Below are 63,772 nucleotides of genomic sequence, written 5' to 3' on the forward strand. Positions count from 1 at the left end.
CCCCCCCCGCCGCCCCTTGGCCTGATCGCTTACCCAGTTACCACACCTCCCCGGCCGGTGAAACCGTTGTGTAACTGTTACCGACGTCCGACAACTGGCTGTCCAGGTGTCCGTCCTACTCAAGCCCAACAACGAGCCCCAATTCTGTTGGGAAGCTCGAACTCATGTAGCCAGAACAGGACAGGATGGCCGTATGTATGCATTCTAAGTTGGCTTTCTTTTATCAGAAAGAAGAAACAACCATCAATTTGAGAAACGCCTTCGCCGCTTGATATACATTAGTCAACCCTTGGTAGTCATTAAACAAAAGGAATCACATCAGGAATGTCCAAACGCAGAGACACACACCCTCACACACACAAAACTTAAACATGCGAACGACAAAGAGATAGACAAGAGGGTCGTTCGTTCACACATCAGATTCCGAGCTCTTTCTCCTTTTTAGCATCCGGATCCAGGTAATCCTCGCCCTCGGCCGCCTCGTACTCCCCAACCAGGTCCATAACCACAGCTCGGGCCTCGTCGAACTCCCCAAGGCCATCCGAGAAGGGACTCTGCTTCTTGTATTGCTCTAAGAAAGCGTTGCGCTTGCGCAGGCGGTCGTACTGCTGAACGATCCGCTTGAACAAGGTGGCGACTGAGGTGTGGTTGGCCAGCATCAGACCGCTGACGCGGTGCGTGTCCTGGATGTATGGTGATTTCTTCGTCAAGGCCACCTGGATGCTGGCGGGTCCCCACGGGATGAACGACGCCAGGCGCCGCTCGCGGATGCGGAGCAGCGACTTGTGGACGTCGGTCGGGTCGGCTTCGCCCCGGATGATGTTGAGAATGCTGATGTAACAGCTGGATTTGCTGGGGTTGATCGACACCATGCGGTTCTTGGGCTGCAGGAGTCGGCGCATCACGTCCAGGACGGTCGTCTTCCGGATGGTCTTGGCCTGCTCGATGTTGTCGCCGGTGAAGGGGGTGTAGGAGGTGATGAGGAAGTGGCTGCGTGGTGTGGGTATCAAGGAAGCGATGATTCCCACCAGGTCATTATGCATGTAGCCGGGATAACGGAGGGTGGTGGTGGAGGCGGACATGACGGTGGATACCTAGAAAGACAGTGTTAGGGACACGTCCGTTTCCTTTGCTCCTGTTGTCTGCGCATGAGGATCATACTAGCTGATTTGTTTGTTGAAATGATGGTTCTTGCACATGGAGTCTGTCGGCAACGATTCTTGAGAGAGCGCCATTGTCCAGCACAACCTAAATATGAGAGACAATTATTTCAGCTTGTACCGAGAACATCCCGGCAGGGTACGTAGGATTCAAGGAGGTCTTACAACAGAGTCGGCATTTTGCGTCAACCGTCGCATGGTGAGCAGACTGTTGTATGGGTTGACGACCACGTCCACAGAGTGGGTATCGGGAAAGACAGAGTATGTCTGCATTAATTTCTTGGGGAATCGGTCGTTCATCCGCTCAAGGATAAAGCTGCCCAGACCAGAGCCTGTGCCTCCTGCGATCGAATGCAAAAACATGAATCCCTAACATAGTGCGATGTCAGCCCCATGATTCGAGCGACGTATTGAAGTGCCGGTCTTTGTGTGTCTCCTCCTTAGGCACCATGGATCATACCTCAAGTGAATCGCTCCCATCCGCTTCTCGATCGATCATGTCGAAGATCTCCTCCTGCACAACTTCACCCGCCGAGTAACCGGCGCCCCAGTTGTTTCCTGCGCCAATGCCCTGCTGACCAATAAAGAAGTTCTCGGGGTTGTAGATGTTGCGGTAGGGACCGGCTTGAATAGCATTGAGGACCTGGTTGGGAAGCATGAGCTCATGATCTGTGCACTATAGACGTGTCGACTGATTGCTGCCGAGGGAGGGTTCGTACTCTGGGCTCAAGATCCAGAAGGATCGCTCGGGGGATATATCGAGTATCATCGCTCTTAGAAGAGAAAAAGTTGTTAGACTTGTTTGTCCAGGCACCCAAGCTGTGGAATCCGCGGGCGTACCTGGTAGAAGAAGACATCCTTACGGTCGCCGCCTTCAGTTGCGAAATCTTCTAAATTGCCATCCTGACTTATTCCGTGTTCGAGACAAAGCTGCTGCCAGAATTGCGAGCCGACTAAATGACATGTCAGTCAGTCCCAACGCTCGAGCAAAGAAACACATTCTTGGGAAGCTATTGTTGTTTGCGATAAGAAATAGTGTTGGAGCAGGACTAGGTACCATTGTTGCCGCACTGGCCGGCTTGGATTGTGATTATTTCTCTGATCTCGGAATTAGCAATGTAAATAATCAGATAGAGGACCTGAGACTGATTACAAGAGAAGCGAGATTGTGGCACATACCTGGGCATCTTTCTGCTTGACCACCGTCAGTTAGTCGTGGTTTTTGGCCCACGCGTAGCGCGTTCCGCGGGGAAACTTCCAGCTTTCAATCTAGGTTAGGTGTGGCGGCCTCAGGCCAAAACTGCTACCAGCAGGCAGCTTCTACAACAATGAACTTGCCTGGACTCGAGCGCAACGCGTTCCTGCCCGACACATCTCGGTTGGAGATTGCTACTCATAAGAACATGGATCTCTCTTCTTAGCTTACAGCGTCTCCACGAGTGAGCGGGATATTCACGCATTGATCCGCGCTACCGACTGATGTGCACTCTCATCGAAGCTTAGGCTTTGCGCATAATTGCCGTACTATTTGACGGATGGCCAGATCGCTGCTGTTCTAAATTCAACAACAGGCCCATTAAAGAGCCTCTATCCCACCCTGACCTACCCAGAGCAATCAAATTTCTGTATGTACAAAGGAGGCCGAATGTGGGCTTGGTTCAGTAACCGACTTTGCAAGCTGTCACAAGCATCCCCGCCCCGGCAGCAACCCCGTCAATGATTCTCACTTGACAGCCCTTCTGCCGACCATATGCTCTCACACACCCTTCTCGGACCGCTTCTTCCATGCCTACCATACCGGCGCAGCCCATGCAGATCGCGCCCACGGGACGTTGCGAGCCTTTGAGGAGTCGCTCAGTTGCTTCAACAAGCCGTCTTCTCACTTCTTGAGGAGGAGTAGTGTGCAGCTCAACAGCGGTCAGTCCTGTAGTCTCAACCCCAGCAAAGTGGCTAATGCTACCGTCGCTTGAGTGACCGAGCATTTCAGCAACGGCACTGCTGAGCTCCGCCTCCCAAATTTTGCCGGTGGAGATGATGCCGAAAGTTTCCGGCGACTGGGACTTGTGATAGCCATGCCCTGATGCGTACTGAAACGAGCTGACCACGCCCAGCGAAGCTAGCACTCCAGCTTCGAAAATACCCGTGACGTACTTTCGCTTCACTTTCTGCTCCGATGGCACGATGGAGGTGTTTGATTCCTCGATCTTGCGCACCTTTTCCTTCAACATCCCCACAAGAGGGTGTGCTGAGAAGCAACATACGATAAAGCCGTCATATTCGGAGATGATGCGCTCAAGAAACGGCATGCAGTAGAGAGCCGATTTCACCGAGTCTTCGCCTGAGTCAATGCTGGGCACCCCCTCCACAATGCTGCCGTCCGGAAGAGTGACGGTTTCCGACACCGGGGCTGTGAAGTAGTCGAACTGAGTACCCCCGTGGCCGAGATTATCCAACAGTGGAATTAGCGCATTGGTCATATGCGACGAGGTGTTCGGGTTGATGACCAGTATCGAGCATGTGTCCTTGCTTGGGGCGCTCATCTTGTAGAAAGCAGTGTGGCAAGAATGAGATCAGGAGTCGGGCGCAGGTACAATGACGGTATGGCCAAAGTATGTTGATGAGTCAAGCTCATCAGAGTTCACCAGATGCCGATAGCGGATTTGTTAGTAATTGTTGCCCAACAGTGAGAGCTGGTTACCCAAGGAAAGGAAACCAAGCCATCATCAATTATGCTTCACATACTAAAACAAAATATGCAATGATGCTTAAGTCAGTCAAGATGTTGATACTGAGTCAGGAATTATGGTAGCCGCTGCCGATCGAAGCCGAGATATACAGCTGCTCGGCGATGCCGTCGGACGGGCGGGGTGTGGGTTGCGCCATACTCAACTAGTCAGTCAACTATGGCGGGGAAGGTGACAAATACAGCTCTTATCTCCCTAACACCTGCTTTCATTGTATTTCCTTCATAACCCATCCTTTCTCGACGAGGACCAGTCTCAATCATTCTCTGATAAATCTCCTTATCCCCAGACATTGCATTTCAGGTATTTATCACATTCAGCAATATAGCCAATTGCGAATCCCGGCACAAGCTAACTTCCTCTTAGCTCTACTGTACCCCGCCTTAGGTGTCTGAACGCTGAGCCATTCGCCTTATATTCCACCATGCCTCTCGTCGCTCAGAACCCCCTACCAAGGGTCATCCTTGGGTTGATGACATTTGGTCCGGACGAGTCTGCAGGGGCTCGGATCACCTCAGTCGATGAATTCAACAAGTGCCTGGACCTTTTCCAACAGCAAGGCTTCAATGAGGTTGACACTGCGCGCACATATGTAGGAGGACAACAGGAAGCTTTCACTGCTCAGACGAAGTGGAAGGAGCGTGGGTTGACCTTGGCCACCAAGTGGTACCCCGGGCAGCCGGGCTACCACAAGCCACATGTCATTCGTGAGAAACTCGAGCTCTCACTGCAGAACCTGGGCACAGACTGCGTTGACATCTTCTACCTTCATGCTGCCGACCGCTCGGTCCCCTTCACGGAAACCCTGGAGGCTGTCAATCAATTGCACAAGGAGGGAAAGTTCGTCGAGCTCGGTCTGAGTAACTTCACTGCCTTCGAGGTCGCGGAGATCGTCACAGTCTGCAACGAGAGAGGCTGGGTACGACCGACCATCTACCAGGCCATGTACAATGCTATCAGTGAGTCGCTTGCTCGGGTTTCTGGAAATTATGATGCCCCATGATAGTACTAACCAGCCTTGCCACAGCTCGCTCCATTGAAACCGAATTGGTTCATGCTTGCAAGCGGTATGGCATCGACATTGTGGTGTACAACCCGCTTGCTGGTGGAATCCTGTCTGGAAAGTACAAGACCCAGGATATTCCCGAAGACGGCAGATACAGCGATAAGTCTTCCACTGGCACGTTGTATCGCAAACGCTACTTCAAGGACGCGACCTTTGACGCCCTGCGGATCATCGAGCCTGTTGCAGAGAAGCACGGTCTGACATTGCCGGAAATTGCGTTCCGCTGGATCCGTCATCACTCTCTTCTAAACATCAAGGAGGGTGGTCGAGACGGCATTATCGTCGGTGTGAGCAGCATCGCACAGCTAGAGAGCAATCTCAGAGACATCCAGAAGGGCCCGTTGCCCGAGGAAGTGGTGGAGGCCCTGGACAAGGCATGGCTGATTGCGAAGCCCACGGCGCCGGACTATTGGCACCTTGATCTGAAGTACACATATGATACGAAGGAGGCATTGTTCAAGCCGAAGGCCGACGCCTAAGTGTGGTGCGAGTGACAGTAAGTTAACGGAACAAGACAAATATGAAATCAATGAGTCTCGATATATGAAATCACTCCATCCAATCGCAAGCTGGTTGTCACACACTTTCCTACATATCTGAAACAAAAGATAAATTGAGGCCGGGGACATTGTGAGCACGAAAACCTTTGATAAGGAACCCAAATTGCCAAGCTACGTGGCTCGATTTACAACTCACATGTGATACGGACGTAACAAGAAAACGCGCAACCTCACATGAGGTTGGAAAAGGGAAAAGGAGGGTGGCCGAATTGGCAGCGATACCATGGTACTATGGTAAGTAGTAAATTGGCAGTAAAAGTGGCGGAAGGCATGCAGCACGCAGTCAAATCGGAATGCATTATTGTAAGCCGGCAAAGTAGGCCATCACGAGTCGATCGAGCATCAAGAGACGGGATGCAATTGTTGTTCCAAGTTACGGAGTACGGAGTAGATAGATGGAAGATCACATGAACAGCAACCCTTGGAGGGTCTAGAGCATCGATGGCATTCCACCCACCACCCACCACCCACCACCCACCACCCGTGCTGCAGCTTGGTCGGTGTCGCATATCGCCGACAGGCTGAGGAGCATATTCGGAAACAGACGCCGCCGAATGTTTTGACTGCGAAGCATTTAGCTCTGTGATCTCTATACAAGGCTCTTTCTACGTCAAGTCTAACAAGAGCGACTACCGGTACGCGCAGCATCACGGTTATCTCCGTTCTCGACCGGAACAAGATTCCCCTCCAATTCGCTATAGCTGGAGGAACTCTTTTGTTCATCGTACGCAACGAGACTCCTATTCTGAGCTATCAGGAGTCGATCCTCGCATACTACATGGTCCGAATCTGTTGTAGCCTCAAAGCCAGTCAGTCCCTTACATGAATCTAGGCCCATGTTCCAAGACTAATCTGGGGAAGGCGTCTGACAGCACCTCTGCCACATTTCTCACTCACGGCCTCAAGAATCCCTAGTCTCAGGCCTGTCGCAAATAACTCCTTGACAATGCGCTTATCACTTCCTTGCGTGACCATTCCATGAAGATGCTGTACATACTTCCTATCCGGCTTGCCAGCAGCACCGGACTAGGGGATTTTGTCACAAAACTCTAATTCTCAAATGGAGCCAGACTCAGAGGAATTCGAGGAAGGCAAAGCTGACTTCCCTCTCGCTCCTGACAAGGTTGTTTCCATCGCTTGCGCAAATAGGTCCTGGCGCTCGTGCTGCAGTGATACCTTACTACTATGCAGCGCGAACTACCGGCAAGCGCAGAACGCAAACGAGCCTCGACAGCCCAAGGAAGACTGCATCAAGGGGGCCCGCAGCTCTCTCAACCCATGGGTCTCAGTCGAAAACACCTCAAGCGCTTGAGGAGCCGCATCAATGCTGGGATCTAGATTCCGAGGTCACACTGATATCTGCTACCGGGACATGGGTGAGAAAAAACCATGAGGGTGGCTTGACAATAGTCCCCTTGCCTGCCGCTTGGCTGTTGAGAGTTGCAATGAAGGACTAAAAAACTAAACTACTTAAATTGTTGATTGACCTGGTGTGGCGGTCGAAGATTTACTCCGGGGGTTGATCCAAGTCGCAATTGAGCCTATCCAGGCACCCCGGAAAAATCATGTCGCTTGTCATTGCTCGCTCGGCTGCACGCAAGCAGAGCTTAACAGTGCTCTCTTCCACAACGCTTACATCGGACGTCGAGAAAAAGGCTACGGTCAGTGTGACGGAGAAGCCTTCAGCATCTATTAGCGATGGGCAACTTGGTGATGATGCGGTCGACTCTCATCGCTTCTGGTTTCAACGGTCCAAGACATACAATCCACATGCTATCGCGACGCAGCCGTCGGTCTTCGACGACCCAGATTTAGCGGAGGAGTACAAGCCACGACCGGACTGGGAGAATATACATCGGTTCGACCCAGCAGCACGATGGACCAGAGGCGAAGAAGATGTACCTCCACCCTAGGAAGTCAAAAGCATGGATGGTGTTGAAAGCTAACTCTGATGCAGAGCGTGGTCAAGAAGCTCGATATCCGCATAATTCTATGGGCTTGCGTGATGATAACTGCGCTGGAACTCGACAGATCCAATATCCGTATGTACCGCCGCCCCTGATAAGCTTCGACCCTGTCTGTCGACTAGTTTCTGACCGTACCAGAGCAAGCCAACGCGGATAACTTTCTGACCGACCTGAATCTTAGCCGCGATGGTCAGTGAGCACCTATCACACCACGCCGCTGTACTGACTGCTCTGCCCGAGGTAGATTACAACTTGGGAAATACGGTGTATAGGTTGTGCTATCTGTTAAGTGAGATACCGGCGCAGATTATCGGCAAGAAGATCGGCGCGGACCGCTGGATTCCGATCCAGATGATATCGTGGTCTATAGTCGCTACTTGTCAGTTCTGGCTGTCTGGCAGGACGTCTTTCCTAGTAACCAGGGCTTTGATTGGTATCTTGTCGGGAGGATTCACACCCACGGTAAGTGAGTTCGAATGATGGCTAGGTGCTAGGAAGTTGCTCTGACCGGCTCTAGATGTTACTTTACCTGTCGTACTTCTATAAGCACCACGAGCTGTCAATACGTCTTGGCTTCTGGTACTCAGCTTCTTCGCTAGCCGACATACTGGCGGCCCTTCTGGCATACGGCATCTTGCATCTGGGAGGCCGTGGTGGTCAAGCTGGCTGGCGATGGCTTTTCTTGATTGATGTCAGTCACGTTCTCCCAAGCCCCAGAATACTGTTACTCATAGGATATAGGGTCTTTTCACTCTGGCATTGGGACTCTTGTCCTTCGTCTTTCTGCCACCTGGACCTACTCAGACTGCAAACTGGGCCCGAGGCAAAGACGGCTGGTTTACAGAACGGTATGTGGTTCTCTAGTCAAGCTTGTGCGACCTCTGAGCACTGAATCCAGCTACTTCACAGAGAGGAAGTTATCATGGTCAATCGCATATTACGCGAAGATCCCAGTAAGGGCTCAATGCACAACAGACAGCCTTTGACAGCGAAGCTGGTGTGGCTTAGCTTCAGCGATTTCGACCTGTGGCCGCTGTACATTGTCGGGATCATGTTTCTGACCCCCTGGAGTGAGTGAATCTACTTGGATTCAAGCTCCGCCCGTCAGAAGAAAAGTCCAAGCTGATAAAATGTGAACAGCAACGGTCTCGCAGTATTTCACTCTGCAACTGAAGGACTTCGGATTCGATACCTTCAACTCCATTCTTTTGTCTATGCCATACAGTGTGCGTGCGAGACCAGATGTTTGATTGTTTGTTGAGTACCAGTAGTGAGACGCTAATCTGCTAACGATAGGTCTTCATGATCATCACCCGAATCATCCTCACGTACGCGGGCGAGTATTTCGAGTCTCTATCATGGATGGGACTCATCGCCCAGGTCTGGAGTTTGCCAATGTTGATTTATATGAATGCGGTGGACCTCAGCCAACCGAACAAGTGGGTGGTGTGGACTGTCCTCACCCTATTTCTCAGCCTCCCGAGTGGTGAGTGCATGTCCGGTGGAGGCTGCTTCTGCTGTTTCAGCCTCGGAAATCACTATGGTTACTGATGAATCATATATGCAGCTCATGCACTCCAAGCGGGGTGGATTTCCCGCAATTCGAATAGCATCAGAACTCGGGCCATTGCGGCGGCGATATACAATATGTCTGTTCAGTTGTCTGCCATCATCTCCTCAAACATATACACAGATGGTGAGTGTCGATCATTTGTGACGCATCTCGGAAGCATTCCTGACTGACTATGGATGCGTCCGTTGTGTGTGTAGGGGATGCACCGCGTTACATCGTCGGCAACCGAGTGCTTCTGATACTTGTGGGCGTCAACATAATACTCTACATTGCTACTAAGGCTTACTACATGCTGCGAAATCATGAGCGAGACCGACGTTGGAACTTGATGACCGAGGAACAAAAGCTTGACTATGTCGCGACGACCAAGGATGATGGGAACAAACGCATGGATTTCCGGTTTGCGCATTGATATGTGGCGGAGGAAGATCTTCGACATGGGTAAATATTATGATGACAAGGTTAGAGAATCGATAATTAGCAGCAGTCCAAGATCTCTTTCTCACGTTGCCGGGGGTGGGACGGAGGAGGCATCAGGGTGTCGTAATAGCAATTCTGCTCAATCAGAAATTCCAAGTTCATGTACTCTGTATTGACCTCCAGGCTGTCTAAGACAAAGACCCCATCCGGCGACTTGGCGGGGAAGCCCTTGAAAGCTGGAGACTCGCTCCGAAACCCCACACGTGACTAGCCGGAACCGAATTAGCGCTGCACCGCCGCTGAGTTCCGACTCGCTGCTGAGTGAGGCGGTGAGGGTTTTGCTTAGGGGGGCGGTAGTCCCTGACTCGAAAGGGAATAGGGCCAACTACCTTAACGGATGCAATGCAACTGCGCATGGACTCGACTTATTAGGCCCCCCCTACTACCTCGCTACCACATACTCCGGACTTACAGCCATCTAGTTGACATCCTGGTACCCTTCAAGCCTTCCATATTTCGTCTTTTTCTTTCTTTACTCTTCTCCCTCCCTTACTTACAGCAGACCCTCTTTCATTTTTCTTGGGGCTTGGCTCGTTCCTCCTCCCTTCCGTCTTACTGTCCTTGCCCCGACGCCCCCACAATTATATTACACGAACGACTTTCGCAAACGTGGCCGCAGCGCAGCGGTCCGAAGTACTTCCCTCCCACCGGAGATATCCTACACATACGAGGCTGTATGCCTTGCCCTCAAGACCTCATCATCCGCTTCTGTCCCGCAGGCAACTGACCCGCTGGGGCTGCAATTCTTTCTTCGCTAGGCCCCCCCACGTGAACGTTGGGCTTTAAACCTTCGGCAGTCCCTCCAATCTATCCTTCCGTCCACCTGAGCTGCCGGTTGTTCCCTCGGCCGACTGCGCGGCTTACCCGCCCACCTTCATCCCACTTTCCGACGCACGCTTCGTCATAGTCGCCCCGGTTCATACATAATAGAGACAAGGAGCAGGCTTCCGAGTCTCATTGTCGCTTTTCTCGCGTTCCTCCCTTCTCACTTTTTGTTCACATCCGTCAATCCAGATAATCCGCACAAGGTGGCTGCAGATAGCGTGCCATTAACGGGTGTTGGAGAAGCCCGGGATCTGGATCCGGCCCTTGACTTCCACGATTCGGACGATGAAATGCCCATGAACCACCCTGTCATGCATCGACCCGCTGACGGCCGCGCCCAACAACCGCTGCTCAAGGATGAGCGTCGGGGACGGCTATCGAATGCCAGCCTGGGCAATGGTGATGCAGAAGGCAGGCCTATGCTTCACCATTCCCGGCGACCGACCATCCGCGGCAGTAGTCCCGAGCACAGCGCGGAGCAGGCGACACGCCAAAAATACATGATTGCCTCGGGGTTCCTGCTTCTGAGCCTGGCGAGTTTCGTGGTTCAGACGGAGACCGCGGTATACATTCAGCACGAGCTGCACTGGGACAAACCATATTGTATGCTGTAAGTTTGGAGTATACGATCGCCGGGCTCACCTTCGAGACTTCTACGCTATTCAAGAGGCTAACCTTTCCCCGCTGCTACCTAGCTATCTCACACATGGTTCATGGGCGCTGCTGTGGCCGTTCCAGCTCCTCATCCTTCGCTTGCAGAAACGCAAACTGTCCTGGGCGGCGTTCTGGCGCCGGCATGTCTATATCCTCCGCACGACGGCAAAAATGGTGGAGACCCAGGATGTACACCTCACGTCTCGTGATTCCCAGCGATCGCCTATCCCGTATATGCTCCGAACAACGGCGTTTGTCACCACCGCTCTCACAATCGCCGGAGGCTCCTGGTACGTTGCGGTCAACATGACCACGCCGAGCGACCTGACCGCTATCTACAATTGCTCCGCCTTCTTCGCGTATGCCTTCTCGATCCCCCTCCTCAAGGACAAACTGCGGGCCGACAAGATCATCGCGGTCGTGGTAGCCATCGTCGGGGTGCTCGTGGTGGCATACGGGGATCGCGACGACGGCAAGAAAGGCAAAGCGCACGACGAAGCCGAAAACCGGTTGCTGGGCAATATCATCATCGGTATCGGCAGTGTGCTGTACGGTCTGTACGAGGTCTTATACAAGCGGTTCGCGTGTCCCCCGGAGGGCACCAGCGCCGGACGCAGCATGATCTTCGCGAACACGTTTGGCAGCCTCATCGGATGCTTCACGCTCCTTGTCCTGTGGATCCCCTTGCCCTTTCTGCACATCATTGGTCTGGAAACCTTCCGCTGGCCGACCGGCGAAGCGGCCTGGATGCTTCTGATCTCCGTCCTCGCCAATGCCAGTAAGTCAAGCCCGATCAAGCACCCCCATAAACCGAGGATTGAAAAACAAACTAATACCACCTCTCTGTCACAGCATTCTCCGGCTCCTTCCTCGTCCTGATCTCCCTGACCTCGCCCGTCCTCTCCTCCGTCGCCGCCTTACTGACCATCTTCCTCGTGGCGATCGTCGACTGGCTGCGCACCGGCCAGCCCCTGTCGCTGGCCTCCATCATCGGCGGCATCCTCATCATCGTGGCCTTCTTCCTCCTTAGCTGGAGCACCTACCGCGAGATGAACGAAGAGCGCAAGAAGGTCCTCGCCAACGAGCAGACCGAGTCCGACTCCGATGAGTAAACAAGTCATCACAGCCCCTATAATAACCCAAAGGGGCAAGCAGGGGCACCTGCGCCTCAACATCACCACCCCACCATCTATATATTCCCTCGATATCCATTTGCCTCTCCGCTGGTAGAGACGGGCCTCTGGTTCTTATTTTGTCTGTGTTATGTTCCTGCTACTTGATGGGCGTGTGCTGTACGATGCGTGACCATACTCACATAACATCTTTTTTTTCCCTTTCCACCTTGTCTTCTGTATAGGTCATGCATGAACCCCCCCCTGCCTTTTTCTGTATTCTTGGGATCATAGAGGCCTGTGTCCTGCATTCTTGAGGAGTTTGTTTTTCTTCTTTCGTTTGGTAGAAGATATATACACCACATAGACTTAGACGAAGGATTTCTGTGTTGATTTCGGTTGACTACTCGGGTTGATTATGTCTGAGATTCGTGTAAGATGGATTGTAGCAGGGAGTGGGAAGTATGTGATTTGATTACCCTGAAAAGTTCAGTGATTCGGTGCATACCATCATGTGGAATCTACAATTGCAGCCTATTGAGAGGACGACCATAGGACGAGGGTATGGTGTATTACTGTACAACAAGCTTGAGGCCGAAGGGAATGGACGGGCACGCGCTTCATCTTTTCTCATACAACAAGTATACACACCCGCTTTGGAGAGTATGTATATTCAACTGCGAAGTATAAAGTAGAAGATCGATATGGATATACCTCGATAGGATAGAATGGATCTGGCTAGAAGAGACAGTGCGATGTGACGAGCCTTGAAGTCTCCGGAATAAAGTCACGGTGGGATTGGGATATGGCGGGTTAGGAAAGGCTGGTTGATAGGTATGGATGTATGTATGTACGGGTTACTGGGTTTGAAAAGTGGTAAACTACCTAGACTGTTTATCTCGGACCGAGTTTGGCGAGGGCACGTGCGCCCTGCTCCTCCCATTCTTGCTTGGTGACCCACATATCCTCCTTGTCGGCGATCTGGAAGAAAAGAACACACAGGGTTAGCAGGCAGTGACGGACACATGCTGGGCCACGAAGGGTTGCATACCAGGTTGGCCAGCACGGCACCTCCGAGGAAGACCATGTGTCTTCGTCGGGGCGGGTCTTCGATGCGGACCTTGAATTTCTATAGGGACCACGTTAGCTGGATGGCATAGAATGGGGCTTATCTGGGCAAAAAGCGCATACGTTGAGTCGCTCCGGGTTTCCATGCAGTACGCGGGTGAGCCACAGTTGCTTGAGCTCCTTCTCCAGACGCGAGGGCAGACCGGGGTACATGCTGCTTCCTCCACTGAGCACGATGGCCTTGTAGAGACTGGAGCGCACGTCGACGTCGGCACCCTGGATGGTGTTGAACAGCAGCTCGGCGATACCGGGTTGGTCGACGTCGACCAAGTGCGGCTGGAAGAGACACTCGGGAGCCTCGAACCGCTCGCTGCCCACGCGGATGACACGGCCGTCGGGGAGGGTGTAGGACTCGACGAGGACCGTCGTGTCTTCCGAGAGCTTCTTGTCCAGTTCCAGATCGTACGAGACGTAGCACAGCTTCTCCTTGATCTGGCGCACGGTCTCGAAGTCGGCCGTGCGGTTGAGGGCGTAACCGCGGCGGAGGAGAAGGGCGATCAGGTTGCGGGTGACGTCGCGACCAGCAACGTCCAGTCGGTGGATGTGGTGGTTCAGGACGGTGGATTCATAGACGGGGATAATGTGGGTGACACCGTCTCCGGAATCGACGACGACACCACTGCTGAGACCTGCGATTCGCCGAAAAAGAGCATGGAGCTTAGTCGGTGACAGGGATGATGTTTCAGGAGCACTGGCGACTTACCCTGAGCATACAGCGCAAGGACGGCTTGGATAGCGACGTAGACACCACCGAAGTTGTAGCCTTCCAGCATCACCTCGGCCATCTGCTCCCGGTTCTTCAGGGGGTTCATGGGGGGTTCGGTGAGGAGGATCTTGCGGCCGGTGGGGTCGATCTTCATCTTCTCGTAGAAAGTGTAGTTCCATAGGTGTTGCATGTCGTCCCATCTCTTGACAATTCCATTCTCCATCTAGTGAGACCGGCCAGGAAACCATTCCGGCCCAACGTTAACATGGCTGCTCAATTGTGCCGCGAGGGCGGGGGGGGGTTGGGTTTCGGTAATTCAGAACCAGCAAATGTATAGACATACGGGATAGGTGATTTGGAGCATTGATCTGGCGGCAGCAGCTTCATCGCCGCACATGATATCCTTGACGACAATGTCGCCTGCTTGCTCTTCCGTCCGCAGTATGGGACGCCCCACTATCGAGGGGAACTGGTGCTCGGGGAAGTTCTGCAGGAAGACACGAGCGTTAATGATTGAACGAAATAGAGGAGATCATAACGGAGTAGACCGACCTGCGCAGCATATCCGACTTTGAGGAAACCCGTTCCTCCATCGAGCACTGTTTGGTTGAATTGTTGTGGTTAGCTGAAAGGGAAGGCGGGAGGTACGGGGAGATGCCGGGCAAGAAGAGGAGGGACAGGTGGAGAGAGTAAGGGGGAGGAGGAGGGGGAGGAGGGGTTGAGTTGGGAGGAGCGCAACGTACCAATAGGCATATCAGCCATGATGATACTGAGATTGAGCGACGGGGGGGGGGGGAAAGGAAAAAGGAAGGCGATTGATCAGAAAGCGGGAGGAGGTAAAAGGGAGCGAGGGAGTTGAGTATGGAGATGACGTCCAGAAGGCAGGCAGGCAGTAAGTTAGTCGGAGAGCAGCCGCAGCAGCAGCAGCAGCAGCAGCAGCAATAGCAATGGAAGGAAGACCAGGTCGCCCGTCCGGAGCGGCACTGCTTCGGTGGGGCCTGCCGGGCGGTCAATCACCGGTTGGTGCCTGAGGCTGTAGTACTGTACCACAGTACTTAGTCTCGGATTACACAGATTATACTCCATGGTCTATGGTATACACTAATAGTAAGCTGCAATGCTCCAAGACTGTAGCTACTCCAGAACATCACCAGTCTCATTGCATCCCATGAAAAAACTACTATAGTCCCTGATCATCAAAACCCCTCAATGCTTCAGATCATGGAGACTACGACCTTTAGAAATTGAGGCCAGTTCAGACCCAATTGAGAAAGTGATGCAGAATACCAGACCCCAGAATAACGAGTACAGTAGTCAAAGAACCCAGACTGAATCAAAGTGCTTGTTGATTCTTTGCCAATATCTCCGCCGTCCCGACATCGGGCCCGGCCGGTTATCGTCTGTCGCCCGAGATGCGCAGGTACTACAATAGTCTCACAGACCATAAGATAAAATCCAACCACCAACTCACCATCACTTCGACTCTAAGCGAGTGAACCCCTACAAGAGGAGTCTCAGTATACCTATAATCAAACACAATGCCACAAATCGGTTGGGTCCGTGCCGTGCCATGCTCCCCCCTCCTCCTCCCCCCCTCCCTTCTCATACCACAAACCAAAACCCCCAAGCTTCTTCACATACCCATACTGAAATCCCACCAACGCAACAGTATGGCCTCGGCTCCATGGGCCTGGCCATGGCCAGCAACCTCCAAAAGCACCTTGCCAGCAAACGAGCCCTGAATCTGCTCTATTCGAACCGGACAATGGCGCGCGGCGACCCCCTCAAGGCCCTGGGCGGGACCCCGGAGTCGAGTTTCACCAAGCTCGTCGCCCAATGTGGAATCATATTCACCATGGTATGTCTCCAAAACCATGACTGAATCCCCATTCCAGCGACCGGGGGCTGTCTGCCCAAAAACACAAAAAACGATTCGATCCAAAAACCCCGCCAACTAACTCCGCGACCAAAAAAAAAAGGTCTCCAACGACGCCGTCCTCCAACATCTCATCACCACAGCCACAGAGTCCAAGATCTCGCTGCGCGACAAGATCTTCGTGGACTGTTCGACCGTCCACCCGAGCACGGTCGGCCGGACCGTGGCCCAGCTCCAGGCGAAAGAGGCCTCGTTCCTGGCGGCGCCCGTCTTCGGCGGCAACCCCATCGCGGTCGACGGCAAGCTCGTCTTCGCTCTGGGTGGGCCGAGGCCGGCCGCCCAGCAGGTGAAGCCGTGGATCCAGGACGTGATGGGGCGGAAGGTCATCGACTGCGGCGAGGATGCTACGCGGGCCTCGCTGTTGAAGATTGCGGGGTGAGTCCTTTGGCTCGTTCTACATGCCATCGCCTACATTGTGTTTTGGGCGTTTTCGGACTTCCATTCGAGGAGGCTGTTTTGGCTCTTGGCTGTGCGAAGAAGGAAGGGAGGGCTAACGCGTCCCTGAAACTAGCAATATCGTCACCGTCAACATGATGGAAGCCGTCGGCGAAGCGCAGGTCTTCGCTGAACGCACGGGCCTGGGCACTGGGCCGATGGAGGAACTCATCGGGGAAGCCTTCGGCCCCGTCGCGGGGGGATATTCGAAGAGGTTGGCCTGTCTCTTTTGTACCCACTTCTCAGCAGTTGAATGTACCCTCTAACATGCGCTAGGTTGACGACGGGCGTGTACGCCCCTCCGCTGGGCTCACGGCCTGGATTTGGAGTGTCCTTGGCTATCAAAGATGCCAAACATGCTTTCGCTATGGCCGAGGAGAGCAAGGTTGAGCTCCCGGGCTTGCAAGTGGCTTTGGACAACATGGAGGCGGCCAGGGAGTATGCGGGTGAATGCTTAGATAGCAGCTCCATGTATGGAGTTCTACGGCAGAAGGCTGGCTTGCCATTCTGGAATGAGAAGAGCAGACAGGGCAACTCGTCATGACCGTACAAAGTGTCCGTACAATCAGTCTGTGTGTACTAAGAGAATTCCGAGGGATCCAGCATCGTGATATCTGTGGGTTTGTCATTTGGAAACAGTCGAGATACAAATAATTTCCAACGCATTTCTATGACTCAGTATCATAAATTCTGTCAAGCACCGTGTCTTTCGTGTTAAGGCATGCCTCGATGCACTGGCAGCTTTAGTTGGCCAATTCAAAAAAGGCGGAAACCCGAGTAAATATCCTTGAGAAAGTATGGTTTTCTTAGACGGGTAATTGCGCATGACATGCGTTCAGATGAGAAAACAAACGTTAGGCATGACCGAGGCCACAGGCCACCGAACTTCGAACCGTGGTTAAAACGCCCACTCTATTACCCATTATGTGCATTTTACTTTTGCCGGTGAGTGTTTTTATTTGATCTTGGTTGTATCTACCAGCGAAGGGTATGCCTCCGCAAACGCCGGGCCGAGGGACCAATTGCTAAGGTTTCGGAAATGTCTTTCAAAGACAGGATTGATAATCAAATCGTCACCATCACCAGTAGACAGCAGACAATCGGTTGCTTCATATGGCCAGTTGACCGACAGAGTCCGTGTGAAGGGTATGAACCAGTTCTCGAACGGATAGTCTCGATACGTCATGACCAAGCGATCTCGCATGCGCGGCCAAGGCAAATAGTCAATCCATGCCGGATGCGGAGTGAGCAACTGCGATGGACGGGGGGTCAGCCATTCAGGCAATCGCTCGTAATTCTCTGGAGTTGGATATATTTGCCATCGCATTAAGAGGAACATCAAGAGAAGAACACAGACTTGCTCCGGCAATGTTGCGATATCCGGGAATGTGCGCAGAATGTCGGTGAACACTTTCGACAAAGGATGTGAGTACACACTCTTTTCTGGATTAAGCAAGGACGATACGCTAGGATACGACGGGCCAACAAGATTCTGTTTCGGTACACCCTTTGCTGCCTCTTGCTGGCGATGATGCAAGAAATCCATGAGGATAGCGTCTAGTGTGCAGGTCGGCGCGATGTTCCGGATTGGAGTCAAGTGCGCAGGCAGGGACAGCGGTTGCTCCGTCGTCGCGCCTGCAGGTAGAGGTGCTGGATAAGTCGAGGCTGTGCTCGCAGGGGCTGGTCTGGGTGCCTCGGAGCAACGACGAAATCCATCCACCTTGGGCACCTGTTGCGACGTATCGAGCAAGAAATTGAATCCCATCCGCTCATCCGTGCCGCCGAAGTCGAGGCCATGGGCTAAATTATGTCGCTGGTAATCAAACGCAATGCGAAACGAAGCCGGACCAGCGGCCGTTAAATTCCGCCGACCTGCAGTGGGCGAGAATGTGAGGGGTGTGGAGGAGGGAGGGGCCTGCGTGCCCGCAGGCTTCGTATACGAGGAATCGGTCGAGGCCGACGATTGGGTGTTTGAAGGAAAGTGGCTATTGTCTGAGAAACACGACGTCACGGATATCGAGGGCATGGGTTTGGCGCTCGTGGAAGCGGCTGCCGACGCTAAAAGATCTAGAACATGTCTGAGGTAAGTATATCTGCCGGAATGCTTGTCGAAGCAAACTAGACAACAGATGTGACCTACCGGGCTTTGCCTGGTCTCCTAACAGGGGTTGTATGATCTCCAGGACTGCTTTCAACCCCTGCTTAAGTTCTCTGTTCTCCACTTGAACGGCTTCATTCTGCTTCAGCGCAGCCTGAAGATCCAAGTACGGTTTCTGCGATGAAAGATCGCGGACTTGCTGTTCGAGCAAGTCGATATGAGCCTTCGTGCGCTCGCGAATTGCGCGCTGGGCCTGGCGATCATTGGCTCGCTTCTTAGCTAGTTGTTCCGGGGTAAGATTGGCGACACCCCGGGCGGAATTGCTGTTCAGCTTGCGTTTCCGGCCCGCAACCGCCGTGGCCGCGCCTCCAGCATCAGGCGCGGGCGTATCTGCATCAGCGGATGCCAATGCAGACGGGGTGGGGGAGTCCTCGACTTTCACCACCGAGTTCGAATCGGAAATTGCAGCAATAGAAGTGACTGGGTGACCGGGCACCAGCGAGGATGTAGATGATGGGGATGTTTCCTCGAGGGCTGGCGATCGAGCCAATTCATTGAGAGGCGGTAGGCGGGTGGCCATGGCCGAACACTCGCGGGCTGGGGGGCTACGTGAGCTACCCAGCCATTCAACACAGTTCAGGACGTGAGATTAGACGAGTTGTAGAGAGTTGGACAACAATTATTGTTTCACCCAGTGATGAAGATATGTGACATTTGAAAAAGACTGACTGGTGGGGATGGGTGTAATCGAAAGCTAATGAGACATGCATGAGTGCATGCTCGAGGTGGTCGGGGAAGGTGGAAATATTAATGAATGATGGGGGGGGGAAGGAAGGAAGGGAAAGCGGACGGAGGGTCCCGAAGGCGCAGGAAAGGAATCAATTCGGTCTGGTTGGCTCCAGCAGTGGAAGCAGTGGGTATTCACCCCCCCCAAAAGTCAATCATTAGCACCAATGCGCACCACGTTTTGCCTTCCTCTTGTCATTTGCCATTCGTCTCTTCAGCTTTTGGCCTTTTGACAAGATGGCGGTGCAGAATGAAGAACTATGGTTCCATGGGGACAAGGTTCGATAGCGTGGCGTCCGGCATGTTCTAGCTGCGCAAACAAAGCATCCCTCCCGGCCCAGGGTTGAGCAGTCAATGTGCACATCATCGACGGCAGTCTGGCCATTGTTCGGCCATTGTTCCTCCCATCAGTCTCCATCAGTCTCTGTCTCAAGCGAACCATTCTCATTGGTCTTCAATCTGACAGAAGGATTAACGCCCAGGCCAAACGGGAAGCAAACTTCGCAGATCCCTTTCTGTTTCTCCGAAGTTGTTGTAGCGATGATCCACCGAAACGTACAATGTGCACGAAACTAAGACAGGTAGTAATACACCCCGCGCACCCCCGGAGGAGACGTTGGAAATGTGGTACGCACAGATGAGGAAAGTAAGGACAAAGCAAGCAAGGTAAGATAGACGTCGCTGTCCCATAAACACCGTACATTACATAAGACCTCTCCTCGAGGTCCTCATGAGTATATAGAGCCCAGGTGTGAAAAAAAAAGGTGTAAGCAGAAAGTGTGAAAGGTGAACATGCATGCGACAAGGAAAGGGAGCTTTTTTAGTCTACTGAATCATGTGTCCCATTTTTGAAATCTGTCATCCGATGGATTAGCTTCAAGATACTTTTCGACAGCTAAGATGCACAAATGAAAAGCCCCACAGTATGGGTGAGGCGGAAAGGGGGGAGAAAAAGAACGTACCTTTGTCCTAAGATATCCCTCTACCTCTGTACTCGTAATGCCGGCCTTCCCGCCCGATCTCCATGCCAAGGGGATCATCGGCACGCGCTCCTTAACAACGACCTCGCGGTTGGGACCCTCAACTGCACGCACCTTATCAGGATTGTTCGTGAGGAGTCGGATACCGTGGGGATTGGCATCTTCTCCCAGGCCAAGATCGACAAGGATGGCCGTAGCCAATCCGTAGCTTCGAGCATCGGCAGGGTGTCGCAACAGCAGATTGGCTTCGACGGTATCTGATCCGAGATCCTGCAAGTTGTACGCTTTGAGCTTTTCTCCGAGACCAATCCCTCGTCCTTCTTGCCGGAGGTAGACGATCACACCACCAGAAGCGTTCGAAGCGACGGGCACTGACTGCTGCGACGCGAGTTCTGACAAAGTCTCCATGGGGAATGACATCAATCTCGCTGCCTCGTCAAGCTGTTCACCGCAGTCGCAGCGTGCAGACCAGGCGGTCTCCCCAGTATAGCATTCCGAATGGATTCGCACGAGTGGCGCTTGACTCGGGGTACTCTCATCCGCATTTTGCGTGCCTTTCGCTCCCTCGGCGTTCCCTTCCTCATACCAACTGCTAACCCGACCAGGGTGAAGTTTGCCAACATAAGCACCACGAATCATGCGATCCATTTCGGTCTCTCCAGGTCGCACCTTGTCCAAGCTCCGGCTGCGGATTGTGTTGCCAAAGACAATTGCCAAATGTTCTTTGTTATCCAGGTCATTGTGGTAGAGGTGGAGAAACATCTCCGCGCCCGTGGTCGTCGGGATGCGGGCACGGACAATGCACTCGACATCGGGGAGGCGCGAGAGGAGTTTCGGCGGCTTTGAACTGGTAGGTTGCTGTGCTTGTTGGAGCAATTGTGCCGGATTAAATGTTCCACCTGGGGTTGCTGGCGGGGTAAAGGACGGGGAAAGAAGAGAGGCTGGCACGGCGGGGGTCACATCTCCTCGGTCACTGTCGGTCACACTGACCGCATCGCCACGGAGCTCATCTATCCGACTATTGAGGGCAATCTGATCCGACCCCAGCGAGAGCTGTTCAATGGTATTGGAAGAAGCGGGTTGCGCCGCAAACGTTGGTGAGGCGTGAGACGGTAAATTTGACATGGCGGGGAATGGCGAAGCGTAAAGGTGGTCGAGAGAAGGAAGGTGTGAGCTCTAAGGAAAAGAGAGGAGACGGTGAACCGATTCTATCCTAGAACTGAATGAAGTTGCATATATGATTCAGCACGGTAGTTGCGACAAGAAGACCATAGCCAGGTAGGATGCTAGAAAAGGGGAGGTGACTGTACAATCATAGATGTCCATCGTGGACTGCTATCTCGGCGCTGCGTTACTCTAGTCTCGGCCCCTCGGAATGGCGGCGGCTTCGGCGACGGGCGGGGAATCTCGATGACTCAGCTGCCATTATTCAGCATGACGCGATCTGTAGTCAGATTGTGGCAGTAGCAGGTAAACGCCACACCATGCACCGCCAACATGATCGCTCTTCTACTCAGTAGGTGAATCTGAATCACCGTGATTCTGAGGGCTGAATAAAACCATGACTAGTCCTTATCTAGTTCATTGGGACGAACTGGGGTGCAGACACATCAGGCTTCCCATTGATGTAGTACATGTAAGTTAATGCTGACTAGGCACCGGGGCTAAGCTTATTTGATCCTGTCCAAGTACTCCGTACCTAGTAGTAGATTCTATGGATTGCGCTTCGTTCATTTGTCTTTCGTTCACAATATCATTTGTCCGGTATAGAACCACCTATTCTAAGTAACAAAGAGAAGGAAAAGAAGCAGGTTGAAAATTGGCAGATGAAAAGCAAGTCCAACTCCGTGCAAAGTCATAGAACTCCACCAAATCATAAAAAAACCTAGCTAAAAAATGGGTATCAAGTGATCGATCAAACTGGCAGCCGATTTCACCCTTCCTCTGATTGCAGTATCGTAGAATGTTTCCCGCGCCATAAACCTGAGGCGATTCCGGACTTATCCCCTTTCTTTTCCTACTTCCCTTCAGAACCATCCATCTGGCTTGGCATTATATCGAGGCTTGAGCGAGAGCAAAGGCCTGATAGGAGAGGCACAGAGACGGGTGCATTACTTTCCGGGAATGTCCAGAACGAAGCGGCGGTCAACCTCCATCTCCTTATCATCTTCCTCACCCTCAAACTTGAGGCGATAGACATCCTTCTTAGTACCCATAACCTCGGCACGATAGAAAGTGGTAGTGTCTGGATATCTTGCCAGAACTTGTTTCCCAAGAGAAAACGAGGGCAATGTAGACCCGATGCGAGGTATTGGGATCAGCGACGCTGCGGCGGTTCTGTATACCGCGCCCTGTTCACCGTTTTCGTTTGGTTCCGGGTCCTGTACATCATACCTTTCGAAGGCACATCGGTCAATCGTTCTGTGGGACAGGACAGAGGGTTGGTGCGTACCGTTTCTTGGGCCCATCCCCGGAGATCCCTTTGATAATGCATTGAATGCCCTCGCCTTCGACGCCTTGCTTGTTCTTGTTGTGCTTGAAGACGACTTCCGCGCCAACCACTAGATGCCCGCTTCGTTCGGCTAGCGTGCCCTTCGTGCCCTCGGAGCCTTCTTCTACCTTGATTTGTACGATGGGGTCCCGGCCCTCGCGGGCCTGCGAGCTGGAAGCACTGGTACTACGCTGAATGCCACCCTTCACGCGGCTGACTTTGTCCGACAAGGAGTTATTGGACGGACCCGGCGAGTCGGTAGCCGAGCCGTCCATCTCATTTCGCTTCTTCCGTGACTTGGAGAGCGATGCAGCCCGGTTCTGCGGCGCCTCGGCTTCTGATGCCTGCCGAAGCGCTGTCAAAAGACCGAGGTTCTTGATCACATCACTGGGCTCGTCTTGGAGGATAGCTCGTTCCTCCTCGCACAACTTCGCCATCTGCCTGTAAAGGCTGTCCAGTTGGTTATGCTCGCTCAAAGTTGGCTCTGTTGAGATCCGTTAGCGCCTGCAAGACTAACGGCCTCCGCCTCCGAGAAAAGGGCAAACAGAGGTCTAGATGCAATCATGGCTTGCACAAAAAGCGAAGCAATAGCACAACCCAATTTCTAGGCGTATAGCCTAATTGTAGGAGGAAAAAGCACAAGGCAAATGCCCATGGAGATGGAAATGAATCTGACTTACTCCCGCCCTCTCGGCCGATCTTCTCATTCAGCGTGGCTATTTGCTCTGCCAGGACCTTTTGCTTGTCGTTCTTCTCTTTAGCCTTGCGCAGATCCTGTAGAATCTTGTTCCACATGTCAGTTTCCTCATTGGCTGCGAGGCCATTGTCCCTGGGGACTGGAGGGCCTCGGGGCCGATTTCGGGACATAATGCGGAGAGAGGGACTCAGGTCCGCAGCTTTATCTTCGGTCTGCTGCTGCTGACCTTTACTGCTTTGAGGTGGGGAGCTCCTACTTGGGGTGGTGGTGTTTAGGGCTGGGCTTGCTAGTTCCTGCGCAATAAGAGTGGTCGTGGTCGTTGTAGACTTGAGCTTGTCTATGTCGAGGGCCTCCCAAGGGAAAGCGGAGACCAGGTCCTTGCGAGCCGAGCTGCGTGTTCCACGCGCTGCGCCCTGTCTCTGCTCGTGGGGTCGACCTTCAAAAAGACCGGTCCTGGGAGAGGAAGAGTTCAAGGAAGCAGCAGGCGGCCCTGGAGTTGAACACCTCTGACTCCCGACAGCAGTCTGAGGCTGAGGAGATGGTAGGTGGTGGAGCTGAGAGGCTGAAGCCGAAGCTGCTGGCGGCGATGCTTGTGATGCTTCCACGGCCTCCTCGCGGACATTCTCTCCGACGGCGGCGTCATGATCTTGGCGCGTCCTCGTCGTCGTCTTCTTTCGGCTGCGACTGGTCGGCAAACGCTTGGTACTCCATGGCATGCCCTGATTGGCAGAGACCATCACGGTCTGGCTCACGTAAGGTAACTAACCTGAACTCAGTAAAAGTAAACAAAACCGGTCCGATCATGACTTACGTAAGGACGCTAAGCCTGGAAGTTGTACCGGGACGGACGCATGTGGAATCACCGAATTGGGGAACCAGCAAGACAATCGGACGAATCTGGAGGGGCAGATTTCAATGGATGCAGTGGATGGAGGGATGATGGAAGGATGGAGGTGAGGCCGAGAACAGTGGTGTCAATGTGAGGTGGGATGGGTAACATCTCATCTTTGAGAGACTTCTGCTTTTCTTTCCTTCTTTCTTCCTCCTTTTCCCCTCACCTTCATTCACTCTAGCTTCCCTAGGAAGAATAACACATTAGTGAATATCTTATCCACCCCTCCTCCCGCTCTTTGCTGCCTTGTCCCTTCTTGAGTTCCCCCTCCCCCACTATCAAAGAGCCTGGGTTCTATTCTGTTATCGACAACACCCATTCTTATCCCCTCCACCTCCGCCAAAATGCAGGTCCCATTGCTCCGGCTTCAATGTGGTAAGTGCTACTTCTTCTATCTCTATCCAAAATATAGTCCTGGACTGACAGTCTACTCGATCGCTGCAGGTGTTAATAGTTATGACTGGGGTAGGAGCTCCCCGCACCCCGAGTTTTTACCCGTCTGCCTTTCGCTGAACGCTCATCCCAGGCAAAATTGGCCACGATTCTGCGGCTGCCAAGTATGCAGCTACCTCGTCTGACTCGGACTTCTCGATAGAGGCAGAGAAGCCTTATGCAGAGGTTGGTACGCCTGGTGGTTGAGCCTCCGCAAGCGGTCGACTGACCCGATGACGTATAGCTATGGATGGGCACGCACCCTTCCCTGCCCTCCAAAGATTTCGAGACCAAGCGGACCTTGCTCGATATGGTCCAGGATAACCAGGCTCTGATGTCTGCCGAGGTCAGCGAGCGATATGGCGGGAAGTTGCCGTTCCTGTTCAAGGTGCTTTCTGTCCAGAAAGCTCTTAGCATCCAAGCGCACCCCAACAAGAAGCTTGCAGAAAAGCTCCACGCGAAAGACCCTCGCAACTATCCTGGTAACTAGCTCATGATCCTTGTCGGACCCATAGTGATAGTGCTGCAGCTGACTTCAAATTGTCGTTTCGCAGATGACAACCACAAGCCTGAAATGGCCATCGCGATCACTCCCTTCGAAGGCCTGTGCAGCTTCCGTCCCCTCGATCAGATCACACACTTTTTGAAGGCCGTTAAACCTCTCCGGAATCTGGTTGGAGAGCAGGCTGCCAGTGACTTCGAGCGCACCGTTCGGGGTTCCGAGAGTTCGGAAGACCCCGAGGTAACCTCCAAGAACAAGGACGCTCTGCGCACGCTCTTCACCACACTTATGAAGTCGTCCCCCGAGGACATCGCGGCAGCTACGAAGGAACTAGTCGAAGCCACTCAACAGCCAGACACGTTTGCTACCTCGTCCACCTCTCCCGAGTCGAATTCTAGCAATTCGGCCGAATTGGCTGCCATCATCACTCGCCTTAATGGCCAGTTCCCCGATGATATCGGTCTCTTTGTATTCTTCTTCCTCAACTTCGTGAAACTCGCCCCCGGTGAGGCTATGTTCCTGAAGGCCGACGACATCCACGCCTACGTTTCGGGCGACATCATCGAATGCATGGCGTCATCCGACAACGTCGTGCGGGCCGGGTTCACCCCCAAATTCAAGGACGTGGACACGCTCACGGAGATGTTGACGTACTCATATGCGCCCATCGAGGAGCAGAAGCTGCAGCCGACCGACTATCCGTACGTCGTGCTCAACGCGCCGGCGTACTCGAGCGGCTCATCCTGTCTGCTCTACGACCCGCCCATTGAGGAATTCAGCGTCGTCAAGACGGAACTCCGGAGACCCGGTGCCAAGGCGACTTTCGACGGCCTGGTCGGCCCTAGCATTCTGATCTGCACGGGCGGAGCGGGAAAGATCACCGTTGGCCACAAGTCGGAGGAAGTCAAGGAGGGCTATGTGTTCTTCGTAGGCGCCAATGCCGAGTGCATTGTCGAGAGCACCGACAGCGGAGAGGAGAATCCGTTCGTCACATATAAGGCGTTCTGCGATCTGACTGGCAAGGAAGACATGGCGAATGGCAATTAGGCTGTATGCAAGGTCAGTTTGCCTCATTTGCGTCATGTCCATCAGTCCTACATAAATATTTAATTTCGGGTCTATTTTCAATCTGAATTATCTTCGGATGTATATAAGTCTGGTCCAACCTGTCACTTTGTTTGCTGTGCATCACAAGAGAGAGAGAGGTCATTTTCACCCGTGCCGGGACATGTCCAGCCTTTGTGAATCTGTTTGGATCTCCCACACTCGGGAAAAGACGTCAGGAGTATAAGTATGAAGACATGGCTTAATAAATACTGGTAATACGAAAGCTATGCCATCGTATCGATTCATCATGAAAAGAGCAACTTTGCGCTAGAGGGTGGTAGTACTAAATGTAAACTTAAAGGAGACAAATGCAAAGTCAAAACACAGCAGCGCCTAGCCAACTTAGGCCAACACCCTAGGGGCGTACTTAGCCGCCGCAGAGTCAAAGAGATCACTCTTCTCCTGGATATCGCTCAACAGAGGATGCGATGGATGAGTCTGCTGGAGACGTCTGCAACACACACAAACACACATCAGAATTAGCATCCGCCCAACACCAGAGTTCACGGGAAACATACCCTTCCAACTCCTCCGCCGATTTGCCGGCGAGGACATTCAACACAATCGCATTGGCGATCACCTCCGCCTCGTCGGGGTATTTCTCCAGCGCTGTGGACAGCGCCGCCTCCGCCTCGGGCAGTCTCCCCAGGTGCAGCTCGGCGACGGCCTGGCCGACGATCGACAGCGGGGCGGCGGTGCCGGGCGCGGAGGCCAGTTCCTCGTAGACGTAGAAGGCCGCTTGGTATTTCTCGCCGCCCTGGACATGTCCTTTTGGTCAGTGACTGTAGCGGTCGATCGCGCAAGCAGGTTCCCCCATGAGCGGTCGGTTGGGAGAACGCTCGCTCTGAGGACGTGTCGGACAGGGCACGGGAGGGAGGGGGGGGGGAGGGGGGGGCACGAAGGGGCAAAGGCAAAGGACATACGACTCTCAACCCCACCCACGATTCCGCCAGGTTGACCAGCAGCGAATCCTGCGCCCAGCGCTTGGCGGCCTGCACTTCTTTCAGGGCGAGATCGGATCGGTTCTGGTGGAGGTGGATCTGCACGATTAAGGCGACGCTGTAGGCGCTCGAATCAGCTCCCATTTTTCCTGCGAATGCATCTCCCTTCTTGTGGAATTCAATGCAAAAGCACACAACAATCCACTCCATTGCCCCCTTTCTTTTCACCCTCTGATCCAAACAAAGTATGGGGGTGCGACTTACGCCTCCAAACTCCCCTGATGCTTAGCCAACAGCGCCAGCGCCTCCTCGCTGTGACCCTGGGCCTGCAGCACCGTGCCGGCCAGGACCTGCACGGTGCCGTTGTCGGGAAAGTTCTCGGCGAGGTCCTGGGCGAGGGTGTGCGCCGATTCGAGGTCGCCGGCCGACTGCTGCGCCAGGGCCTTCACCGCAGCCAGGTCCGGGTTGCTGTCGTCCTCGCCGGCGAGCTCGGCCAGCACGGCGGCGGACTGGCCCAGCGCGATCTGGGCGCGGAGCTGGAGGATGCGGGCGGGGAGCTGGTTCTCCGGGGAGAGGGCCGCGGGGTCGAAGTCGATCACGGCGGGGTATTGGCCTTGGTGAAAGGCATTGTGGATGTTGATCAATTCTGCGGAGGAGGAGTATAGGGGGTTGGTTAGTTATTGTAACCTAGGCTGGTACAATTCGAGAGAACGGGTTGCGGTTGCGGTTGCTGGGAATGGATGAAGAGCTTGAGGGAGGGGGTAAAGGGGGCATTGAATGTCATTAGGGTCAAGAAACATACCGCCTTCTGCTGAGAATGGATCCATTGTAGCGAGAATTTCAGGAAGTATTCGAATGTCGAATCGAGGGCCAGGTCAGTTCGGAGATAGTAGCAATCTAGTAAATGGCTTGGATGCGGAGGGCGGTCGGGAAAGTCGTCACGTTGCCTTTACGGGGGTCCGGCGGACGGCAGGTGGACCGAGAACTGGGCAAGTCATCCGAGCCAGGCGCCGGAGTTCGGCCACTGTGTGAATGTCTGAGGTACTCGAATATGTTCTGTTCTACAAAAGGTGACTATCCCTCATACATCCAAAGATCATGATTGTTATTCAATTTGTCATCGAATTGAGCTTGGAAAAATAGCGACCCAGCCGCATGATTCGTGTTAAAACAGGAGATTGAAAGACAAGTAAATCAAGTCATGATTCTCTCCCATACCGAGGACGAGGACTTTATCAATTCCTCCCGGAAAACAAGTGACAAACGGGAGAATGTTGAGATCATGAAGATGCAATGTCGCCACAAGAAGACCTCGGCCTCATTGACAATGCTCAACTTCCTGCGTGTGAGTCCTCGACCGTCGATGCCCACGCAACCCAAAATGCAAATGATGATGATTGTCATGATTGATACACCACCTGGAGTTGAGGTCGTAGGCCTAAGGACCGAACCGTGGTGTAACGAATGCAAAACCCAGGAAGAAGCCACGCAAAATAAACAGATAAGATATGGATAAATTTGGCACCGGAATGCGGTCAGCAAAAAAGAAGAAAGAATAAGAAAGACTCAAAGCAAAGGGTATCGCCACATAAATCAGGGTACTCCGGCAGAATAGTATAGAAACAAATCAAAACACAAGACACAGAAACACCGTTCGGCCATCCGGACGCTAAACAGTGGCCATGCATCTTTCACTGCCTCATAGAACAAAACAACCAGTTGCGAGATGATGCTTTCCATCCAGCCCACCTGTGGCTTCCTCGGCAGCTGAAATGCACCCAAGGCTCCAAAAACACAAATGCAAACTAAATAATAACACAGATCAAATGCAGTCAGGCTGGGATAACGCCATTCCTATACTTGCACCTGGAACGAGATGGACAAGATCATGATGACAAGGTAAGCGGGCTAAGAGAAAACAGCAGGAGTGAAGGCGTGGGTCAGTTGAGCATGACGATGCACAGTGACATCTGATGTCAAGCGATTCACGGAGGTAAAGACGAAGTGGAAGCGGCCGAAACCGTCGGGGTCAGCGCGGGGGATGTGGGAGAAGTATTATCGTCGGGAGTCATTGGAGCTTCACTGCCTTTGTCGGAGCCAGTGTCCCGGTCCCTTTCGGTGGATGAGGCTCGTTTGAAGACAGACTGGCCGATTTGACGGAAAATTCCCATTCGCTCAGCGCGGAGCTCTTCCGCATCAAGACGCTGAACTGAGACAGGGTCTTCCTTGGTGATCTTGCAGAACAGCGTGGAAAGCAGGTACTGGTCACCACCGGTGTCACAGAGGGGCAGGTAGCGGTATCCTTGCGAAAGGCTGCTGAGTTTAGCTGTGAATGTGGCCAGCTGCACACTGTTATTGTTTCCTGCACTGCGACCATCCAACGAGCTCCAGACCGTCCAACGTACAAAGACCAGGTCGGGGTATTTGGTTTCTAGCGAGAGCTTGAACCGATCATTGAAGATGGGACTGTAGCCATTGCTCTGTTCAATTTTGGTACGCCGACGGTGAGGATACCCGATCCCTGACATACCATTGCGAGCCGAGGCATCCATGCCTCCCTCGCCAAGTACAAAACTTTGACCACGATCATCCGCACTGAACATCTCGATTTCGACATAAGGATTGATGTAATCCTCTGGTCCAAGGCTGCGGGGGCGGGGCAGTTGCTGCGCAGAGATAACATCGACCGAGAATCTGACGAGTTTCCTCTCCTTGCCCTTTGCTGCCTCTTCACCAAGACGCACAGTTCGGAGGGACTCGGGCTTGAGAACATAGCCTGTACGATCCGTTCCGGCTGCGAACATTGCATGGTTCATTTGCATGCCGACGTCGTAAGTCTGCCAATTCAGGGCCGCCATCTGCACACCGCGCCGCCAGAACTTGAGTGGATCAAAGTTGGACGATCGTAAGCGGAACCCCGAGGGATAGACTCTGGTGAGATATTTCCTATTATGCCTCTCAAACAGAGCCTTATTGTCCATGTCGCGGCAGATGCTCTCGAAAGAGCGCTCGGCAAAGGAATACACGTGGTTGTATTGCTGACTTTCCGGAGAGAAAAAGCTATGCCACTTATAGCCGCGGGTGTAGACTCCTAGGTCCGACAAAGGCTTTGTTATCTTGCTCTTCTGGCTTCGTCTTCGCTCCTTTTGACTGGTTGAGAACATGTTGGTGTCACTGTCCTCTGTAGCACTGCTGATGCTGGTGGTCGTAAAAGAGCGTCGATCGTGTGTCAGAAATGTATCGGCGCTGTCCGGGCCAACGGTGGTCGAGCTGGTTAGCGGAGGGAGATTGAAGGTCATCTGATGCTCGGGCACCATCGGTCGAATGAACGGAGAGCTTGAACTGCGTTTACGACCGGAGCTCATAATCGAGGTTGACGTTTCTTGACGCATGTCCGCTTGAGGCTCGTCGCATACCTTGACTTTGACCAGGATGCGACCCTTGAGATCTTCAGGCGAGGGCAGAACGAATGTGTTATTGAGGAGCGGCTCTAGGACAAGTTGATCTTTGAAGGTCTCCCTCATGATTCTCACCATGACCAACTGTTGCTCGGGACAACAATGGACCTCAAGAGAAAGAATAAGGGGATAGTCACTGCTGATGAACGCGTACCGATTGATGACGGTGATGCAATCCGCAAATAGCACGCTGGTGGTCATGGTTCTTCCGTGAGAGACAATGGGCCGACCATCCGCGCCATCCCAGCAGTCTATTTCTACACAACGACAGCCTTGCGACAATGCGCTGATGTAAGCTTCAGTGCTGGAAGCCCCAGCCACCTGACGTCCCAGGAGGTAAGTGTTGTGTGAGCTTGAAATGAAGTATTCATTCAATGGTCGGTCGAATCGAGATTGGGGAGCTCGGGAGGCATAAATCCCATTTGCCGAGGAGGCCAAGAAAGAAGAGAAAGCATCAACACTCATTCGGGAGACCTGGTTGTCACCGTGTTCCGGAATGCTCGGCGTGCGCGGCTTTGACTTGCGGACAAACTTGTCAAAGATAGATGTCCAATGGGCTTGATCCGAGTCAACGTCCTCATTCTGAACATCACGAAGGAACGATAGGAATTCGTCGAGAGTGAGGCCGTCAGAGTTGAAAGCATTGTCCTTGAAGATCATTTTCACGTCTTTCCGCTCCTTCAATCTAGCAACGAAGTCACTAAACTCGGAAAAGTACAACTTGCCCTTGTTGTTGATGTCAGCCTTGGAAAATTGGGCGCGCAGCATGTTCTTCGAGCAATTGATGTGCAGGCTGCGGCAGACACCCTCCACGGCTTCGAAATCAAGGCTCTCCTGATCGCCTGGCTTGAGACCCTGGGGGTATAATAATTGCATCTCACGCTGCCAGTGAGCCTTCAAGACCGCCTCGCTCTGTCCGGATCCTGCCAGACCAGCCATGAGACCTATTCTGTAACGGGAAATATGTTCGAGGGTTGAAGTCCAGAGCTCGAGAATGTGGTCATTCGGAGCGATGAGGTGCATTGTTTTGACCGTACGGCCTTTAAAGCGTTCCGCATCAGCAATAACAATTGTGAACCATCGACTTTCGAGTTCTTCTGGGACCTGGTGCTCCTCGCGGTAATTCCGCGCATCGGCCCCGACACGGATCTCCTTCACATCGTCGATGTAGAACCGTTTTGCTGGATTGGAGGGATCCCAGTAGACTTTGCCAGCATCGAGATCCAGGAAGAAACGCACTTGTTTGCGGCGCTTTTTCGTGACTTTGGTCAATATCGTGCCACGTTGGATTGCCCCGTCAACCTTGGGCGCAACCACACCACTATTGCGGGAAGCCGTCAATGAGCTATCATTTGGTAGGCTGGATGCTTCTGGACCACATGCACCGTTCATTTCCAAGGCATCATTGCTGTCTTCCTCGTTGCTAGATTCCAGGGCGTTCTCCCAGCTGTTCTGAGCAGTCTTGCTATCGCTTCGTCTGCGCATGATAACCGGTCCGGAGCTCCGATCTCGCTTGTCATTGTGGGTGGTGGAAGTACGTCTTCTCGTGAGCTTGCTCGCTGCTCCACGTGAGATTCTACGCATCAAACCGGGACCTTTGTTCGTGTTCTGAGTGATGATATCTGCCGAGCCAGAGGTGATGGCGTAGCCAGGAACAGCCATCTCGGACTCTCCAAGCTCGAAAGTGCCAGGCGGTACAAGAGGGGCAGTGGACAGTCGCCCTCGAAGAGAGTCAGAGGGGATATGTAAGGGTGTGCCTGATGGGCTTGAAGCATTTGAGTAGTTGTAGGTTGAGTGAGTAGAGTTTGGGGTGGCTGAGTAAGAGGAGTAGAAGCTTGCCGATGAGGGATTGGAGGCAGGCGGGATTGAGGTAATGACATTATGTAGTTTGGGGGGTTGAGAGGGTGAGCCAGTGAGTTTTAAACTTGCTTGAGTGTCGCCATTGAGGGTGGAAGGCGATGAAGTAGCAGCGTAAGCCATTGCGGAAACCCTAGCAGACGTAGTACCCAGCTGCAAAATGTGAGATTGTAGACCTGCCGTGAACCGTGCCAATGCCTGAGTCACCTGGACCCTAGGAGGACGAATGAACAACGACACACACAACGATTAGGCGGCTGTGGTGACCCTGGAATGGTAGCCTGTCACTGTAATGCAATACGAGCCGGAATGGGGATCGTGTCTGGCTGAGTGATGCAAAAGCCACTTCCTTAGCGGGATTGCGGTTTTGATATCTGCATCTTGGCCTGCCTCTGATGCAATGCGGAGAGCCCTGCCAGAGAGCGCTCGCGATAGTTTAGGGTACGGGTTCCTGATAACAACTGAAACAGACACCGACTCTGTGTAACAATCGGCTCGGCGGGGGTGGGTAGGCCTAGAGTCTCTGCGTTCCAATTCAATTGACCCAGAACGTCTGATGACTTGACACCGGCTAATAATCTTTCTCCTGCGCTGTTTTTTTTTTCCTTTTTGAAACCAGGAAATATCCTGTTCCCTGGGTGCCTTCTCGTTTTATTTCGCCCTGTTTATAATCTCCGCTTTCTGTCTGTGTCTGAATCCTGATTCAAGCCCCTCTTCGAATTTGCCGATCTCCTGATGCGCGGGGAAAGCTGTACTCTGCAGCAGGAATGGGAGGACGTGCGGAGCTGGGCCAATTGGGCGGGATCGGGGATGGCGAGCAAGGCTGTTTCCTGTTGGTAACAGGGAGAGGGCCGATGACCGCTTAGAAGGGAAACGAGTATTATGCAAGTCAAAGCCGTATGCGCTGCGCATGTGCTTAGCTGTCAGCAGAGCCCCTCCACAGGTAGCTTGTACAGGCGCCGGTAATGGAAGGGATTGAGCTTTGCGTCGGCTGGGCGTTACTGGGGAGCAACTAAGGGCAGACGGCGAGAGGGTAAGGGTATCGGCGACGAGGATCGGAACTGCAAATGCAGGATTGCCTGCCAGCGCAGTGATGCAGGTGGTCGAAAGGGGAAGGGCGATAAATGTGAGCAATCGGAGATTGGACCGACAAGGGAAGTCGTGAAGGCTGCGGTTGTCTAGTGCGGACCGATGTGTAGCTTTTTTCCAATTTCCTGCACGGTTACGTGGAGTGTAGCAGAGGACCTGCAGCGAAAGAGCGCCAGGATGGTGAGTAAGAGTTGATGATCATGCGACGGAGGAAACCGTGCCAGCGTTGTTTCCTTCGTTTAGGGAAATTTCCACTGCACTTGCGCAAGTCGGGGGAAGAGGACGGGAAAGGTTGTAGGAGGAGGGATTTGGGAATGGGAGGGGAGTGGTTGGTGATGGTTAGTGATAGTGATGGTGATGGTGGTGATGGTGGTGGTGGTGGTGGGGGGGGGGGGGAAAGGGAAAGGTAGAATAAGATAGTTAAGTGGGAATCAACTTTCGCCCTCTTAAGAATCTCCCATCCACGCGAATTGCTGCGGCGTCGTACAGACAAGGGAGAACTTTCGGGGGGAAGGATTTTGGAAGGTCGAATTCGAAGAACCCGCTGGATGTTTCAATTGAAAGAAAGCTGGAGTGGGTACTTTCTGACGTACTGTGTGTGGTAATTCTTGTACTGTCACACGTTCTGATACACGTATGAGCCTTGTCCACCAGTGAACAATTAAGATTGGTTTCCACCCTGGCGTAATCCACGATTGGGAAAAAAAAATTATTTCCAGAAAAACAAGGAAGAAAGTGGAGGAGAAAGCGAGCGAGTCACTCTTTTCCCAAGTACTTGTCTTAGCCTAGTTCGTTCAATCTGCGAAAAAGAACGAAAGGAAACTAACCCCAGTCAGCTCAATCAGCAAGGTCTGAAAAATACACCGCTTTGGCCTTGAGATACGCAGTGAAACTGACAGGTAATGATGATATAAGATCAGGATAATGATGATGGATGGACGGTCCTGGACAGGAGTGATGATAACAGAGGCGTTTTTTGTCTGAGCGGTAAAGATGGGATGTCTTTTGGCCAGACCTTTGCTTTTTTCGGCTCTTCCCAAACTTATATTGAAACAAGCAAGTCAAGTTCAAGTGCCTTTTTCTTTCGAATGGAATAACAAGCCAGGCGATGGGAAAAGGGAGGTTTGTATGCCCTAAATACTACAAGGTAAAATAGGGAAGGGGTAGACACTCGAATTCAGGTATGCTGATAGTCTAATTGAAATGGGCCGATGAATATTGCTGGGCACCTTTTTTTTTTTGTTTTGGATTTTGCTAACTAAGATTGGGGGTCTGAGGGGTTGAGGGGGTTGAGTGAGCTGTTCATCATGATACATAATGACAGCAGCCCAAGGAACAATATTCAGACCAAGCAAGCATGATCATGAGATCATCTGAGGCCATCTGTGTACCCCCTTTCACTTATCTCCTTTCCATTTACGCCCCCTCGCCTGCCCTATCAGGCCCTTTTGTCTTTTCCCTGTCACGATGGAACTCTGATGATGCGGAGAAAAGCCAACCAATGTTTCTTTTTGCTTCACTTTGGTTGTGAGCTGTACTTGATACCTCAGAGCCTATAGTCTGTCAGCCAGGAAAGAAATTCCATTACCTGGTTCTATATCTGGTTGATTTTGATTTTCCCTTTCGGATTTCCATCGAACTATTTTCCCCAGCGAAGAAGATCAGCCAGTCCAGCGAACAGCCCTGAAGTACAGTATTGGGCGATCATTCCTCGATGGGTATCACTATCAGTCCTGCGCATTGCCGATGCTGACAGGAAAGAATTGGTTTCACATTCTTCAACCCCAACGTTCGCTGTTTTCTGGAAAGAAAAAAAAGGGGAAGCTGATAGCCGGAATTATCAGTTGCTATGGAGCTCCCAGGTGGACACAAGCTATCATCGTCTTTGGGTTCAGAAAGAAGAGAGACAAGGAATCTCCACTAGGAAAATCGATACGCGACGGAGTACGGAGTTAGTCCCCACCTGCGCTGCACTACGAGAGCCTACGAGGTCTATACTACCAGGAGTGACTGATACTATGGATTATGAGGAGACGGAAGCATGCCTTACCGTCGATCCACATGCACTATTACATGTACAAAGCTATCACGAAATATGATGCTACAATTTGTTGGCTGTTTTTTTTTTTTTTTCCCTTTTCCTAGGGCACCGACACAGCGGTCCTTCTGGGGGAATTGATTTGTGTGGAGCCTGCCTGCTTTCTCCCCCTCGTTCCGCCAAGCGAACGGCGAACCTTGAACCTACTACGGAGTACTACTACGTACAGGACTCAAGGTCATCCTTGTCTTGTCGACTGGTGAAATTATGAGTCTTTCGGGCTGATGCTGCATGCGGTGAATGTGCGAAGCTCACCTCTTTCATCCACGGACTATTGCTTCCTAGTCGGCAAAATAAGCTGCGTCTCCGACTATCGGATATTTGTCACCTGACACACACATGTAGTAATTAAAATCGATGAATTCCGTTTTCTTTCAGTTTCCGATCCATGCCCTAGTCACTGCAAGGTCGTCCGGCCCTCTCGTTCTACCTTTAGGAGTCATAGCCTCATAGGAGAGGTAGGAAAGGAGGGGAATGAGGATAAGGGGAAATATCGAAAAGCGCCTAATAAGATGACGGCCGGTGCCGCTTCATCCCTACTGGACATCATTGTGGGGTGTTCCAGTCCCTAAATTCGCAAGTTATGTATCGGGCGCAAGAATGTTTTGAGACAGTTGTATGTATCGGTATCGTGACCGGGAAGTGTTGAATACTCAAGACTCAGGACTGAGTAATCACGGATGGAGCGGGCGGGCGGGAATTTTGATTGAGTCATCATCGACAACAGCCCAGCCCTAGGGTGAACGCGGGGGGAAAAGCAGGGAATGTGCGCTAGTACGTCTATGGTAATCATTACAAGCAGTTGGGAGGAATGCTGGGGCTGGAGGCTGGAGCAGTGGCAGTGGCAGTGTCACCACCAACTCTGGGCGGTGCAGCAAGGGGAAAGGGGGCTACAAAGTGGACACACATTTATTTGATACACAAATGTTGAACCTTAACGGGTCCTTAAGATTTCCTCCGGGAGATAATCACAATCAAACGACTGCAATATGTAACGAGATTTGATGGAACCAACATTGTTAAGGCCTTTGATTGACGTCTGTTTGTTAGTCAGTGAGTTGGCAGGAAATACTCTTCCTAAGTTGTCCAGTTGATCAATTCCATTATTTACACACAAGGTGCGGTGATCACCAAAGGTTAACAATCACGCAACTCAGGCATCGGCTGCCTACTTTCTTGGACCCTGAGGCAAGGCAATTTGACTTGCCTATTCCCCTGTACTGTACTCCGTACTTCATACAACAAGCTGAGACGGACTTCTGACTAAAGTGCATGTATGTACTACCGAAACCTTTACATTGCATAATTTACTGTAGTCGACTATAACGGTGGACGATTGTTGCGCGATGGTTTCAACAACACAAATGATACATTGCAGGATATTTGGTTGTGCTCGGTGGCTTCGTTGAAGCTCTTCATTGTCACCATGAGACATGAAGAACAGGAGCAGCCGAATACCAGGGGCCTGATGCTTGAGAATAGCGGTCAGACGTGAGCCGGTAAGTAGTAGGACTTACTGAGTCGGCTCCGACTTTGTCCCATTCCCTGTCGCCGAAAAGAGTAATCCTCGACTGTTCCCGAGTCCATACGATAATCCGTACTTGGGCTTGAAACACATTCTATCACGTGCTTCTTTCGGTTGTGGCTGGTAACTCACGATCTGCAGGCAGACTTCATCTCTTATGGCACCTTGCTCTGGGGTACTTTGTGGTATGAATGAAGGGGCTGTAGAGAATGACATTGTTGCTTGGGAAAGACACCAACAACCATTAGAACCATTAATCTTGGGTGGAGTTAGTGAATCTGCTACAGGGGACAGGAGACGAGGACTGTCTGGAAGTAAATTCTGCTTAACCCCGTTGCAGTAAATGCGGGGTGATCGACTGAGCTTTCTTCAGGTCTCCCGTCGATCGGGAGCGACAACAGTTCATCGCCGTTGATCGTGGAAATGCATGTTCACTCACCCACAGAACCGGCACCGATGACAATCATGTCTTGCTTTCTCATTGACTCTGTGCTGTTGGTTTCTTCAAATCCACTGTGATCTAGGTAGGCCAGGGTTGGATCTTGCGTTGCGCATGACTATGTGCGACCCCAACGCAAACGAAGTACAGGACGGACTAGCCAAAAGGAGCCTCACGATCTAGCACGCCATGAGACCGGACAGGTCATTTGCTAGCTTCATATCAGAGCTCTGTGCGTGTTCAACATCGCGCTTGTAGCGGGAAAAAAATAATGAAAAGACGTTCCTGCGATAGTCGTATGCCACGGACAATACTGGATTAAAGCTTCTCGACAGATCTCAGCCCTGTTATGACGCAAGGAACAGTATCTGCCTGCGAAGAGATGGCGATACCAATGGGGTTGGTTTTGCATGCATAGATAGGTAAAGTAGAGTACGTGATGGCTTATCGCCGTGAACAGCCGGTGATATACACCCATGATAAGTTATATGCTAGTACAATTCAGACTTTGTTTGCATAATCTTCGAGAGCGGCAGGACGGCGGGCATTCACTTCAGCATTGGGATGTGATAAGCAGGAAGGAGCCTTTTTCTATGGGTATACTACCTTAGTTCTCGCATAAGAAGATGTTGATCACAGTGTACTCAGACAAGTTTTCATGTTTAGGTTGCCGCCGTCTCGCGTGCGTCAGTGATGTCTGACCGCTCCCGTTTCTCTGGATTTTATCTTGACCTACCGAACCGCGTCCAGGGATCAGGCCATTGCTCCGGTCGAAACTAAAATCTGGCAGTCGAGAACACGAATTGGCTCGTTTTGTTGTGCTAATTCTCCCAAGCAAGGAGCAGAAGAGGAGGGGCTGCAGGCGGGCTGGCATACGAGCACCATTTGACTGCGCTCTGGCGTGCCACGAAGTCGGTAGTTAGGTAGACAAGGTTTGGCATCTTCCAACCCGTGACCATATGGCTCGCTTTTCTTTCTTGTCGGGAGACCTGTCGTTCGAGGAAAAGACTCCCGTTACACTGGGTTTGTATCAGCCAAGCTAGCGATCATCCAAAAGGACCAAGGATGGCTACGTTGTGCATGATTAGTATCTCTAGAGCATGATATCCTACTAAAACTGGCCGCACGTGTTGAGATCATGCAATTTTGATTGGATGAAGACAATGCTTTTCGCGAGTTGACTTAGTATCTATCCACTGCACAGGTTGCATCGCTACGGTCTGAACTGGGCGACATGCACATTTCAGGCAAGCACTCACTCGCAGGGCTCAGTCCCTCACTACGTACTTGATGGGGGAGGAGGGGCTCTGTCAGCTTCTTTAATCTAATCGCGGGGTTTCGGCCCCCAAACGGCGGTGACCCACTCTTGACAGGCTTCCAAAAGTTCCATTGGAAGTCTTCGATGGCGGCCTCCTTTCAGCCGTGATCTTGCACCCGAGCACCCCCATGCTACGATCATCCTCGTACTATGGAAAAGTATACATGCGTACCGGTATAATTGACAAAGCACAACTCTCGCACTTTCATTGATGACCTCAACTCATTGATGACCAGCTCGATGACCTATGATTACCTAAAAGCGCCCCGTTATCGAGTTATTCATCCTATCCGCGGACGGTTACGCTATGTTCTTTTCTCTGCGAAGAACTCTGTTTCTATGCCTACGTACGGAGTAGTGTTTCAATTGCGGCTGAGGTCTTTCTCCAGCGGTCCCCAACGATTACCGACATGGGCTCAATCCCACTCCTCCGTATGAGAGCATCCATGCATAAGACTACTAGCTATTACTCCTCTCATCCCAGGTTGAGCTAGGGCTTGGGCCTACTGAAGCATACTCACTCCGCGGTGCATCAGGACGAGGATTCAACTTGCTTGCTTCTGCTTGCTACATTAACTCCCGTAGTTGGACTGCGAACATCTACACTCCAACGAGATCGAAGGGTTGGTGCACCATCACAACGGACATGACATCATGCAGTCCTGTTATGGTGCATAATCTGGCACTGCACTTGATACGACAATGCCCTCTCAAGGCTGACCATGAGAAAAGTATGGCAACTCGACAACCAGGCAAAAAACCGGGTAAGAATCTCGAAGACTCAACCAGCATACTTGATGCTGTCACAGAAAGGAAGCTTGTCTCTGGAAATTAGCGTACCGCAGATGTATTGAATACATGGGATGGTAGAGAACAGTATGTATCGAATTATACCGGTACTGTATGTTTCCCTAGATACCAGCTGCTGTCAACGGCCGCATAACCCTACAGTCCCACGGAGAAGGCTACCAGTGGATCTCAATCTCGTCTTGCAATTTGTCTCCAATATCGCTTGACCTCTTTGTTTCCCCTCGTTGGCTCTTATCCTTCGATTCTCCTTTGTGACGGAGACGAGTTGTTGAAGGTAGTGATGACGTATGCGAGATTCTGTAACAGAAAGAAGGCAGGTGGATCAACATGGTATTGCCCACATACGTAGTATCTGAGCGACACTTAACTCTTCGTCAGACCTTCTATCAAATACCCTACCTACTATAATGACATGAGTAGGTAGGCTGATAGAGGAGGAAAAGATAAGTGTTGGCTCGGAATGACCGAGATTTCCTCGTCCACTTCAATCTCCGCCAAGCGTCATCCCAACTGGATGGAACGTTGCGCCTCCTGGACTGGGGGGCTTTTCTTTCGTCATCCTGGTAATTGCGTACTGTACTGTACAGAAGTTACCACGAGCGCGGGTCGTGAAAATTTACCATGCTGCCTGTCTCGTTAAGTTACACCGCATTTTTGTTCTTGACAATCTCAGTTTGACTTTGGCGATAGGAGCATTTGCCGTACCTTATTTGCTCTTCCATACTGTGTAGTCAGAAACCCCTCCATTGCTACTCATACATACAGGACATGCAGGCATGATCGGCTTGAACCATCGTCGCCTTATATGAATAAGGTAGTATGGAATCGTATCATTAGTGGGGTGGAATTCAATGAACGCTCCTGCGTGTAAAAGTAAGAGAACCGTGTACTGTACCAGTGCGTGTCCTTTTGAGCACTCAATCATCCACCGAGCAGCAGAGAGATAAGCACGCATGCACTACCGCAGAAGTGTGCGCGTGCCTTAGGCAAAAGGCAAAAGGCAAAAGGCAAAAGGAAGAAGCCGGGAATTCAGCTTGGGCCTCGTCCAGCCCGGGATTCTTCGATGCGTCTTCGATGCTTCAACCTTCTTCCATCCTCGCCCGTATCATAACCTAACCGCACGGAGCATGCTGGGTTATGCTGCGGGGTACTAGAGTATCATTCGGCGAGTACCTTCCCTAGTCTTGATTCCAACAAGGCCGTCATTGAGCTTTGATGCGCCGGCCGAAGAATGAATTGTGGCTTGCTGGGGAAGTCGAATCGGTCTCCCTCGCGCCATGCAAGCAAGCAAACATCCTCACCCCCTTTCTCCCCTCCAGCGCATGTCAGTTACGAGAGATTTCTGCGGTCGCCATAAGATGACGCGGGGGCTTCGCCATCTTTTCGACGTCCCCTGTCTCTAGGGAAAAGAGGGCCCATCCATGCTGACTACCCTTGCTTGGGTCGGACCTCGTTTGGAGGAGACGAGTAGGTAGACAGAGACTCGCTACCACGAATTCTCGGGTGGATACAAGGTACAACTCCACGCTTGATCGATCGCGAATAGGGACCGTGACACCATCGGGTTGCCCTACGGCCTGACAAAAGACAAGGAGACACTGGTTCTGAGACACTGCGACTTGGCGCAGCTCTTTTCTCAATCGTTTTTCTTCCATCAATGAACAAATGCTGACTGGTTTCTCGGTTATTTAGTTATGCATGAGGGTGATTACCCTGGCCTTGTCCTGAATACTACCACATACCCCAGACAGCACAGGGCTGGCTGAAGGCGGTGGCAACTCATTGTTGTGCTGTTCACAATAATGTATTCTGATCTCGACTACGACACACAAAGCCTCCTTTCGGAGAATCATGATGGAACGTCGACCACCTTATGCCATAACGACATTCTCAAGGCCCAACTATGCTGCTGTCATCGGCCAATGAAAAGTCTTAGCTCTTGAGTAGCGCCAACCCCCTTTATGCTTGCCGAATTCCGATAATGCACATAAGGCAATCGAGGATGTCACCTTGGCGAGATTCTCGTCATCTCTTCGTTCCTTGAATTATTCCTGGTCCGTAGTTGCAGCTGTGCGACGTCTCTCTCACCACCTCAAGTCTATTCTCTAGATGGGACCATTCATACTGAATAACTATAGGAGCATCATGGAATGGATACTCTATCACGTTCATCATGAAGGTCGCCGATCCGGACACGAATGACGTTGTCCCCTCCTAGTGTACTCCGTATGGGCAACCGCCCTTCTCAAACGGAATACGCTAGGCGTCTGAAACGAGAGCCATCAGGGCCTAAGGGCCCTTCATTTCGGGTATGGCTTGGTCTACCCGAGCCACCGATCAAATCCCACCCGTTTCCACATCTCACTCTTAATCTTAGGTGTATTCGGAGTCCACTGACACTGCTTTCTGACTCGAGTATGATCAATGGCTAAAAATAACGTAGGGCGTTCCAGGTGGAAACCTCTGAGGGACGATTGGGCCGGTCATCTGGTTTCTCGAATCCTTCGAGAACAAGACCTACGATACTGGAAGCTGTGGACAGTCAAGTAGTGTGGGAATTGACGGTGGGTCTGCGGTACGGAGTAGCGTACGGAGCATGACCGTTCCGTCGATTTCCCATTTCAACTACAGTAATTACCGTGTGGTCTGGGGAGGCGTTTTTAGCGATCAGCCCGTGAGCGTGTGGAAAGCCCTACGTGGGACGGTTCCCAAGCCCAGTGATGCCTTGCTGCAACTCCACAAGCAACGTCGAGTCAGACGGCGCGCGCTGCCATCCTGGTCGGTCCTTTATCAGATTCGGCCCTTGTTCGCGCTGTGCTACTGCACAGCACACGGGAAATGCTAACCGTTTTGGCCTTCCCCAAGTGCTCCTGGCCCTCGATTCCTTCGTGGTGAAGAGCTAGTTCTCGACACGTGTCATGCTTACCTGCACTTTCGTACAGACATCATCCGGTTGGCTGTGGCTCTAGATTCTTGCATGCATTCGCCTGCTTCGGGAATTTCTCTACCATAGCATTCTTTGCCATCCCATCCGCTGCTCCGGATTCGACATGGGGCTTAGCCATATCGAGGGGCTCGGTATACCCGGGCTACCGAAGATACATTTACTCTGCCAGTTTCAGCCGGGTGATGCCGGCCATGCCACTAGCTCCGAGTCCTCAGGGTGGTCGTCAGTTTCTTCTGTGTCTCTTCTCTTACCGATATTCTCATCTAGTCTTCAGTCCTTGCCGGCATGAAAAGCCACTCCGGAACAAAAAGGGACGCACATTTATATGAAACCAGGCTCTGGGGCGCATTGCGTTTCCCATCCCTCATATAATCGTCAAAACTAACTCGAGTGGGACACGTTCTGGAGAGCTATGCCGACACAGGTTAGCCAATAATATGACGCACTACGTCTGCGCAAGGGCATCGAAGCCCTATGCGTCCAGCAAGCCAGGTTTCCAGCTATAGACCATTCAGTGATCAACACGTGTGGGCGTGGGTGATGCCATGGACCCTGGCTCAAGGGGGTCTGAATTCAAGGAAAACCCACCGACAGAGGGCATTAATGCCGCAAGTAGGTTTCTTGACGGACGTCCAATCGACCTGCTTACTTTCTCTGGTTTTGGTCATTCGACTAGACTGATGGGATCGGGATAACACCGCCGCCCCCTTGGAGATCCCTAAGCGAGACGGCTCACAGACAGAAGTAGCTTATGTCCTATTGAGTCTCAAGCCATCGGGAGGGTCATTACCTGCATCGAATCGCCGCATACCATGCTGTTAGATGCGCATTGAACCGCTTTCATGAGGGCGCCAATGACACGCGCTAGTTGGGGCATCTCATGCCCGCGATTGGTTTCACGTTTCGACTGGGCCGGGCATTGCGCGTCTCCTGCGCCACTTGTCTACCCGCGGTGTCTTGAAGTTTCAAGTGGCTATACCTTTGGATAGGACTCCTATGTCGGAGATCTGAAACCGAAGGCGGCCTTTGTAAGTGCTCAGTACTTAATTGCAATCAGCCATCGTACTGCGTATAATTCATGGATTGAACGTAGAGTCATTGATACGGGTGAAGCACGATCAGAGCTGTTCTTGGGGGTTCTCCACATAACAGAACAACTTCAAAGTTGTAGAATATCGTAGTCGCTGAAGTCACCTGCTCTCCCGCCAGTCCGATATAATTTTGGTGTAACCGTGTTTTGCTCCCCGCCTCCGCACGCTCCAGCCCCGCACCATCAACCCGTCAACAACCCAACCCAATGACTATCTCGAGCAATTGAGCTATTGGGGCTATCTTCAATGGACCTTTCCAAGCCAGTAGATGACGAGTTCACTCGAGCTCTCCCGAAGATCGAGGCAAGTCAAGCAATCCTTTCTGGTGCAGAGGAACCTCAACTACCCTCTCCCCTTCTCTTCTCCCCACCACCAACCCCCACACCTCACAATCCCACAACATTCAACTCCCCCTCCCCCCAAACAAACCAGAAGAAGATCCACTAACCTACAACCCTACAGCTCCACGCCCACCTAAGCGGCAGCATAAGCCGACAATGCCTCCACGAGATCTGGGCTCAGAAGAAAGCCCAATCCCCGGAGACCTTCACCCTGGAAGATCCTCTGGTAGTGATGCCCCCCGGCAAAGTGGACTATTCTCTGCAGACGTGCGTGTCCCTCCTCCCTTTACTCTCTGGGAAAGCCACTTCCACCAACCCGATATCAAAGCCCGCGTGGAATTGTGCACATCCACTTCATCAAGCCCCTACAAACATACCTCCCCCACCCCCCCAAAAACTCCAGGAGAACACACAAACACACTAAAAAGCCCTCCAAAAGAGCAGATTCTTCACCACCTTCTCCCACACAATCTACCACCTCCTGACCACCCTCTCCGACATCCGGGCCGCCACGCGGTCCACCCTGGCCGACTTCGCCGCCGACGGCGTCGTCTACCTGGAACTGCGGACGATCCCGCGCGCCTCGCCGGCGCAGTCGTTCACGCGGGAGGAGTACCTGACCACAGTGCTTGACACAATCGCCGAGTTTGGGTTGCAGCAGCAGCAGCAGCCCCCCGCAAATGCCTCAACGCTCCCCAGCGAAAGCGGAGCCTCCACGAAGAAAGCAGCGATGACGACGAACCTCATCCTCGCCATCGACCGGGGCACCATGACCGCCCAGGACGCGATGGAGGTCGTCCAGCTAGCCATCAAGTACCGTTCCCCATCCCCCGGCACGAGGCCTAGCACCCAGCCTCAAAAAGCCGGGGGGGCAGTAATCGGCCTCGACATCTGCGGCAACCCCACGAAAGGCGACATCGCGCTGTACGCGCCCGCCATCGCCCTCGCCAAAGCGGCGGGGCTAGGCGTGACGGTGCATTTCGCCGAGGTGGCCCCCAACCCCCACCAGCCCCGGAGACAGGAGGAGGAGTTGCGGACCTTGCTCGACTTCGAACCGGATCGCCTGGGCCACGTGATCCACGTGTCGGCCCCGATAAAGCAGGCCATCCAACAACAGGGATGTGCGCTGGAGCTGTGTCTGTCGTGTAACGTGCACGCGGGCATGGTGGCGGGCGGGTTCGCGGAGCATCATTTTGGGGAGTGGTGGGCCGACGGGACCGGGCAGTGCGTGGTGGTGTTGTGTGTGAGTACTTATCCTTTTGCCCTTCGTCTGTTTTCGGGGGAGGCGGGGGGTGGATGTTGTTGGTTACGTTGCGGTGGTGCTGACGCTGCGCAGACGGATGATGTCGGGTTCTTCTGTAGTCCGGTGTCGAACGAGTATCGGCTCGCGGCGGAGCATTTCCGTCTGAGCCGGGCGGAGGTGTTGAGGCTTTGTCGGCGGTCGTACGGCGCGATCTTTGGGGGTGTAGCGGAGACCGAGCGGCTACATAAACTTCTCGATGATTTTAAGGCGGGCTACAAGGGTTGAATCCCCATTATAAAAAGAGTTCATGATTTTCTGCGTTAGACCAAGCTATCGATGAAGATAATTAACACTAGACATAGACTTTTCCCTCCCAGACACAACTCTAGCTCTGCCACCGGAACTTCCCCTCCTTCAGCGTCTTAATCACCCCCAAAGGCATATACTCGCGGCTGACGGCGGCCAGGTTCCCATAGCGGTCGGTCATATCCTCGTGGTACAGCTCCGCCACCCACCGCCAATACGCCGACATGGCCCACCACTCGCCCGAGATGATCTTGCGCTTGCTCGCCGCCTCCTCGATCCCTTCGTCCAACACCATCTGATGGCGCTGGAAATGCGCCGTCTGGTCCACGCTCTCCTCCTCCGGCACGCGGATCAGGTCCTCGTACGCCCGCAGCAGCGGCCGGCTGTAGGTCTCGGGATACCGCGTGTACTCTGCCAGCGCGAGGGCGGAGGAGGACGAGGGGGCCTCGGATGAATCTGCTGCTCCGTAGTTGCTCCAGCTGGAACCACCCGCCAGGGCGGGCCCGTCGTTCACGAAGCGCTCCTTGACCTCCAGGTACTCGGCCTCGTCCTCGACGAAGGCCGTGCGCAGCCGCGCGGCGGGGCTCTGCTTGATGTTCTCGCGCATGGCGAGGAAGGGGATGTAGGGGTTCAGCAGCTCGATACCCCCCAATTCGACGGGGAAGTAGAAGAAGCCCTCGGGGAGGTCTTTCGTGTTGTTGAACCGGTGGGCGATCTCCTGGCGCAGGTAGTCGGTGACGCCGCTGGCGTTGTCGGGGAACAGGGTCCGCTCGATGCGGTTGAGGGTCGCGATGGCCATGTCGATGTGGCGGCGGCCGAAGCACATGGCCGGCGTGGCGAAGTTGTTGGCGAAGAAGCGCCCGAAGTAGCTGTTCCAGGCCTGGACCCAGGCGAAAATGCTCTTGCAGGACGAAAGCTGCCGCTGGAGCTCGTCGATGTGGCTGTCCACCTGCGCCTGGTCGATGATGAAGCGCCCTTCCTCCGGGTCGAGCTTGAGGAAGCCCCAGCGGATGTCCCCTTGGGGCAGCAGAGCGCTGGGCGATGCGCTGGTCTTCGTCTTGGGGGCTGGTGGTTGTCCATGAGGCCGTGGCACCGTGTCCTTGGCAACAAACTTGGTCGTGCCGGTCTTCTCCTCGTTAAATCGAAGACCCATCACCCCGGCGAAGGTGGTCATCGTCTGCCACGCCTGGACGCAGGTGTCTTCGTGACCCCAGAACCAGAAGTCATCGTGGAGCCGGTACAGGTAGCCGCCGTCCGTGCTCTGGTTCACGGCAAAGTCCATGCAGAAGAGCACCGCTTCGCCAAAGAAATCCGACAGCGCATGGCTCATGGGCACCCCGCGTCGGCGGACCGACACGGAGGCCGTGGGGCCGTCCTGGACAAACGAGATGGGGGCCTTGAGGAAGGTGTCGAAGAAGTGCAGCCAGGTCTGCGGGACTCCGAAGTATTCCAGCACCGTAGAGATGGTGGTGTGGGCCAGCGAGGGTCCGAAATATTCAAAGTCCGACCGGATGGCCGTGAACTCTCCATGCAGGGAGGTGTAGACCAGGGACTCGGTGATGAGGAGATGGAGCAGCGAATGCTTGATCTCCATGCCGTTCTTTTTCTTCTTCGCTTCCTCATCGTCAACGTCGTCGGCTTCCTCCTCGGCGTAGGGGTCGGACGTATCGTTCACCGAGCTGGGCAACGAGGTCATGAAGTACTGCTCCTTGAACGTGTTCTTCCGTAAGGCATGGACCGACTGGACCCCGGAGCTCCGGCTCACCGACTCCCTCCTGAATCGCGACCGCCGCACGACTTCCTCCTCCGAGACCTCGTCGCGCAGCGACTTCCAGGCCGGAGATCCCAGGAACTCCTCGAGGGCCGATCGCAGGGCCACCGCCCACCGCACGCCGAGGTACTGGAACATGAGGCTGTCCAGCAGATCCTCATCCATAAACACGCGGTACTTGCCGTTCAGCTGCCGGCGCATCTCAACGGGGATCCCCTCCCCGGACCAGGCCCAGGTGTCCAAGGCGCCGAGGCGCATGTTGAGCACGTCGGCGACTTCCTGTGCGACGGCGTCGTTGCGCATGAACTCCTTCAGGATGGCCGTCTTCTCCTTGGTAAGCAGGTCCGAGCTCAGCAGGGACTTGGAGATCCAGGCGAGATCCTTCGCTTTGAACCAGGTCTTCTTGGACGCGAACTCGGTGCCGAAGGACCGGATCTTGTCGCGGAGCCCCTTCAACGCCTGCTGGGTTTGCGTCGACGTCCCGAAGATGCCGTCCAGGTACGTGCGGATCGCCGCTGCGTCGATGTCCGCCTCGGTGAAGACCAGGGACTCCCACCTGGCGCGCTGTTCGTGCATCTCTGCGCGCCCGACCTTCTCGAAGCTCGCATTGTTCTCGTCGGCACCAGCGTCGGCGCCGGCTGCACTCGGAGCGGCGTACTCCCCCCCGTTGAGGTCGCCCAGCCATTCCGTCACCAGATCACTGTAGAAGGAGGCGTGCTCATGTCGGAGCTGCAGAAACTGAAGCTCCTTTTCCAGCTTGGCGATCCAGCCCTTGAGGCTGCGCTCCGAGACGGACGGGTCATACTGGCTCTGGAGGAGAAAGCGTCGGATATTGGCGTACTCCGCGCCTTCGGACAGGTCTTTCACGAAAGTGTCTCCGCCTGCGGAGTGGTCTGCGTCCAGATCGTGACGGTCGATGGCTATGTTCGGATAGCCCTTGAGTCTGGTCACCCCTTCCAACAGAATTCGGGTTTTGGTGCGGAGATCGGGGGCGTCTTCAGCGGCCTTTGCGATTTCTTTCCTTCGTTGCTCGAACAAATTGCGCTGCTTTGAGAGTTCGTTGATTTTGGTCGCGGTGATCGAGCCCAGAGTCTGGGGCAGAGCGCCGCCGGACAGCATCGTTGTAGTCCCTTGTGGAAGATTGGTGGGAAACAAAAGACTTCAACAGCACTGTTCAGACACGTAGAGAGATAGAAAAGAAAGGAGAAGGGGAAAATTCGAAGAAAAGTTGTCGAGTGGGTTCAATCCAGCGATCGACAAAAGTAAGAGCTCCAAAGAAGCTCCATTATATACTCGTAAACGGGTGGGGACGAAGCGCGGAGTCCCAAAGCGGAATCATCACAACGCATCCACCACCTTTTGCCTCTCAGCTCAGCTTCCGACTCAGCCTTCTTCTTCGTCGGCATCCCAAAAGGGTTTCCGACATACTATCTGAGTCACCACCGTCGACTACCACCGTCGTCATGATGATCAATCGGACGACGACCGCCGTGCGAATCGGAGCAGGCACTGGTCATACTGCATTTCCAGGAAGCTCGAGCCCCGCAGTTCAGCCGCAGCAGCAGAGAATCTCCACCGATGCACGATCGCCCTCACAGCCTTGGCAAGAATAAGCGACGCCAGATCGCGTCCACTGCAGCCCCGGGGCCCTCTGCTGAACGCGACGAACCGGCGGTCCAGTTGCCGGCGAGATTCTTCGTCGTCGCTGCTCCCCGAACCCAACCAGCGCTGCGGCACCCATCGGTCGGCATCATCGCCCCAGATCTCCCGCGACCGACCCAGCACATACGTGCTGGCCGAGACCGTCGTGCCAGCGGGCAGGGGATGGGACAGGCCCGGGATGGCCATCTCCGCACCCGACCTGATCACTCGCGGGAACGCCGTCGGAAAGGGTGCGCGGAAGCGCAGGGTCTCCTTGATGACGGCCTGTAACTCGAGCGACGACGACGACGACAACGGCAGCGAAGAAGCATCCGTCGAGGTTGAGCCCTCAAGGGCCTCACCCTCCAAGCCAGCGCGCAGCTTCTCCTGCCAGATGTGACCCTCCGGAAGGCCCAACTGGTAGAGAATGGCCGTCAACGCGGCCGCCATGCTGCCGGGGCCCGCAAACACCAAATTAAAGGCCTCCGACACGGCCTCAGCGGGCGTCATCTTCTGATGATGATGATGATCTGCAACACCATCCGCCGACGAACCCAACCCCCCCAGCAGCCAGCTCTTCACAATCCCGGGCTGCGAATCCCTCTCCCCCGCAAAGACCTCCGGACCCATCAAAATCGCCGCCGCACCACGATGCATGAGCCCGTTCAACCCGACCATCGCGCCATCGGCATTGTACCTCGGCCGGCGCAGACACGCCACCGCCAGACGGGTATTCATCAGCCACCCGAACAGCGGCCAGAGCGAGTAACTCCAGACCATCTTGCTCACGTAGCGAATGCTCGCGCCGAGGTTGCCCGCGACATCGTTGTCCGTGTAAGGGTGGGGACCCACCGCCGGCCCAAAGAGGATGTCCAGCATCACGTCCAGGGTGAAGCGATGGACGAGCGGGGCCACGTTCACTTTCACGTTCAGTTCTCCCGAAAGTCCAACTTGCTCCTGTTCCTGCTCCTGTTCCTGCTCCAGCTCCTCCAACCGCCCAACCAACACGGCGACATGCCTCACGATCACCGGCTCGTAGCGCCGGATCTGGGCGCGCGTCAGCGCCGGCCCCAGCATCCTCCGGCGCTTCTGGCGGTGGACGAGGTTCGACTGCGCGGCGAAGACGCTGACGTCGCGCTGGGGGCGGCGGCGGCGCCCCTCCCCGAACGTGTAGAAGTCGTCCTTCTCGATGGCTTTGTGGAAGCCGTAGATGGCCTCGAAGGCCGGGAGCTGCGAGAACGAGAGCCAGTTCGGGGCGACCCGGACGATCGGGCCGTAGCGCTGGTGCAGTTTCTCTTCGGTGAGATGGTGCTGGCCGCGAAGGAAGCTGGCGAATTTCCTGGGGTTTTTGGATATGGAGTCAGCGTGCACATAGACACATATGAGATGTACACAGAGTAGGTACACATCTTCAAGGTTGGGTTTCCCCACAGCCAAACACAGCCAAACACAGGCCCCCTCCCAGCCCATCTCTATAGATTGCAACCAGAAGAGAATGTAGACATACCAGATATTCGTGAAATGCGCCAGAAAGGGTCCCGGATACCGTGCCAGAGGGTGGAAGTAGTAGCTATACAGCACGTGGGCGAGAAGATCGGCCAGCAGGAACTGGACGAGGAGCCGGATGGCAGAAGTCATCGTCGCGTAGCGTATCAAGTCAGGTAAATTTCCACGATGTCGTGAGCCAGCCAGCCAGGGCAGACGATGACGAGAGGGGTAGCGGACTGGATAAGATGCTAGACCAACAACAGTCCGGAAAGAAACTCTTGGGAGAGTGAGAGGGTGATCACGAGATGGTCGTGGGGTTGCTTTTTCCTGACATGCTTTGCCTGTTGGAAGGCTGCAGTCACTCACCGACTTTGTACCATATACCTAGTACCTGACAGTCACTGCGCAACTGCACGGTATTCTAGGAGGTCAGCTCGGAGAAACGAGACAAAGGAAGAAGCGTATGAACCTGCGGAGTAACTATACTTTGGTGTGTTTCCCCTCCACGTGCTCGTTGAAGCCGCCTGTCCTCAGGCAGCCTCCACCCGCGGACTCGGAGTAAATCTGATCGCTACAAGGTACAGTACAACAAGTATCTCACCGGATAGGAAATTAGGAAATCAAGCATGGATGTGCATGCAAAATTATCCCGGCAAAAACCACCGAGTGATAAGTGTATGATTTTGTGTGGGTATGTATCAAATTACAAAAATGGTGGTGCTCATCATCAGGCAACAAATTAGTGCACTGTTATCATCATAAGAAAAGAAATCGTGTCTCATCATCAATCATCATACAAGCGAGGATGCCCGCGACTTTGGATGCTTCTGGTCAACAGTCGACGCAAAGTCTATCGGCTTGCCCGCAGTGTTCTCCTCTTCGCCGTCAACCTCCTCGCCGTCCGCGATCGACAGCGCACCTTCCACCTTGACCTCATGCCACGTTTCGCTGGTGCCAGGGATGGGGAAGAAGCGGGTCAGCGCATAGTACATCACGGCCGACACGACGAACCCGGAAAAGTAGTTGATGTTGTATATGTATTGGGCGCCAACCGGCACGTCCCGGCCCACAGCGCCGGCAAAGCCCACAATGTTGACCAGAATGCCCGCAATGTACGAGGCGTATGCGTGCCAGGAAAAGCCACAGATGTAATGGTACGGGGAACTGCGGCTCGCGTTGTACAGGTCCTTCACTTGGAGATAGCCCTTGCGAACGATGTAGTAGTCGCACACGATGGGGCCCGCAATGGAGGATAGGAAGACTGAGTAGGCGGACAGGTAGGTGGTGAACTGGTTCGACGACGATTGGAGTTTCCACTAGGCTCGGTTAGTCAAAGTCCCTGCACAATTTATAATGACAGGGATCATCATACTGGACACATCGCCAAGCCGATCGCGGCGCAGACATAGCTTCCTCGGCGGATGTTGATGTATCGAGGGAGCAGGGCCGTCATATCGGTACCCGCAGAGACCGAATTGGCGGAAATGTTGGTCCCCAGTTGCGCCAGAGCAAAGCCCGTCGAGATGATGAAGACCCCGAAGCGCTCAGCAGAGCTTGCCCCGTCCAAGAACTTGCCCAGCAGATCCAGGGGGTTCCAGACAAAGTCACCGCCAAAGATAACGGCCGACGACGAGGAAACGATGATTCCGATGAATGAGGTAATTCCGAAGCCGATCGGGATGGTAAGCAGTTGAGACCACAGCGCATCCTTCGGTGTCCGCGAGAACCGGGAGAAATCCGGATCATTGACGATCAAAGTGGCGAAGTTGCTCAGGCAGCTCATGATCGATTTCACCACGGCCCAGGCCAGCACGCTGCCGTGAACCGAGGCGGGCTGGTGGACAATGGGGCCGATTCCGTTGGCGCGGGAGATGGCCCAGGCGAAGAACGCAATGGCAGCGATGGGCGAATAGATGGCCTTGACGGTGAAGAGATGACGGATCTTGTGCACGGGGAACCAGAGCGCGGGCAGCGATAGCAGCCAGAACAGGAAGAAACTCAGAAAGTTCTTCGTGTCGACGCCGGCACTGGCAGGGATCCCGTTGGGCAAATTGTTGTAGCTGGGCCATATGGATCGAATCATCAGGGTGACACACTCGCCTGTTACACATCAGATATATTCCGATCAAGCCATTGCGGCTGGTTTCGAGTAGCAACGGCGCCAGGACTTCCTTACCTCCAATGTAGCCTTGGACACCGTACCACACGACAGCCATGGCCGCTCGATTGAATACGGGCCAGAAAGACCCCCAGATACCGAAACTCGAGCGACAGGCGACAGGGAAGGAGATGTGGTAGACGGCACCAATGCGACCCGTCAAGCACACAAAACAGGCGGCAATGAAGTACCCGACCCAGACACATATCCACGACTGCCACCATGACAGGCCATCCACAATCATCGAGGAGGAAATCATCCAGGTATTCTAGTCGAACAAGCGGATTTGGTCAGCCGGGAAGGGCGATAGGCCATGATCGGCGAAGATGCCCGCAGTAGTACTCACGATGTTGAGAGAATCTGCTATCCAAAAGGCGACGAAGTTGTACCATCCCCATTGTCGACGTTCATGTTCAACTGCAGGAATCCGAATCCATCACGGTCAGTCCGTGCGCGAGAGCCAGAGAGAGAGGATCACGCCGCAAACAGCGACCCGTCCACAGATCGACCAACGTACCTGGTTGTAAATCATGGTTCATCAACATCAACTGAGTGTTGGACAGTCCCGGCTTCGCGGACACCTCGAGTTTCTTCAGCCATCGTTGCAGACGAGTTGTTTCCATGCCTGTGGAGATAGTCGGAATGAGCGATGTTGAGAGGGAGTAGGCAATGCACTCAGAAGCTAGAGCTAAGCCAGCCTAGTCGAAATCTCGCCACGCCGACAGGTATATACAAGATTGGCGGGGGAAGGAGCGAGCCTAGGGGGACCAGAGCCTTTCCAGATCCTTTCTTTCGACGATGAGTGGATGGACGGATGAGCGATTCAACCTGCTTGATGGGAGATGGGAGGGCAGGGAGGTAGGCGATGGTGATAGAAGGAAGTTATAAAGAACAGGCTAAACCTGGCAGCCATAGCAGCATTGTATAGTTTTAGTATGCCTTAATTTATATAGCAGATGCTATCAAGATAAATTGAGTCGGAACGTACCGTATCATCGCCCTCGTCATTGATTCTCTCGGCAAGCCAATCAGCAGAGCCAAGAGGGCCCCTGATAGTGGCCTTTTCCCCCGTACGCCATCATGACATGAAAAAGGACGAAAAGGGACGAAAAGGGACGAAAAGGGACGAAAAGGACCAATTCGACTCTGCGCCCCTCCGCGTCCTTGACGCAAGATAAGGAATTGGGAAAATTGGTCAGATGGGCCGAAGATCATCCATCCATCAGCCATGGGCCTTTCTTATCGCCCGCCATGGATGGTGGAACGGGAGCACCGAGCGCGCTGAGGCACCCGTGCCAGTAACCTACCAACCAACCTACGGTGCCACTGTGCCACTGTGCCACTGATGAATTGATTATCGTAGATCGATATCATTTTTCGTTGCTCGATTCGGTCGAGTAAGCAAATTCTAATTCCTGGCCAGCGAGCGTTATCAGCGCGAGTGGAGCGAGACTAATCCCTCTCCACTGGTTTCTCCGCAAAAAATCAAAGGTGCCTGGTGGGGCAATATCTCTCAATATCGCTTAGTATGATAGTATCTAATCATCTCCGGGGGCCCGCTGACTCGATGAGATCGAGTAAAAGATATAACTGAAGAAATCAGCCCATGCCCCGTACTGTCCTCGCTTTTCGTTTCCCCTTCCCCACGGGTCCGGAGGATGCCTGGAAGAATATAGAGTTCCGATGTCGCTGCTGATGCCGCTGCTGATGCCGCTGTCGCACATTAGTTAGTTAAGTAGTGCCAGCTGACTCATCAGACCAGCATAACTAAGTTAACCTCTTCATACGTAGCACAACTACCTTAACAGCTTACATTAAGTTGCCTACAAGTAAATTAGTCTTGCTTCAGTACTAAATCTAACGAAAAGATGAGACTAAACTGGTTCAAAAACTCTTAACTTAAAAAAAATAAACATGAAAAGAAAAAGCCAAAGCCAAAATAATGATATCTTCCGTCTTCTACCCGCTCGAAGTGCCCTTCGCCTTCAACCGATGATCATGACCAGGCTTTGCACAATTTCTAAAAATCAAATGACGGACAAAAATCCTCGTGTATACAGAACATGCGTTCTTGACATCTTCACTTCGAGTATGAGCTTAAAAAAAACGATCAATGATCTACAACCAAGCCATCCTCAAACTATCCCAGCAAGCCGACTCAAACCCCCAAAGCCTCATTCGAGATGTAATGACTGCCTCCCGCACACCTATACCCGCGCTCCTGTTTGATCCACTGAAACCCAGCAACACAGACGCCCATCGAACGCAGCTTCCGTTGGATCTGTTGTTCCTTCTTCCTGGCCTGTTCCTCCAACTCACGCTGCCTCCGAAGTTCATCCAGCTTAGCTCGTTTGGCCAGCTCTTCGAGCCGGCGCTGTTCACGCTGCTTTTTAGCTTCCACGTCGACTTCGGGGTCAGACGATCTGGCCGGAGAATCGGGGGGGTCGGAAGGTAGGTCGTGAGCTGCCTTCTCCGCCTCGCGCTCGTCGGCGAGCAATCTCTTGTATCGGTCGTCTGCTGCCTGTGCGGCTTGTCTGTCGCGTCCTAGTTGCTCCCATACCTCATCCGACACCCCATCTTCCCTGGCGATAGCGCCCGAAAGGGTCTCCTCCGGTGCCGGGGTCGCTGGAGGCGCAGCGGGTTCTTTCTTGGTTGCGGCTGCTGCGTCCTCGGAGGCTGCAGGCGGGCTGTATGATGTGGTTAGCACCGGAGAGGCTGGCTGCCGACCGAAACCCTGGGATTGGAGTATATCGAGCGTAGGGTTCCGGGAGACGGATTTGTTTGCTGTGCGCTTGGTGCGCTCGGACAGCATCTTGTCGATCTCTCCGCTGATGACTTCCTCGCAGATGACGATCGTCTTGTCGCGCATGGTCATAATCGCAGCTCTGAAGATGGATTTCGAGATGGTCTGGACGTCACGCGCATTGGCCCAGTTCGCGGTCTGCGTGAGTCTCGTGAATCGGCCCCGCAACTCCTTGGTGAACTCGGCCCGTGGGCACTCCAATGCGTCCAGGTCAAACCCGGTGGTCTTCTGCGAGGAATCGGACTTTTGCTTCTGGAGCAGCTTCGTGAGGAGCTGGATGCAAGCGTCGGGTGTAAGGCTGGCGAACTCAAGCTCTTCCGGGAACCGACTGGTCAAGCCTGGGTTGATGGTCATGAGACGATTGATGTCCTGGTCGTATCCTGCTAGGATGATGATAAGTTTTTGGAAGAACCTGGGCTTGGTGATGCAGTCGACAATCTCATCCATTGCCTCCTGCGCAAATTGCCCTTCGGCGAGTCTGTAGGCCTCGTCGATCAGGAGAACCTTGCCGAGCGATTTCTCCAGTAGTTCCTGCGTCTTAGGACCAGTCTGACCGATATACTGCCCTATCAAATCCGTTGCTGAGCTTTCGACGACCTCCACGGATGACAGCAGACCCAGATCGTAGTACACCTGGCCCATCTTTCTGGCTGTACTTGTCTTACCGGTTCCTGGAGGCCCCCGGAACAGGAAATTGAACGGCACCTGTTGCCTGGGGTCCATCTCAAGCTCTCGGAGGTTCTTGACGGTCAGGCGTAAATCCTCCAGCTTTTCGATGATGGCGTCGCAGCCGACGGTGTCTTGGAACAGCGTCCGGATATTCGTTTCGTTTCGTTCTGCCCGATCATACTCGGGGTCCCAATCCTGAGGCTCCAAATGCTCGAGACTAGGGTTGCCGATCCCGGCCGACCGTCGCTGTTGCTGACGGAGCTTGGCGCCATTCAACAGAATGTCAATCTCGCCTGCGTTGCCAAAGTGCGGACGGTTGCGAGCACGGGCGAGGATCTCCATCGCCACCTTGGCGCCCTGGTCGGAGGTGACAAACCCCTGAGCTTTCAGCTTGAGATCGAGGATCTGTCGCAGCTCGAGGTCGGAGAAGTCGGCAAAATCAAAGGCATCATCGATAGCGAATCGCCTGGAAAGCCCCGGATTGACGTTCTGGAACATCTCCTTCATCTGCTCTTCGTAGCCCAGTAGCAGAACACAGCGGTCGTCGCCCGGAACGCTCTGTACCTCTGTGACGATTGTGTCGACCACCGCTGTCTTGAATTGATTGGAGTTCGAGCCGCTGGCGTCGCGAGTACCACCGCCGAACAGACCATAGGCTTCATCGATGACGAGAACCTTTCCCAGAGTGGATGCGAGAATACCTTTAGTATTCTGCTCAGATCCGCCGATGACACTCCCGATGAAATCTGCTGGGTTCTTGACAATCACTAGAATCAATCACACGGTTAGACATCCTTGGCCACTAAACGCTGGAATTACCACTCACCTTCACCGTTCGACAAATATCCAAGGTCCACAAGAATCTGCCCGTAGAGCTTGGCAACCGTCGTTTTACCTGTTCCCGGCGACCCAAGGAACACGCGGTTGAGTGTGAACTCGACCAGAGGCTTCTCCTTAAGCTCGCGCTCGTAGTTCGCCTGCATACTGTCCAACAAGGCGCGGACAGTATTCTTGACAGCGGCCAGACCGATCATATCCTGCAGCTTTCTCCAAGCAGAACAATCCTGCAACGCTCTCCTAGGCTCCGGACCGAGAAGGTCGTTCTTCGTGAGCAGGAAATCATCGACGGGCGGTTGACCTGGGGTCTTGTTCCTTCTTTCACAGGCGAGTCGTGCGGCCTGGCGCGCTGTGATGCGCGCGAGGACATTTTCCACCGTGCGCGCATTGCCAAAGCCCTCATGGCCCTGTTGTCTGGCAATCCGACGCGCAACGATCCGGCAGTACAACCCGTCCATACCGTTCTCAACCTTCATCTTCCCTCGGAACTTCTTGCTGATTTGAAATTCGAGGATCCGACGGAGCTCCGGCTCGGTGTAGTCCTCGAAGACGATTTCATGCGGGAATCGACTCGGGAGGCCGGGGTTGTGGGCAAAGAACTTCTCCATCTGCCGTCGATATCCTGCCAGAACCACGACCACTTTTCCCGTAAGGTTCTCGATCTCCGCCAGCAGGAAGTCGAGGACCTGGGACCCAGGGCCATTGCTCTGCGCCAGCTGATAAGCCTCGTCGATGAAAAGCACGCCCCCGCCACTGTGAGGATCTTGTTAAGCTGCTTCTCGCAGTCGGACACGCCACCGTTGGCGAGTCGCGATCCGGTGGTCTCGACAATAAAGCTCCCGGGAATGATCCCCATAGCCGTGAGGAACTTCGCGTAGATGCGTGCAACGGTGGTTTTCCCCGTCCCCGGGTTTCCGAGGAGGACTGAGCCGTACCGATCGGCGTGGAAATCAGAGTCCCTCCTGACCGCGGCGTCGACTTGGGATTTGATGTTGAGGAACTTGGCTTTGATGCTCTCCAGCCCGATCATCCCCATCAGCTGGTCTAGCTCCTTGCTCTGTGCGCTTTCGTACTTCTTTTGGTGTGCCCATTCCTGCTCCGAGGGAGATAAAGCTTGCGTCCCGGTGGGGCTGATCGTAGCCTTTGATGATGGTGATGATGATGATGATGATGCTGTTTGACCGAGATTCTTGCTCCGATCGGGCAGGGTCTGGGGACTCTGACCGGTCTGGTCAGCGTTGACAGCAGATGGCGAGTTGTCTCTCTTGCGTTCGGCGCGACGCGTTCTCAATTGTTCAAGATCGTCGAGGGTCTGCTGGAGAACGCGCTGCCGTTCCTCATCATCCCGCTTTTCTTGCTGGAGTCTTCTCTCCTGGGCGATCTCATCTTGGATTTGGGCTAGCTGACATGCATATTCCTGCTGCTTGGCTTGTCGCTTTGCGTCGAGGTCCATGTCCCTTTGCCGTCGGCGCTCGGCCTCCCTGTCTTCCTCAGCACAACGACGGCACTGCCCCTTGTGCTGGAAGCATGGTGTCAATTGTTTATGATCGCGGGGGCATATCCAATCGACAGCCATTTCGCACTGCATCTTGGAATGATCTGACAGCTGATGACACTTTTGAGGACAGTCATGCATTCCGCAGTTTAGTTTCGTCCCACTGTCGCACTGGTTATTAGCCACCGTCGCTTAGAACCAGAATCAACAAACCCAGCAAAGGCAACTCACCACGGCTGTTCGCACCCTCCGTCGGGACATTTTGCATCAAAGTCGTCAGGCGATTGGAGAACTGCTAGTGTCTTGGGGTGCTGCTCGCATCTTACGGGCAGGCCATCGTACAGGTGTCCGCACGTCTGGAGCTGATCTACAAAAGGCCGCCAAACGCCTTCCCCTTTCTTACTTCGCAGAAAAGTGTTCGAATTTCCGATCATGATGAGCACATCTCGAGCGCGAGAGAGGAGCACGTTGAGCCGCTGCGGGGCCGCCATGAAGCCGATGTCTCCGTTTTTGTTGCTTCTGGTCAAACTCGCGATGACGATTTCACTCTCCTCACCCTGGTAATTGTCTGTGAGCAAGGGCTTAGCAGATACTCTTATCGAACCAAGGGCACTCTTTCTTTACCGATGGTGGACAGTTTGATCGGTCGCTTGATGTGCTGGGCGCTCGCTTGTGTCATCAGTCCTGCACGGACGAGGTCATAGGAGTCCAGGTCGTTGAGTATAAGGTCTGTTTCCTTGCGCAGTTCCTCCCGGAGGAGATGAAGTTGACCCAGGTAAGGAGTCAATACCACCAACTTGTCAGTTCCATACCCTTGCTGGCCGAGATATCGAACGATTCTGAGAACAAGCTGCACCTCGAACGCGTTCTGCTTGCTTGCTTTACCCCCGCTGTCGTTCCTGTCCGCCACTCCACCGAAGCTCCCCTCCGGATGGCGATGGTCAATGAAGATGACCCGGTCCTGCAGACCCCTCGGGGCGGGTCGGTTCATCGTCTTGTCGCCGTCCTGAAGCTCAGGGTATGTCAGTCTGCGCACGAGCGAGGAGATCTCAGGCACCATGCGGTGCTGTTTGGCTAAGGTGGAATGCGGGAATCCCGACAAGACCAATCGCTCGAAGAGTGACCGATTCAGATCGTATCCCGATCCCTTCTCCACCGACAGGCTGTAACTGTTGATCTTGGGTCGCAGTTGCTGGTGGTCGCCGATCATGATCAGCTGCTTAGTGTGGGATCCCAAGGCAGTGAGGACGTGCGACTCGAGAATCTCCCCGGCTTCTTCCAGAAGCACGATGCCCGGGGAGATGGCACCAAGATCTCGAGCGTGCATTGCGGCCCCAGTCGTGGTGCATCCGATGATCCGTCTCGACCGGAGAATTTCGCGGGTTGCTTCGCTCCACAGCTCGGCGCGCTTTGCCTCGCAGCTGTCCAATCTGCGCATGAGACTCTGGACATTGGCAACCTGCTCCTCAAGCAGAACATTGGTCCACGACTCCAGCTTTGTCCGGCGAGTGTCTTTGCTCGTTTGCCACACAGCGTTGGCTTGCTCGCTGAGCCGATTGGGGATTGTCGTGGGGTAGTTCTTCCCTTGCACCCAGTGACTGTATAAGTAATGAGAGGTGACTGCCTTGCCGCCTTCACCGACGAGAGTCATCCCATCGGGGTCATCTGGAGGGATGAATGCTTCATGATAGTCAGGCTCCTCAAACTGCAGGTATTCAAGGATCGTGTCGGGGTTAATCTTGAAGTTAAAATAGGTGCCAGACGCGCCGTCGAGAGCTTCACGCAAGTCCGTAGCCTTTCCCCTTATCTCATCGAGAATCCGCCACGTAGCCGAGGTCCGCCTATAGCTGGCCTGCTGCTCAGAGAGCTTGAGCGGCGCCGTTCGTGGAGATGATTTGGAGCCCAGTCGAACGATCGCCGATGAACTAATCCCAACGTCTAGCAGATCTTCCAAGAACTGGTCAAGGGCATGGTTCGTGTAGCACATCACAAGGATAGCCTCTTTACTGTGATCAAACAGGGCTTTCGCGATGAGAGCACCGACGAACGACTTTCCAGTCCCTAACACCAACAAGCCAGGTCAGCCAGCGGTCATCCCCGCAACACACCGTAACAAGGAACATGTATTTACTTACCTGGTGGGCCCTGAATCAAGCTGATCTTCTGCGTGAGGCCGGAGACAAACGACTGCATCTGAGATGCATCGAGGCTGATGGGGTTCTCAGTGGCCAGCACGTCCTGCAGCGTGGTCACACCCTGATCAAGCCCCTCAATCAGCCGTTCGTCAATAGTGTGGGATCGGGCGATCTCGCTACCATGTCGGTAGTCCAGCAACTCCTCCGCCAGAGGCAGCTCCGTCTTCTCCTGGAGACGTCTGAGAATGGGCTCGTAGGCGAACACAGCAGTATCGACAAAGACGAACATGAGGTCGCTGTAGAGGGTGAAGTAAGACAGCGTCTTTCTCACGGCCTCATCTCCCACGATCCGCAAGACAATCTGTGGCACGTCCTCGAGAAGATAATCAATTTGCCGGTCCACTGTAGCAAAGGAGACAATCTCTTCACCACCACCACCACCACCACCACCACCCTCACCACCACCGCGGAGCAGACAGCCAAACGATTGATGGCGCAGATAGCCGCGGTCGCTCTTCAGGAATGCCTTCCGACCCTCCTTGTCCCCGCGGGCTGTCAAAGCCTCCAAGCCCTGCCGGCAGGCAATCACCAGGCCGCACGGGGTCATCCGCTTCTCTGAGCCATTGCATATCTCTTTCAGGGACAAGCCCTTCAGCGCCGTCACCGTCCGACCACGCCTCCTCTTCTTCTTTTGCTTCGTCATCGCCTGCAGCTCCTCGCGGATATCCGAGAGCATGTCCTCGCGCAGCAGCCGGAACTGATTATCGAGATGCCCTGCGGCCCGCTTCTCCACAGGCAGTCGCAGGACCTCGTCCGCGCGCCGATAGAACGGTTTTGTCTCGACCGACCGGCACAACTCGTCGTTGGTGGGATAGATGGCGATCTGGCGATAATCGGCGTGGTCATTGTCATGCCGGCCGCCTGGAACGTAATCGGCGTTCTCGACGACCGTGCACGATGCACTTGTCTTGAGCTCCACCATTTGCTTCAGCTTGTGGCCATAAGCGCGGGTTTCCGGGGATCTCGACGACTCCAGCAGCGCACCACTGTCGACCACAGTCCGGGCATCGTTCACCAGGTCGGCCCTTTCGGTAGCCGCCGCCGCGGCGTCCGCGGGGGTGGTGAGACATTCGATCATGAGCCATGCAAAGGCCTGGACCGCCGGCTCGGTGAGGCGTTGGGCGTGGAAGGCCCTCAGAAACGCAGTCCACACCGTGCGCGGCTCGACCACCAGGTCCAGAAGCTCGCGCAGATGCTGACCACTGCATAGTGTCTTGACGGAAGGTGCCGCGAGGTACTGCAGAAAGACAGCCGTGTGCTTGTTCAGGAAGTCCGGGTCGATGTTGGATCGGATCCCTGCGTGGATGGCGGTTCGGGCAGCGGGGCTGGCGACGAGGCGCTCAACGCATGCTGCGCGGTCATTTTGCTCGGCAATCGCCTCCAGGAGCAGGGTGAAATGCTCGACGGTCACGACGGGTCGTTTGCCTTTCAGGACAAGGTCGAAGTATTTGGCGAGCCGGTCAGTACGAGATGCCATCTTTAATGGGCAGCCTTGTAACCGGCTTGAGGTGGTTGGGGGAAGATAAAAAGATGTATTTGAAATGAAGACGGAAGAAACAATCGATACCACATATATATAGCATCTGAACTACAGGTGGCACAGCACAGGCGCATCGTAGAAGCCGCCGTGGACAAGGCTGCGAGTTTCCTGATGCGTTGGTTGTTATTCACCAACCGAGTGCTGTGCCGCTCAGCTAGTAAGCGCCACCAGCCATTCACCCATGCAAAAGAGGCAGATCTAGACAGGCAATGGGATAAACGGAGCTCGCCTGCGCCTCGTTCTCTGCTCACAGTATCGATTTCCTAGGCTGGCTTCATGTCTTTCACCTGCCTCTTAGCTATAGCTCCCGAGCCAGCAGTTAGTAATGAGGTAGGTGGCGTGATAACTTGAAGCCTGATCTTGCTATTTGCAGGCAGTATATAGGATACAGGCAAAAGTGAATGTCCAGATACTATTCTTGAACATGTTGGATAGTGACTCTAGGGCTCTCCTGAACTTACAGATCATTTCAAGGAGGGGAAGGAAAGGCTCTGCTCTGCACCTGGAGCCAGGGGCTAAGTATCTTTGTTTCAGAGCATCAGAGCCTACCTAGTCACTACCTGTAGGAAATACCTAGAGTCAATTAAGCCAACCTACTATACCCTATTAAGCTTTGCTTCAAAGCTAAGATAGATTGCTAGGTGAACCATCAGATAAACCACCACAAAACATACTACAGAAATAGTTTGTTAGCGGGTTTCTTTGGAGCATACTACGTTTATTAGGTGATCCCCTTCGAGAGGTTATTTGAGCTGTATCTACACTGAATTCAAGGGTATATGTGTAACCATGCCGATTCTCAACTCCAAGGAAGATTGATCCATACTACCCATCCCTGACTTCCATCCAATCGACAGGTCCCTAAGAAATCCGTTTAAGTTGTGTTGTAGCAGAGTAGTTGCCACAAGCACAGGCTTGTTGCCTTGTAAAATCATTGCGAAGTACAATACATGCTATCTATGATCCCTCAAAACAGACCCACTCAGCTAAACCCCGGGACAATGCAAGATAATAAATACACAATAACACGGACACATCACCATGTCATGATCAACAGACAGAACCACCACAACCACCACCACCACCAACACCATCATGCCACCACTCTGACTCAACCCTTATTCCACTTTCCGAACTTCACATAGTCGTCATACAGAGCCTTGAACACCGCCCGCCCGGAAACATCTAGTCCCGCATTCAGCGCCCGCATTGTATCGCGCGACATCACGTCGAGCACAGCATACAGACCCGGAATGATTGCCGCCTTCACGTCAGGTGAAAGAGACCCGCGAAGTGCGCTCTGCGTATAATCCTGGATCAAATACTGAAGGTACTGCCCCGCAATGCGCTTGGCCTTCTTCGTTTGATCGGTCAATCCTTC

At 53.5% G+C, this 63,772-nt stretch overlaps 20 protein-coding genes across 20 annotated transcripts in view; 6 read left to right on the forward strand and 14 right to left on the reverse strand.

Annotated features, from left to right (window-relative positions):
- Nucleotides 1–242: 242 nt before the first annotated feature.
- BO95DRAFT_447322 (gamma-tubulin mipA) lies at nt 243–2,380 on the reverse strand. The gene is made up of 8 exons (XM_025587593.1): nt 2,340–2,380; nt 2,218–2,258; nt 2,001–2,113; nt 1,880–1,933; nt 1,621–1,803; nt 1,326–1,529; nt 1,162–1,248; nt 243–1,094 (listed from the first exon to the last, which is right to left on the reverse strand). Exons 1-8 carry the CDS (start codon nt 2,345–2,347, stop codon nt 417–419), a joined length of 1,368 nt encoding a protein of 455 aa, XP_025437477.1. The 5' UTR covers nt 2,348–2,380; the 3' UTR covers nt 243–416.
- A 254-nt stretch (nt 2,381–2,634) lies between these two features.
- Nucleotides 2,635–3,965, reverse strand: BO95DRAFT_447323 (aspartate/glutamate racemase family protein). The gene has a single exon (XM_025587594.1). The coding sequence runs from the start codon at nt 3,698–3,700 to the stop codon at nt 2,819–2,821; it is 882 nt and encodes a 293-aa protein (XP_025437478.1). The 5' UTR covers nt 3,701–3,965; the 3' UTR covers nt 2,635–2,818.
- Nucleotides 3,966–4,098: 133 nt separating this feature from the next.
- Nucleotides 4,099–5,892, forward strand: BO95DRAFT_518264 (aldo/keto reductase family protein). The gene is made up of 3 exons (XM_025591959.1): nt 4,099–4,207; nt 4,271–4,863; nt 4,932–5,892. Exons 2-3 carry the CDS (start codon nt 4,329–4,331, stop codon nt 5,447–5,449), a joined length of 1,053 nt encoding a protein of 350 aa, XP_025437479.1. The 5' UTR covers nt 4,099–4,207; nt 4,271–4,328; the 3' UTR covers nt 5,450–5,892.
- Nucleotides 5,893–7,095: 1,203 nt separating this feature from the next.
- BO95DRAFT_456928 (putative MFS transporter) lies at nt 7,096–9,482 on the forward strand (the record flags this gene model as incomplete). The annotated part of the gene is made up of 11 exons (XM_025588441.1): nt 7,096–7,428; nt 7,488–7,572; nt 7,636–7,686; nt 7,742–7,959; nt 8,015–8,188; nt 8,239–8,345; nt 8,407–8,567; nt 8,638–8,723; nt 8,794–8,983; nt 9,065–9,193; nt 9,268–9,482. 11 exons carry the CDS (start codon nt 7,096–7,098, stop codon nt 9,480–9,482), a joined length of 1,749 nt encoding a protein of 582 aa, XP_025437480.1.
- A 1,012-nt stretch (nt 9,483–10,494) lies between these two features.
- Nucleotides 10,495–12,216, forward strand: BO95DRAFT_278880 (uncharacterized protein). The gene is made up of 3 exons (XM_025581630.1): nt 10,495–10,985; nt 11,071–11,807; nt 11,882–12,216. The coding sequence occupies exons 1-3, from the start codon at nt 10,666–10,668 to the stop codon at nt 12,139–12,141; spliced, it is 1,317 nt and encodes a 438-aa protein (XP_025437481.1). The 5' UTR covers nt 10,495–10,665; the 3' UTR covers nt 12,142–12,216.
- Nucleotides 12,217–12,950: 734 nt separating this feature from the next.
- On the reverse strand, nt 12,951–14,757 carry BO95DRAFT_447328 (actin-related protein 2). Its single transcript, XM_025587595.1, has 7 exons — nt 14,719–14,757; nt 14,528–14,574; nt 14,319–14,462; nt 13,973–14,198; nt 13,333–13,898; nt 13,193–13,270; nt 12,951–13,122 (listed from the first exon to the last, which is right to left on the reverse strand). Exons 1-7 carry the CDS (start codon nt 14,735–14,737, stop codon nt 13,036–13,038), a joined length of 1,167 nt encoding a protein of 388 aa, XP_025437482.1. The 5' UTR covers nt 14,738–14,757; the 3' UTR covers nt 12,951–13,035.
- A 717-nt stretch (nt 14,758–15,474) lies between these two features.
- On the forward strand, nt 15,475–16,995 carry BO95DRAFT_447331 (NAD(P)-dependent oxidoreductase). The gene is made up of 4 exons (XM_025587596.1): nt 15,475–15,833; nt 15,955–16,286; nt 16,423–16,560; nt 16,623–16,995. The coding sequence occupies exons 1-4, from the start codon at nt 15,546–15,548 to the stop codon at nt 16,888–16,890; spliced, it is 1,026 nt and encodes a 341-aa protein (XP_025437483.1). The 5' UTR covers nt 15,475–15,545; the 3' UTR covers nt 16,891–16,995.
- Nucleotides 16,996–17,301: 306 nt separating this feature from the next.
- On the reverse strand, nt 17,302–19,214 carry BO95DRAFT_456932 (bZIP transcription factor; the record flags this gene model as incomplete). The annotated part of the gene is made up of 4 exons (XM_025588442.1): nt 17,302–18,276; nt 18,353–18,450; nt 18,487–18,924; nt 19,136–19,214. 4 exons carry the CDS (start codon nt 19,212–19,214, stop codon nt 17,302–17,304), a joined length of 1,590 nt encoding a protein of 529 aa, XP_025437484.1.
- An 841-nt stretch (nt 19,215–20,055) lies between these two features.
- Nucleotides 20,056–21,335, reverse strand: BO95DRAFT_456933 (GTP cyclohydrolase II; the record flags this gene model as incomplete). The annotated part of the gene is made up of 2 exons (XM_025588443.1): nt 20,056–20,085; nt 20,193–21,335. The coding sequence occupies 2 exons, from the start codon at nt 21,333–21,335 to the stop codon at nt 20,056–20,058; spliced, it is 1,173 nt and encodes a 390-aa protein (XP_025437485.1).
- A 613-nt stretch (nt 21,336–21,948) lies between these two features.
- On the reverse strand, nt 21,949–24,135 carry BO95DRAFT_399157 (SAGA-associated factor 29 family protein; the record flags this gene model as incomplete). The annotated part of the gene is made up of 5 exons (XM_025583817.1): nt 21,949–22,604; nt 22,663–23,185; nt 23,382–23,597; nt 23,655–23,952; nt 24,019–24,135. The coding sequence occupies 5 exons, from the start codon at nt 24,133–24,135 to the stop codon at nt 22,322–22,324; spliced, it is 1,437 nt and encodes a 478-aa protein (XP_025437486.1). The 3' UTR covers nt 21,949–22,321.
- A 142-nt stretch (nt 24,136–24,277) lies between these two features.
- pmi1 (mannose-6-phosphate isomerase pmi1) lies at nt 24,278–26,547 on the forward strand. The gene is made up of 5 exons (XM_025587597.1): nt 24,278–24,665; nt 24,735–24,755; nt 24,817–24,908; nt 24,967–25,204; nt 25,277–26,547. The coding sequence occupies exons 1-5, from the start codon at nt 24,635–24,637 to the stop codon at nt 26,269–26,271; spliced, it is 1,377 nt and encodes a 458-aa protein (XP_025437487.1). The 5' UTR covers nt 24,278–24,634; the 3' UTR covers nt 26,272–26,547.
- On the reverse strand, nt 26,541–28,141 carry BO95DRAFT_476816 (putative Coatomer subunit epsilon). Its single transcript, XM_025589951.1, has 5 exons — nt 27,985–28,141; nt 27,537–27,918; nt 27,255–27,390; nt 26,850–27,088; nt 26,541–26,782 (listed from the first exon to the last, which is right to left on the reverse strand). The coding sequence occupies exons 1-5, from the start codon at nt 28,097–28,099 to the stop codon at nt 26,674–26,676; spliced, it is 981 nt and encodes a 326-aa protein (XP_025437488.1). The 5' UTR covers nt 28,100–28,141; the 3' UTR covers nt 26,541–26,673.
- An 881-nt stretch (nt 28,142–29,022) lies between these two features.
- Nucleotides 29,023–32,974, reverse strand: BO95DRAFT_279059 (putative 1-phosphatidylinositol-4,5-bisphosphate phosphodiesterase Plc1). Its single transcript, XM_025581631.1, has one exon. It carries the CDS (start codon nt 32,708–32,710, stop codon nt 29,258–29,260), a length of 3,453 nt encoding a protein of 1,150 aa, XP_025437489.1. The 5' UTR covers nt 32,711–32,974; the 3' UTR covers nt 29,023–29,257.
- Nucleotides 32,975–43,909: 10,935 nt separating this feature from the next.
- BO95DRAFT_476818 (putative adenosine deaminase) lies at nt 43,910–45,773 on the forward strand (the record flags this gene model as incomplete). Its single annotated transcript, XM_025589952.1, has 4 exons — nt 43,910–44,207; nt 44,367–44,512; nt 44,690–45,488; nt 45,582–45,773. Exons 1-4 carry the CDS (start codon nt 44,151–44,153, stop codon nt 45,771–45,773), a joined length of 1,194 nt encoding a protein of 397 aa, XP_025437490.1. The 5' UTR covers nt 43,910–44,150.
- A 6-nt stretch (nt 45,774–45,779) lies between these two features.
- Nucleotides 45,780–49,079, reverse strand: BO95DRAFT_447342 (uncharacterized protein). Its single transcript, XM_025587598.1, has one exon. The coding sequence runs from the start codon at nt 48,682–48,684 to the stop codon at nt 45,874–45,876; it is 2,811 nt and encodes a 936-aa protein (XP_025437491.1). The 5' UTR covers nt 48,685–49,079; the 3' UTR covers nt 45,780–45,873.
- BO95DRAFT_456941 (putative cytochrome P450 pisatin demethylase) lies at nt 49,036–50,844 on the reverse strand (the record flags this gene model as incomplete). Its single annotated transcript, XM_025588444.1, has 2 exons — nt 49,036–50,545; nt 50,714–50,844. 2 exons carry the CDS (start codon nt 50,842–50,844, stop codon nt 49,036–49,038), a joined length of 1,641 nt encoding a protein of 546 aa, XP_025437492.1.
- A 641-nt stretch (nt 50,845–51,485) lies between these two features.
- On the reverse strand, nt 51,486–53,475 carry BO95DRAFT_456942 (nucleobase cation symporter-1 family protein; the record flags this gene model as incomplete). Its single annotated transcript, XM_025588445.1, has 5 exons — nt 51,486–52,010; nt 52,067–52,794; nt 52,871–53,120; nt 53,199–53,269; nt 53,370–53,475. 5 exons carry the CDS (start codon nt 53,473–53,475, stop codon nt 51,486–51,488), a joined length of 1,680 nt encoding a protein of 559 aa, XP_025437493.1.
- Nucleotides 53,476–53,575: 100 nt separating this feature from the next.
- On the reverse strand, nt 53,576–54,223 carry BO95DRAFT_279164 (uncharacterized protein). Its single transcript, XM_025581633.1, has 2 exons — nt 53,841–54,223; nt 53,576–53,754 (listed from the first exon to the last, which is right to left on the reverse strand). The coding sequence occupies exons 1-2, from the start codon at nt 54,080–54,082 to the stop codon at nt 53,676–53,678; spliced, it is 321 nt and encodes a 106-aa protein (XP_025437494.1). The 5' UTR covers nt 54,083–54,223; the 3' UTR covers nt 53,576–53,675.
- Nucleotides 54,224–55,010: 787 nt separating this feature from the next.
- BO95DRAFT_468259 (AAA family ATPase) lies at nt 55,011–62,328 on the reverse strand (the record flags this gene model as incomplete). Its single annotated transcript, XM_025589358.1, has 6 exons — nt 55,011–57,091; nt 57,151–57,914; nt 57,953–58,819; nt 58,888–59,224; nt 59,281–60,717; nt 60,792–62,328. The coding sequence occupies 6 exons, from the start codon at nt 62,326–62,328 to the stop codon at nt 55,011–55,013; spliced, it is 7,023 nt and encodes a 2,340-aa protein (XP_025437495.1).
- A 988-nt stretch (nt 62,329–63,316) lies between these two features.
- Nucleotides 63,317–63,772, reverse strand: part of BO95DRAFT_399180 (ribosome biogenesis protein URB2) — a 4,970-nt gene continuing 4,514 nt past the window's right edge. Inside the window, exon 3 of the mRNA XM_025583819.1 lies at nt 63,317–63,772. This exon is cut by the window's right edge and continues 3,330 nt beyond it. Within this exon, the coding sequence (XP_025437496.1) occupies nt 63,503–63,772 (270 nt within the window). The 3' untranslated portion in view covers nt 63,317–63,502.

The sequence above is a fragment of the Aspergillus brunneoviolaceus genome, assembly GCF_003184695.1.
Source record: "Aspergillus brunneoviolaceus CBS 621.78 unplaced genomic scaffold BO95scaffold_87, whole genome shotgun sequence".
NCBI classification, from domain to species: Eukaryota; Fungi; Ascomycota; class Eurotiomycetes; order Eurotiales; family Aspergillaceae; genus Aspergillus; species Aspergillus brunneoviolaceus.

Bases quoted from the DNA above. Each gene is read 5' to 3' on its own strand.
- pmi1 (XM_025587597.1), top strand. From the start codon at position 24,635: ATGCAGGTCCCATTGCTCCGGCTTCAATGTG. The intron at 24,666-24,734 runs GTAAGTGCTACT...CGATCGCTGCAG, and splicing joins ATTGCTCCGGCTTCAATGTG to GTGTTAATAGTTATGACTGG. The intron at 24,909-24,966 runs GTTGGTACGCCT...GATGACGTATAG, and splicing joins CAGAGAAGCCTTATGCAGAG to CTATGGATGGGCACGCACCC.
- BO95DRAFT_278880 (XM_025581630.1), top strand. From the start codon at position 10,666: ATGCCCATGAACCACCCTGTCATGCATCGACCCGCTGACGGCCGCGCC. The intron at 10,986-11,070 runs GTAAGTTTGGAG...GCTGCTACCTAG, and splicing joins GACAAACCATATTGTATGCT to CTATCTCACACATGGTTCAT. The intron at 11,808-11,881 runs GTAAGTCAAGCC...TCTCTGTCACAG, and splicing joins CTCCGTCCTCGCCAATGCCA to CATTCTCCGGCTCCTTCCTC.
- BO95DRAFT_447323 (XM_025587594.1), bottom strand. From the start codon at position 3,700: ATGAGCGCCCCAAGCAAGGACACATGCTCGATACTGGTCATCAACCCG.
- BO95DRAFT_447342 (XM_025587598.1), bottom strand. From the start codon at position 48,684: ATGCTGTCCGGCGGCGCTCTGCCCCAGACTCTGGGCTCGATCACCGCG.
- BO95DRAFT_518264 (XM_025591959.1), top strand. From the start codon at position 4,329: ATGCCTCTCGTCGCTCAGAACCCCCTACCAAGGGTCATCCTTGGGTTG. The intron at 4,864-4,931 runs GTGAGTCGCTTG...GCCTTGCCACAG, and splicing joins GGCCATGTACAATGCTATCA to CTCGCTCCATTGAAACCGAA.
- BO95DRAFT_476816 (XM_025589951.1), bottom strand. From the start codon at position 28,099: ATGGATCCATTCTCAGCAGAAGGCGGTATGTTTCTTGACCCTAATGAC. The intron at 27,919-27,984 runs GTTCTCTCGAAT...CCTCCTCCGCAG, and splicing joins AGCAACCGCAACCGCAACCC to AATTGATCAACATCCACAAT. The intron at 27,089-27,254 runs GTATGTCCTTTG...GGACATGTCCAG, and splicing joins CGTGGGTGGGGTTGAGAGTC to GGCGGCGAGAAATACCAAGC.
- BO95DRAFT_447328 (XM_025587595.1), bottom strand. The intron at 13,271-13,332 runs GTATGCGCTTTT...TGGTCCCTATAG, and splicing joins GAAACCCGGAGCGACTCAAC to AAATTCAAGGTCCGCATCGA. The intron at 13,123-13,192 runs GTATGCAACCCT...CTTTTCTTCCAG, and splicing joins GTGCCGTGCTGGCCAACCTG to ATCGCCGACAAGGAGGATAT.
- BO95DRAFT_447331 (XM_025587596.1), top strand. From the start codon at position 15,546: ATGCTCCCCCCTCCTCCTCCCCCCCTCCCTTCTCATACCACAAACCAA. The intron at 16,287-16,422 runs GTGAGTCCTTTG...CCCTGAAACTAG, and splicing joins TCGCTGTTGAAGATTGCGGG to CAATATCGTCACCGTCAACA. The intron at 16,561-16,622 runs GTTGGCCTGTCT...AACATGCGCTAG, and splicing joins GCGGGGGGATATTCGAAGAG to GTTGACGACGGGCGTGTACG.
- BO95DRAFT_279059 (XM_025581631.1), bottom strand. From the start codon at position 32,710: ATGGCTTACGCTGCTACTTCATCGCCTTCCACCCTCAATGGCGACACT.
- BO95DRAFT_279164 (XM_025581633.1), bottom strand. From the start codon at position 54,082: ATGGCTGATGGATGGATGATCTTCGGCCCATCTGACCAATTTTCCCAA. The intron at 53,755-53,840 runs GTACGTTCCGAC...TATGGCTGCCAG, and splicing joins ATGACGAGGGCGATGATACG to GTTTAGCCTGTTCTTTATAA.
- BO95DRAFT_447322 (XM_025587593.1), bottom strand. The intron at 1,249-1,325 runs GTAAGACCTCCT...TCTCATATTTAG, and splicing joins CGCAAAATGCCGACTCTGTT to GTTGTGCTGGACAATGGCGC. The intron at 1,095-1,161 runs GTATGATCCTCA...CTGTCTTTCTAG, and splicing joins TTCAACAAACAAATCAGCTA to GTATCCACCGTCATGTCCGC.